The sequence below is a fragment of the Myodes glareolus genome, chromosome 7, assembly GCF_982192425.1.
Source record: "Myodes glareolus chromosome 7, mMyoGla1.1, whole genome shotgun sequence".
NCBI lineage: Eukaryota > Metazoa > Chordata > Mammalia > Rodentia > Cricetidae > Myodes > Myodes glareolus.
In genome coordinates, this window is record NC_142032.1 from 34,721,099 (window position 1) to 34,792,677 (window position 71,579).

At 43.5% G+C, this 71,579-nt stretch overlaps 1 protein-coding gene and 1 long non-coding RNA gene across 3 annotated transcripts; both read left to right on the forward strand.

Moving 5' to 3' along the window:
- Window positions 1–9,764: 9,764 nt before the first annotated feature.
- Window positions 9,765–44,044, forward strand: Pum3 (pumilio RNA binding family member 3). Of its 2 annotated transcripts, none has more exons than XM_048438765.3 (18): window positions 9,765–9,896; window positions 12,819–12,910; window positions 14,157–14,375; window positions 16,544–16,679; window positions 17,220–17,295; window positions 17,731–17,824; window positions 18,060–18,126; window positions 19,190–19,364; window positions 20,450–20,553; window positions 21,648–21,726; window positions 23,802–23,900; window positions 24,678–24,731; window positions 28,408–28,488; window positions 34,178–34,320; window positions 34,911–35,133; window positions 37,679–37,766; window positions 39,906–39,996; window positions 43,780–44,044. In XM_048438765.3, exons 2-18 carry the CDS (start codon window positions 12,826–12,828, stop codon window positions 43,910–43,912), a joined length of 1,947 nt encoding a protein of 648 aa, XP_048294722.3. In that variant the 5' UTR covers window positions 9,765–9,896; window positions 12,819–12,825; the 3' UTR covers window positions 43,913–44,044. The 2 variants fall into 2 exon arrangements, with proteins under 2 accessions (XP_048294722.3, XP_048294721.3); XM_048438764.3 differs by lacking the exon at window positions 9,765–9,896 and adding an exon at window positions 10,143–10,289.
- A 19,521-nt stretch (window positions 44,045–63,565) lies between these two features.
- Window positions 63,566–67,420, forward strand: LOC146893619 (uncharacterized). Its single transcript, XR_015738251.1, has 3 exons — window positions 63,566–64,053; window positions 65,979–66,088; window positions 66,818–67,420. It is a non-coding gene; the product is annotated as an uncharacterized LOC146893619 (long non-coding RNA).
- The last annotated feature ends 4,159 nt before the right edge of the window (window positions 67,421–71,579 follow it).

Consider the following 71,579-nt stretch of genomic DNA (forward strand, 5'->3'; position numbering starts at 1 on the left):
TGTCCCCTTGTATCAGTGAGTGAGAGCATTCTTCGCAGTCCTGATTTCCTTTTTCATGTTCTTCCTCCTTCTGCTCCTCATTTGGACCTTGGGGGGCTCAGTCCGGTGCTCCAATGTGGGTCTCCGTCTGTATCCCCATCCATCGTCGGATGAAGGTTCCCTCTGATCTTGCCCTCCGTGCTCACGTTCTCTTTCCTTCTGCTCCTCATTTGGACCTTGGGGGGCTCAGTCCGGTGCTCCAATGTGGGTCTCCGTCTGTATCGCCGTCCTTCGCCAGATGAAGGATCTATGGTGATAAGCAAAATATTCATCAGTATGGTTATGGGTCAAGGCCGGTTCAGGCACCCTCTCCTCTGTCCAGAGAACAATCTAGGGATCTCTCCTTGGACCTGGGATCCCATATATAATCAAGTCTCCTGTAAACCCTAAAATGACTCCCTTAGTTGAAATATATTCTTCCCTGATCCCATATTCATCCTTCCTCCCTCCCCCCATCCCAGACCACCCAGCTTTACCCATTCCTCCCCTACTCCCTTCTCTCCAACCCTCTCCCCTTCCAACAACCCCCCGCCATGCACCCGAGGTTACCTGGGATTCCTGTCTACCTCCTACCTCCTGGCGGATAGCTAAATAATCTTCCTCAGGTTCATCTTCTTATTTAGCTTCTCTAGGATCACGAATAATAGGCTCAGAGACCTTTAATTATGGTTAGAATCCACTTATGAGTGAATACATACCGTGTTCCTCTTTTTGGGTCTGGCTTACCTCACTCAGTAAAGCGTTTTCTATTTCCATCCATTTGCATGCAAAATTCAAGATGTCATTGTTTTTTACCGCTGAGTAAAACTCTAATGTGTATATGTTCCACACCTTTTTAAACCATTCTTCTATTGCGGGGCACCTAGGCTGTTTCCAGGTTCTGGCTATTACAAATAGTGCTGTTATGAACATAGTAGAACAAATGCTTTTGTAGTATGTTAGGGAATCTCTAGGGTATATTCCCAAGAGTGGAATTGCTGGGTCCTGAGGGAGGTTGACTCCCAGTTTCCTGAGAAACTGCCACACTGATTTCCACAGTGGCTGCACGAGTTTGCATTCCCACCAACAATGGATGAGTGTTCCCCTCACCCCACATCCTCTCCAGCATAGGCTATCGTTGGCGTTTTTGACTTTAGCTATTCTGACAGGTGTAAGATGGTATCTCAAAGTGGTTTTGAGTTGCATTTCCCTGATCGCTAAGGAGGTTGAGCATGACCTTAAGTGTCTTCTAGCCATTCGAAGTTCATCTGTTGTGAATTCTCTGTTCAGTTCAGTACCCCATTTTTTAATTGGGTTAAGTAGAGTTTTAGTGTCTAGTTTCTTGAGTTCTTTGTATATTTTTGAAATCAGACCTTTGTCTGATGAGGGGTTTGTGAAGATCTTCTCCCAGTCAGAAGGCAGCTTTTTTGTCTTACTGACAGTGTCCTTTGCTTTACAGAAGCTTCTCAGTTTCAGTAGATCCCATTTATTCATTGTTCCTCTTATTGTCTGTGCTACTGGGGTCCTACTTCTACCAGAACTTCCAGGAAGAGCTGATTCCAGAATTTTTATTGATAAATAATAATTAGATAAGTGTCTTGAGGCTGGTTCTATGCAATAGAGACAAGAAGGAGCAGATGAAGAGCCCAGGAGACCCACTTATATGCCTTGCAGGGTTCTTTAGCCCCCACTGTAACTGTACACATGCATCTTTAATGTACACAAAGCCTGAGAAAAGGGGGATTACAAACACCACCGATGACTACGCAAGGCTACCATCAGAATCTTGTCATAGAGAAGGGTGAGATGAGTGCCAATGGGAAGTGGGAAGGAAGTCCTTGAGCCCCTACTGCAGTCCCTAGGAGATGACAGTTTGTCCCACAGATCTTTTTCTTCTAACTTTTCTCAGGGAGGGCAGAGTTATAGGGACATTGGAAGATCTGCCTTCCCAGCATACACAGATAGATTACATGAAAGCTTAATTCTCATCACCAAAGGAGTGAACTGCTCTAAGCTCTTCTCAAGAAAAACCTATGATGAGAGGTGCCGTGACTTCAGGAGCCATCACAATATGGATGCTACAACTATGTTCTTCATGGCCCCTAATAGCAATAACTGAGTGCAGCACCACACTAGAGCCTGGATGTCCCTACCCTAAGGGACTTCTTTCTCAGTAAACCTCTACTCTGGGCCTCCTTCCTTGTTGCCTAGCCAAGACTTTCTTAGACTTCTTTTCTTCGAAGGCCACAGCATCTCCTTCTGTCTCTCCCTTCATAGCTATTGGGTCTAAATATCTCCTCCACAGAGCCCATTCTATTACTGTTCCTGTATTACAAGTTTTTCTCATAAATCTCTTGGCCCGTTAATACTAACTCGACATCTGCAGAATAAGACAGAATTACTAATTTTTTTTCTTCTATTAGAAAAAGAATTGGTAAGTGGAGCAATCAGGGTTAGGTTATTATTATTCTTCTAAGGTCCAAATTAAATTTCTATCATTTTAAAAGGTAAAATTATGAAAATTAGAAAATTATTTGTTGGCGCTGGAGAGATATATGTCTTGCCTTCAGAGTTAAGAGCACTTGCTTTTCTTCCAGAGGACCTGAGTGTATTGAGTCGGGCAGATCACAACTGTCTGTAACTCCAGCTCCCAGAGATCAGGAGCCTTATTCTAGACTCCTAGACCTTCCACACATAAGTGGCATCCACACACAGAAACACACACATAGATAAATATCTTTAAAAAGGAAAAAAAAGTATTTGTTATGCTTTGAAACCACCCTTCTTCTTTGGTCACTTAATAAATCCATACCTAATCATCATGTCTTTATTGCTTATAGATTAAGAAATCCTAAGATAAAACGAATCAGTGCTTTGTAAAAGAAATAGCTTTCATCGAACACAAAAGCAAAGTGAAAAGTGTATGCTACAAACTTCTCCATTGTCTCCAGTCTGGTCAAGAAGACAGAGCTGCCCTATGTGGTACAGAATCATCGAGCAGTGCACATGTATTGTGTGTAAATGATTGATTGCAGGCATTAAGTGGTGCTGATTGTATTTTATTTCCTATCACATGCTGATGTGACAGTTCACTAAAGGTGCACTTAGCACAGCAATCACATCAACCTTTACCCTGGAAACATAGTTTTTCTTCCACTCCAAACATCACACACACACACACACACACACACACACACACACACACACTAAACCAAATCAAAAACAAAAAACAAAAAAAATGACAAGATTAACTTCTTGTTTACTGACGACAAGCAGAACATAATGAATAATTAGTGTTTAGACTGTAGGAGCTCATATTTTAATAACTATGGTATGGAAAAACAAAGTTTCTTACTCTAAATAAGTTCTTTTTCTCTAAATGAAAATACAATAATGATGGCTCCATTTCAAAGACTTTACTATCCTAATAGATTCTGAAAATAAGACCGTCTTTGCTAAATTCTCATTTATTTATGCTGTCCATCAACATGCCCTTTATCCCTGCTTCTACAACTGGGAAACAGAAAACCCAAATTAGTTAAAAAGAAAAAAACACGATAATTAGAATTCTAAAGAACTTAGGGGAAGGGAGGTATGTGGGAGGTCACACCTGCCACATCTTTTTCTTATGGGGAGGAAAAGAGAGAAAATTGTACAAAGTCATGCTGGGTTGAAAAAGAAAAAGAGAAGAATTTCCCAAGCAGGTTTTGAAGTATACAGTTCGAATTTAGATTTTTCAGAGTCTTGTGGTATTTTACCATTATAGGAGACCTCAGTCAATGAAACAGTGTGATGTGACCAAGATATTCTACTTAGAGAAACAAGTGTATTATACATTTAATTCTTATCTTTGTTGACTGCAATGAAAGAGAAGGCCTGGACATTGTGAGGTTTAATTAAAAAACCAAATCAACAATTTGAAGATCATTCTTTAAGCAAGTGGCTCTTGATTAGCTGCACATTAGGGAACCTGGGGAGCTTCCACGGTCTCTCCACCTAGGTCCACTCAAAATCAATTAAATGAGAATTATCTACATTTTTACCTCTACAGGTGATCCTGGTGTGCTTCCAAGACTGATATAGATTTCTTTGGATATTAAAGTTATTTTAAGCTTCAAACTATATTCATGTAAGCTACAAATTAAATATCTGCAGCCTCACAGAAAACCAAATGATCACTAATTTTGTCAAAGAATTAAAAAAAAGATATTGAAAGAATTATAACTAATGTTATATCTAATGGTTAGCTTTCCAGTCCCAGAGGTGGCCGTGCAGCCTAGTTTTAAGCCCTGATATAGAAGAGCATCCTTGTTGAGTCTTTTCCTTCTGGGATGAGAACTGAGCCTTATTTGGGGGGATGTGAACTTTACCCCTTCTCCTATTCCCCTGGCCCAGGACTCTGCTATACCTCCTGAACAGAAGAGGACATCTGGCCATAAGAGAGCATCAGGCATTGAATAAACAAAGACTAACTATGTTGTCCATCACCACACAGAAGTGACCCACATAGGCGGATTATTTTTCTGTGTCCTGCAAGTCACTTCCAATAACCACAGAGACTTATTATTAATCATAAATGATTGGGTGATAGCTTAGGCTTGTCTCCAACCAGTTCTTACAACTTAAATAAACACATTTCTATTAATCTACGTGCTGCCCTGAAGCTTGTTTAACTCATCTATGAATTCCCCATGTTGCTTCTTTCACTTCTGGCTCAAGACTCCTCAGATTCTGCCCTTCTTCTTCCCAGAATTCTCTCTGCCCTGAAAATCCACAGCATCTCATTTCCTGTGGAAATAAAAGCAAAACCTCTTCTCCAAAGTAACGTATTTTTATTTTTTTTTAAGTTAAGATAGCCCTAAAGGATCTAGCTTGGTTTAATTTAGCAAACCAGTTCACAATCCCAAGTCTTTCAGACTTGTCATTTGCCCATCAGCATTCAAAACATTTAAATCCAACCCAATAACAGACAGGATCCAGACTATATTTCCCATCTTACATGTCTTTTAATATTACTTTTACTCTCTCTTTAAAGACTATTACTTTTAAACTATTTAGTTCTTACTATGACACCTATACCCATTTTTTTTTCTTTCTTACACCTACACCATTGTTAAACACATTGGTATCCTATTTAGAGCTTTTTCCCATCTGGGAATCTGACTTTACTGCATATCTCTATCCTTTTATGACCACATGAGCCTTTAAACTACTATGAAGTGTGGCTAGAGCCAGACGGTGATGGTACATGCCTTTAATCCCAGCACTCGGGAGGCAGAGGCAGGAGGATCTCATGAGTTTGAAGCTAGCCTGGTCTACAAGAGCTAGTTCCAGGATAGGCTTCAAGGCTACAGAGAAACCCTGTCTCGAAAAACAAAAACAAAAACAAAAATCCATTATACTCCTTGGTCAGTGAGAGACAATGAGCTCCATGCCCCACAGGCCTCTTTGAGAGTTGCATTGATTAACCAGCAACTGCATTCAATCCCTAGGTTCTGGGATGCCAGTACTCTTGCTAAGGAAAGCATTCTCACTTAGTTTGCTGGAGTTTTTGTTGTTTTAGCTTTCCTATGTGGAAATTCAGGTCCCACATTGGAAGGCCATTTGTAGGAATTTGTTTCTTTTTCTGTCCTGTCAGTCAGTTCCCAAATAACTACACAGACTTAATATTAATTATAAATGCTCAGCCAATAGCTTAGACTTATTACCAGCCAGCTCTTACAACTTAAATTAACCTATTTATTAATCTATGTGCTGCCCTGAGGCTCATTTACCTCATCTATGAACTTCCCATGTTGCTTTTTGTGTCTTGTTTGTGACTCCCCATGACTCTGCCCTTCTCCCCAGTGTTCTCTCTGTACCCCAAACCCTGCCCAGCTATTGGCCTATCAGTGTTTTATTAACAATGAGAGAAACACAGTACAGAAGGATTATTCCATAGCAGTCTAGGATATCAGTGCTCTGAACTGTAATAGCTATAGCAATGACTAACATTTGGGATAGAAACTCATCTAACCACATGTAACAGGAGGAGCAGGCTGCTTGTCATCCCAACCGCCCGGCTAGCTTACACCTGAAATAATCACACAGAAACTGTATTCATTTAAACACTGCCTGGCCCATTAGTTCTAACTTCTTATTGGCTAATTCTTACATCTTAATTTAATCCATTTCTATTGATCTGTGTGTGGCCATATGACTGTGGCTTACCAGCAAGATTCTAACCAGTATCCATCTCAGGCAGGAGGTCCATGGCATCTGCCACTCTGCCCTTCTTCCCAGCATTCAGTTCTGCCTACTCCGCCTACCTAAGTTCTGTCCTAGCAACTAGGCCAAGGCAGTTTCTTTATTCATTATTCAATGAAAGCTACACACATACAGAAGGAACTCCTACACCAACCACATATGAAACTTTTATAATCTTTTATAGCACCAAAGATGTCTATAAATATGAAGATCTACATTGAAATCATTAGATGAAGGATAGTTACTGGGTTAGAAACAAAATCAGAGAATGTAATTCTTTGGTATCATTCTGTAAAAATGAAAAAACTTTCTTACTCCAAACAAACAAAACTCCACATTGACAGTTTAAGAGAGTTGATTTAAAATGCATCACTACTAATAGCTGGGCTTTGGTGTATAACAAGTTTTTATTCTCCTTGAGGAACTAGTAAATGAGTTAAGTGTGTATGTGTAAGCAGTTTCTTAGACGTGTTATCCAAAAGATGGGGTGCTTCTGTCTCTGGAATTGAAGACAGATATTCCCAGACTGTCTGGTGGAGTGTGTCCTGTAACTCCTTTTCTGTCAGGGCTTTCTAAGCATCCAGTATCCTCACTGCAGTGTCTGCTCAGTAGACAGTGCGGACCAGGCTCCTGCAGACCTTGAGTTCTTGTTTCTTTTTCTCCTTAATTCAACATTTATCAAAGAACTAATGGAAGCTGGTTGTGGTGGCATACACCTTTAAACCCAGCACTCAGGAGAAAGCAAGGCAGGTGTATCTGAGTTCTAGGTCTACAAAGTGAGTTCTAGGATGGCAAGGGCTGTTACACCCTGTCTCAACACCCCCCCCCCCAAAGAAAGTAATAATAAACAGAGTCTAGTTAATTAAAACAGTTCAGAGGCAGCTACATTGGATTTGGAATCCAGCTATTGGAACCGAAGCTAGTGTATCCTCTACCTTCACTGAATGACAAAAAGTCACTTTCAAAATTACTTTTTTTCTTTTTAAAGTTAGCATAAAAAGCAATTGGTTTCATTGTGAAATTTTCATACGTGTGTGTGTACATATTATATATATATATATAGTTTTTATTAACCCTTCAATGTTTTCTGCATAGCACCTCTCCTTCTCTTTCTTGTTGTGAAAACATCTTTTTGTACACTGTGAATATGTGTCACTTTGATTGGTTTAATAAAAAGGCGAATGGCCAACAGCTAGGCAGGATTTTCGGGGCAGAGGGAATGCTGGGAAGAAAAAGGTGGAGTCACAAGGAGATGCCAGGAATGCAGAGCAAGCAGCATGAGCTTTACAAAATAAAGGTAACCGAGCCATGTAAAAGAATGTAGATTAAAAGATATGGGTTAATTTAAGTTATAAGAACTAGTTAGAAAAAAAAAAAAGAACTAGTTAGAAACAAGCCTAAGATACTGACCAAGCTTTCCTAATTAATAAAACTCCACGTCATGTGGGAGCTGGCTGGTGGGACAGAAAAATCCACCTTCTGGTCGCCTTCCTCTCAAATATTACTCAGCTTTCCTGTCATAAATCTCCCATCATTTTGTTCCCCCCTCCCTTCAAAGCCCTGCATGTCCCAGTTCCCTTTCTACTCTCATGCCCTACACACACTTGGAGAGGGATGTATTTGTCACAACAAAGGCAGACAAGTATTTATGAAGTATGTGTTCTGAGCAGCGGGCTGGGGACCTGAGATCTAACTATGGATTCTAGCCCAGAGAACTGCCCTAGCTTATGTGTTGTGCTTCTCAAGCCGAATGTCTCAAAGGGCAAGTTACTGAGTGAGTTGGAATGTCAGTGTCTTAGTCACCATTGTATTGCTGTGAAAAGACACCATGCCCACGATAACTTATAAGGCAAAGCATTTAATTGGGGGCTTGCTTACAAAATGAGTAACAAAAAAGGAGATGGAAAAGTTAGTTATAATTCAGAAAGCAAGCAGGCTGAGTGAGGGTTGGTGAGCAACTGCCTTGGGGGAGAAACTTCTGGGATATTCATAAGTGCAAGTTTCACTGAGGAGACAATTATGCCTCCCATCTTAACAAGCCTTTAGGTTGATCATATTTTGTTACATTTCCGGAACAGATAGCTTTCTGAGGTGCATTCCCTGCCCAGAAGTTTGACAGGCCCATTTGGATTAACTGTGGAGGGGTTCATACATTTTCCTAATTTTACCTTTTGATCAGTTTAGAATATGTCTCCACCCGGTACCAGAATTATGTCTCAGGTCCCTGAGTCAGAAAATCTTCAACTGAACATTTTTTTTTAAAGTTTTAAAAAAGATGAATTGGCCATACTTTACCAGGATATTTAATGCCTTTCCTTCATGGGCCATAATAAAGTCCTGCTACTCCATCCCTTTCATGTGGCACTTACGGAATTTTCATAAGCCTTTTTTAACAGTATAATATGGTATTTTAAATATTGAGGGGCAGTTCCTCCTTTTCGCATGTTAATTCTAAGAAGGATCGACTGTGCTATATTCCACTTTCTTAAAATAGCTGTGTTATTAGAGACACAGGAGGCAGGGTCCACAGGGGATTATGGTCTCCAAGCTTGGTTTCCAGCTATCAAACAAAAGGACAAGCGTTCTTACAACAAAGACGCAGAAGAAAGGAAGGCGGAATGCAGAGGAAGAGACCCGAGCCTGGTAATCATAAGCCAAGGATCGCCTGGACCACCAGATGCTGCAGATACATGGGACGTTCGTTCATTCTTTGGGGCTTCAAAGGGGGTCCTGCCCGACCAACACCTGTATTTCAAAACCGTTAGGCAATAAGGTTCTGTCGTTCAGCATGATCAAGTTTGCTCGGTTTTCTTTCAACGTGTCTGACTATTTTGCCTCCATGTCCAAGAACACCAAGTACGTGCGGTGTCACAGGAGGCCAGAAGGGGTCGTGAGATCCCTTCGAACTGAATTTACAGAGACCCGCCATGCAGGTGCTGGGACTCGAACCGAGGTCCTCTCCAAGAGAAGAAAACAGAGTCCCCTCTTCAGCCCCCACGACTGCTTCCTCGGTTGAATAATAGCATAAATACATATCCTAAGGGGGAAGTGTGCGAGAAAGGGTCGCCGTTTAAAACTCCAAACCCTTACGGAGAGCTTTTCAGGATCACTTACTGTGCTCCGCTCTTTCCACTTAGGTTGATTCCCGAGGGACCGATTAATTTGCCCAGAGATTCAAAGAGAGGGTGGGGAATATGGGAAACATGGGGTTGTTAACAGGATTACACCAGAACCGACTCCGGGAGAGCTTTTATCCCTCAGGAGAAAACAGAGATGCAGACCTACACACTCCAAAAGACGAGCTACCCGAAACTATGCCAGAGTTAACTGGGCGACCCTCGCGAGAACCTGAGGCTTTCCCAGAATCCGCAGGCTCAAACGTCACTTTCCCGCGCCAACGAATGATCTTCCCCTGGACGGATCCCTTCAAGGGCCAAAACTCACGCAGTACAGCATAGGAGGTGTGGCGAAGGTGGACCAATAGAAACTACGAACTTCGTATTTCCTCTCACGCTCCGTCTCTTGACCCCAAGCACCGAGGCGGAAGAACACAGAGGACCCGGGGCGGGGCAAAACACGGAAGCGGAAGCAGCGGAAAGTGGCTGACTGCGAGCTTCTGCCCCACGTGTATGGTGAGTGCTGCGGGAAGGGTGATGCAGGCGGTGCGGTGCAAGTTCCCACCGGCCGCTCTGAAGCGGGGAGAGTTTGCGGGGTCGTGGGAGAGCGGACCAGTTCCGATCCGCCACCACCGCCGCGTCCCCGCCGGCTTTTATGGCTCGGGTTTGGGGGATTGGCGGGAGCCTGGCGAGGGCAGGGGTTAAACCTTCTCAGTTACGTTGCTTAGTGCAGAGCTAGGGAAACGAGCTTCACTTTCAAACCCCGGCCGGTGCGGGTCACGGTCACCCTGCCCGTTCTGTGACAGACTCTGTCCATAGGAGCAGTGCAGGAAAAACCGAAGAAGTGATCCTTAAACTGTTACCTAAAGCATGATGGGAGACAAGAGTGTTGTAAGCTAGGGCTATGGGGTAAGTCCCGGAGGTCTGAGTTAGGAGTACCGCGGACAGGATAAAGGGAAGGGTAAGAGTTTGGAGGCCATGGTGTCGTTTCTATATTCTCGTGTAATGGGAAGCATTGTTCTTTATGTTCCTAAGCATATACAATGTTGAAAGGTTCTTAGAAAAAGGCGGGAGAAGGCTCGTGACAGGCCTTGATTTTCTTAAAGACAAAAAAGATACTTAATTTGCAAGTTCGATAAGGAGATTTTTTAATGATTGTATTGAGTATTGGTAGTGGAGATAAAGGTATTTAAGGGAATTGCAAGATGATTAACACAGAGAGAAGTAAATATCAGGGGCAATGCTCGGGTTTTCTCTTTGAGCACTAAAATATATGATGGCCCATTGGCTACGGTAAGAATGGGCAGGGAGAGAAAGAGATGCGCTGCCGTTGGGCTAGTTTGCAGTGGGAATGCAGAGAATTGTGTTTTAAGTGTAAGGTGCCAGTTATGTGCATAATCAACCAGTGTCCGAGTACACAGGTCTGTAGGTCTAGAAAGTAAACCTACTTTGCTTGTCTTTGCGTTTGGGTTAGCCAGCATTTAATTTGATAGTGAAGAAACTTGGTAAATATTGTCTGAGTGGATCAAGGTTAACTTCAGGAGGAAATCATGACTGCTACATTTCCTTTGGTGCTGTGAGAACAGTACTTCTTTGCTAACACACACACACCAAAAATAACCTCAATCTAATGATGTTTTTTTTTTTAACGAGACAGGGTTTCTCTGTAGCTTTGGAGCTTGTCTTGGAACTCACTCTGTAGACCTGGCTGGCCTTGAACTCACAGGGATCCGCCCACCTCTGCCTCTAGAGTGCTGGGATTAAAGACCTGTGCCACCACTGCCTGGCTTAATAATAAAAATCTTAATCTCAAAGGGGACATAACCTGCAAAATACAGAGGAGGCATGGTGGCTTGCTTAACTGCATGTTGGAATAGGAAGAAGACATGAATAGGAAAATTGATATCCAAATAAACCTTGTTATACTACTGTTAATTTTCAGAGTTTCATTACAATGTCATATGTTAACAATAGGGGAAACTGGGTAAATGATCTATAGGCTCTTTATCTTTTTAACTCTTCTGTAAGACACGTTGTTTTAAAATAAAATATGCAGGCTTAGTGTGTAAATGAAGGTATAGTTAGACACCTGTATGTGAGGGCCAGTGACACAGTTGGTTAGCATGTGGTACCTGCATGAAACCTGCATGCAGAAATGCAACTGTGAATTTATTTTGCCAAGTGACAACATGACTAGGATTTAAAATGTCATGGGATACTGAGTGGCTCCAGTGCTGGAATTGTAGACACACAACACTATACCCTTTTATGCAGTTCTGGGCATTGAACCCAGAGCAATGTTCCAGTGTTTCCTGCTTCAACTAGGTTTGGAAAGTCTTGTATATTTCAGTCTTTGTTTTCCAGTGGGTAGTTCATAGTAGCAAATTAAGAACTTGGAAAATCTTTTCTTATTTGATGAGTATTGCTGTTTAACTTACTGTACCTCAAATATTTTAACCTGGCATCCTGCTTTTTTTTCTTCCCAAGACATTCTAGTGTCCTGAGGAATTAATCATGTTTTGTTTTGAGTTTTGAAACAGTATATCTCACTGTGTATCCCAGACTGGCCTCCAGTTTATGTTGCCATGGTGACCTTGAACTCACAGTGATCCTTCTGCCTCAGTCTCTTCAAGCTAAAATTGCAGGTGTGTGAACATATCTAGCAAGAAATTAATTCGTGAATGGAAATGTCTAATCTGGAAACGCTGTCTAGGACTTCCTGCAGGTGACCCTTACGGTCATTTAGAAGTGGGTGAGCGTATAGACATTTCAGAATGTAGACATGAGCCCGGTGGCGTTTGCCTTTGTATCCACACGAGTTCTGCTTGCAAAGCTTGTCGGTTGCTGAGGGCTGTTGCTTTACCTATGCTCAATGATAGGCCACTGGACCCAACAGGTGACCCCTTGGGCATGTCCCTCCCAGTAAATACTAAATAGTTCAGTGTGACTTGGAGGTCAGCCAGTCATCCAGCTGCCTCTCAAACAGTTGTCCAGTCGCCTTTGTTTTAGCTTTATTGGATTTTCTTTCATTAAGTTGCAAGATGTGCTAAATACATCCTCTTGCTGATTCTTGACCTTGTAAAGTGATGCCCAAGAGATCAAGTGGCAGCATTGCCATGACTCATCAGCAAGCCCTCCCAGGTTAAAGTTGCAGACAGTATTATTTATCCTTAAAGTGATCTATATTTAGCCAGTGCTGATGCTTCGGTGTTGCCTCCAGGTGTGTCACACACTAGCCAGGGTGTGTACATGTCCTGAGTTCTTGTGTTGGTGTCTCTTCCACCCTCCGTTTTAATGTCTTAGAGGTACGCGTGTACTTGGTGGACTTGAGAACCCCGAGGCTATGCCTGAATGGTTTATACTTGATCTAAGCTCAAGGACTGTATTATATGCTGCACTAATTCATGACTGTTGTTGGTTTTGGTTTTGGTTTTCCAGACTTACTATGATGGAAATCAAAGAGAAGAAAAAATTCACGGGACAGAGGCCAAAGACAGCACAAGGAAAGAATAGATTTCATAAAAACAGTGGTAAGAGAGCTTGCCTCACGTGTGCTTCCCATGTGCTGATTTCTTTAAAGATATGGTTGAGGGGGTGCATGGTTTGTAGCTGGTGCCTTCTCTTCATGGGCTGGAATTGCAGTAAACATGGTGGAAGGAAGTCACCGCTACTGCCCACAAGATAACCTGTTCCTTGTGGAATTCCAGCTTTTAAGAAATCGCCAGAATGATTGAGGAGTGTTTTGTTTGTAAGAGATTCTTTGTGTCAGCAATGTATGTGGCCTCCTCATATTCTCGTTCATTCACTGTGCGTTGCATTTTAATGTTTGAGGAGCTGGGGCTGGGGCGTCCACTCAGCTTTTGCCTTCTGAATCCCAAACGGTAATGTCTCTGTTACTCCATCAGGGGTCAGTATTGCAGAGTAGAAGAATCCAGGCACACAGAGATAACTGTGTCCTAGGCAGTCTTCCGCTTTCCCGTGTAATGGTCTTAAGGCAAAGCTATTGTTATTGTCATCCTACTTGTTAGATGTGTATAAGCTTTTAGACTAAAAATTTTAGCCAAATACTTTTATTATAGGCTTTTATTTTTTTCTCAAAATTAGACATTTCCAGAAATACATTGGAATTCATTTCTATGATATGCTTTTTTAATTTCAGTAACTGTTCATTTTGTTCTTATCTGAACTCTTATTGATCATTGAGATTTTAATTCAAATATTGATGGTAGGGCTAATAAGACAAAATGGAAAGGTACATAATATTTTGTCTAGCATATGCTTAAAACTGCAGAAATATGCCATGCTAACAATAGTGTTTATTTCTAGGAGGCAAACTATAGTTTATTATTAATTCCTCTACTTTCCAAAGTTTATATGACTAACCTATACAGTTTTGTTTTGTTTTGTTTTGTTTTGGGTAGGGGTTTGAGACACAGTTTCTCTGTTTCACCCTGGCTGTCCTGGAACTCACTCTGTAAACCAGGCTGACCTTGAACTCACAGAGATCTGCCTGCCTCTGCCTCCGGAGTGCTGGGATTAAAGGTGTGAGCCACCACTGCCCTGCTTAGCCTATTCAATTTTATGATCAGAAAGTTTTTCTTAATTTTGATTTGATTATTTAAATACCAATTTATTCAAAAGGGTTAATGTATATTTGAGAGTAAGGCTGTTGGCTGCATTGAAAAGCATGTGGTTCTCTGCAGCATACAGTTGAATGGATACCAGAGCTTTAGGATCATAATCAGTGAACTAATATGAACCCATCGTCATCACTAGATTCCAGTTCTTCAAAGACCGTCCCGAGGAAAGCTGGGAAGGAAGGCGGGCCTAAAGTCACATCTAAGAACTTTGAGAAAGGCGCCACCAAACCTAGCAAAAAGGGTGTGAAGCAGTTCAAGAACAAGCCACAGGGGGGCAAAGGACCGAAGGACAAATTCCAGAAGCCAAATAAATTCAACAAGAAGAGGAAATTCCAACCAGATGGTAAAAGCGATGGTAAGTATAGCTCTAGAGTCTTCGCAGAAGCCTTCCCGGGCCAGTGACTGGACCTGGGTGCCCAGGTCCTCTGCTGTGTCGGAGGCTGCCTGTCCTTGCTCCTAGAAAGCAGCGTTTTGGAGTGGAAGGAAGTACGGGGGCGCTGAAATTAATGCTTCCTGAAATCTCTCATTCTGGTGCTGGTGAGCTGGCTCAGCAGTTAGGAGCACCTGTACTTGCACAGGACCCGGGTTTGTTTCCTAGCACCTACATGGCACCTCACAGCCATCCATAACTCCAGTTCAACGTTTTCAGTGTTCTCTTCTGACCTCCGGCACCTAGCACACTCATGGGGCACGCACATGCATGCAAGCAAAACACTCGTAAAAATGAATCCAAAATGTTTGGAACTTTCTCGTGCTTAGAAATCTTTCTTTAGCCAGGCAATCAGGTATTTAACTTAAATTGTTTCTTTTGCAGGGAACTTAAAGCATTCTTTTCTGAATGCCAAACTGAGTTGACTTGTTCACTCATCAGATAGTTACCTTTTTTCCTTTTTTTAAGACACTGCCTCACTGTGTAGCTCTGGGTGGCGGGGAACTCACCTGGTAGACCAGGCTGGCTTTGAATTCACAGATCTGCCTGTGTGCACTGTCATGTCCAGCTAACTTTCATTCACTGTATTGGGGGATCGGTAGTTTTAAAATCAGTGAACTAGTCATAGAAGCTGGCCTTAAGACACAGTTCTCCAGCTCAAGTGTCAGCCGTGCTGAATTAAGAGCTCTGTAGAATCGCCTCTCATGGGGCCTCGACCAGGCCATCAGCTCGTCTGATGGTTCCCATGCCGCAGTAGTTGTGGATGTGCGGCATGCCCCTGGTAGATTCCGCCATTCCATTCCTTCAGGACAAATTGCTCCCTGATGGGAATTGTTCCTGGGGTTTCTCTTTCTCTCTATCACGATATCCATGGACTCACTTCTCACCAGCATTCGCTCAGTTGTACAACGTGCCCCATTATGCCTTGTCCCGTATTGGTTTCCAGCGAGTAGCTCCTTCATGCTGACCTGCACGTTCCATCCTGTCCCATTGTGGGTTCTCGGTTTATTTCCCTAATACGGTGTGTAGTCTTACAGTGCTCCCTACCTGTCTGCCAAGATTACTGCCTGGCACATTTTCTATCTAGCCTTCCAGTCTGCTCCTTAGACTTGAGTTTGCCTAAGGATTGCCTGCTGTGGGAGGGACAGCGTGCGTGAGGTCAGGAGAGGAATGGGGATTTCGTTGTTTCTCAGTGTCTCCAAGACCTTTCCCCATTGCCGTCCCTGCTCTGTTTTGTCGGGTTTTTCCTCTTGTTTTCAGGTTTTTTCTTCCTTTCCCCAGGCCCAGTATTTGTTCTAGGTTTCTCTTTTCCCTCCTTTTGTAGCTTGTCTGGTAGTTTAATGGGGAATGCAGAGAATGTAATAATGTTAAATATAGATTCTTGCATTTTAAAGATTAAAACAGAAGGAAAGTGGCAAGAAGAAATAGTTGGTATTTATACCTATCTTTTGGTATGACTCAGTTTACTTTCTTATTGTTTTGTTTTTTGCAGTGAGTGAACTTTGTAATCATAAATAGGGAAATATATAGAAATAACTAAATTCCAAAGGATTTGGAGGGAGATATTCATGTAAATAATACTTTAGTGATATATTTCATTTATCATGTTGGTTTTGTTACTGTTTATTACTGTTTAATTGATATAATTAAATTTCAAAGGTGCAGAAATAGGTAGATACTCAATGTTTCTGTTATCAATCTGTAGAAGCTTGCTATGTATTGTCATGAGTGAAAGACAACTGTAGGTTGTCCCTGGATTTGTATCATGTTTCTAGCCCCAGGTGGTCTTGGGTGAATGATTTAATGTGTGGTGAGTGAACAAAGCATGGAGGGAGTGAACAAAGACTTACCTACCTCACACTCTAATGCACGACAGCTCTCAGAACGGTGACGTTTTACTTTTGATTTTATTTTTGATGTTTGTATTGAACGAGGAGCCTTGTACATGCGAGTGCTCTACCACTGAGCCTCACCACCAGCTTATATCTTCCCCTTGTGACTTCTAGAACATTGGACCTGGTGACCGCCCTCTGTACTAAATTTATATTCATGTATAGTATTTGGAATGTTAAATGCTCTGAATCTAATTCTAGAATCAGCAGCCAAGAAACCCAAATGGGATGACTTCAAAAAGAAGAAGAAGGAGCTGAAGCAGAGCAGGCAGCTCAGTGATAAGACCAACTATGACATCGTGGTTCGAGCGAAGCACATTTGGGAGAGCTTGAGAAGGTACTGGCACTTAACAGTGCTGCTATTAGTCTGGCCAAGACTAGGAAAACACTGAGGTTTGCCCTGTAAGCAGGCAGGCGTCCTAAACATCAAAGACAGCACCTGGTTCCTTTGATGCGTGCTCAGCCCCTGTCCCGGCAGCAGTGTGGGTGTCTGCCAAGTGCAGAAATGTGTGCAGTTATTAGGATAGTGTCAGATAGCTTTATGGAAATGACGGGAGTCAAATGGATTTGATAGCTCTCCTGAAGATTTCTCAGAAAATGAAGGACAATCCCTTATCAGCTAGGTTTTGAGATGTTTGCTATCTTAGATTGTTTTATTATTTTTCTTTACTTCTGAGGTTCTGGCTGTTAAGATTTAGATTGATGCATTAAATTATACCTTGTGAGATGAGTTTCTGCCTCTGAGAAGATTACTTTTGTCTGGCTGCTCCAGAATAATAATTTTAATGTCAGAGAAACCACCCTGAACTGGTGAACATGGATTGCATGCAATTTGGTTTTCGTGTTTCAAGTAGCTTCAGCTGCGCTTCCTCTGCAGGAAGGACTGTGACAAGGGAAAGAGAGTGAAGCTGATGAGTGACTTGCAGAAGCTGATCCAAGGGAAAATCAAAACTGTGAGTATGCTGTGCTTGCGGTTCCAACTCTTAAAGAGATCCCGGGTTCTCGGCTCTCGGGGAAGCTTGTCCTGTGTATTTGGTTATGGTTACCAGTGCGGCAGCACTTCAGGACTGGTCTGCCCCACGTCAGTGCCTGGCAACCTTAAAGGCCATGAAAGCACAGTCCTTGTAGTCCTTGTGAGTGTACTTTCAATTAGGACTGGAATTTCAAAGGCAATAGACTTTTCTGTCTCTTGCATTTATTTCAGCTATGAAATGTGATAGGAAGCAAAGCCAGACAGTAGTACACTACATAATTAACTTACCTCTGTCTCAAGCAGGCGAGTGCAGTTTAAGATGAAAAAAGTGTACGTTGTAAGAAATAGTGTAACTAGTAGAAACAAGCTGGTTCAGACAGCTTGAGTCTAGAAAGTCCCAACTGTTTGCCTACAGATTGCCTTTGCACATGACTCAACACGCGTGATCCAGTGCTTCATCCAGTACGGGAATGAAGAGCAGAGGAAGCAAGCTTTTGAAGAATTGCAAGGTATTGTTATATTTTTATAGTTTGTGACAAAATTGTAATGCTAAAGAATATTTTAGAGAGTAGTTCCCTATTTTCTGTAAGACTGTTTTCGTTGCTCTGTTTCTTTGTGTGGGCCAAGTAGAGTGAGCTGTGTTCCAGAATCATGTGTGTGTGTTTATTTTTATTTATTTATTTTTTTCCTGGAGAACTGAAGTAAAGAAGCCAGGTCATTGGGTTGTTTTGTTTTCTCCACCAGGTGACTTGGTTGAACTAAGTAAAGCCAAATATTCCAGGAATATTGTCAAGAAATTTCTCATGTATGGGTAAGTTGGTATAAAGTGTAATTTTTCCCTTGGCTTTTGGTTTTGTAGACTCATTGTTGCCCAAATGCTACTTTAAAATCTCTGGTCTTTGTAATTGCCTTGTGGTCTTCCTAGAGCACCACACCTTAAAATAATAATAATAATAATAACTGAACCAACTAAAATCACAGTGCTGCCTTCTCCATTGTTAAGGTTCTGTTTTGTATATTTAAGTTAAAGAACAAAGCACTGGAATAATTAACTTGAATTACTAGTATTCAGGGGGTAGAAAGTTGAGAGGGATGGATGAACAGACTCTGCGGCGGGTCATTGTGTCAGCACGTGTCAAGGATGATTTCACTAATGGCATGCTGTTGGTCCTTAGCTAGACCAGCCTTTCGGGTGTGAGATGGAGCAGAACGTGATAGCAGCAAAAAAATAGGTGACAGGCAATTGATAACATAACATTTTTTCCTAACCATTCCTGACTATTATTAGCTGCTCAAATGCTTTAGAATAAATCTTTTTTTTTTTTTTTTTTTTAAGAAAATAGTAGTTTATTTCTGTTTGCCTCCTTGACTGTCCTTTCCTAACTTCGCTTGTGGGCTCGTTTAAGGAACGACCAGGCACCTTCTGCGTGCTGGTCACTGTTCTTGATGCATCTTAGTCCATCCAGTTCTCACAACAGCTGCGCTCCCATTTTGTGAATGAAGAAGCTGAGGCACAGAGAAGTTATAAGACCATAGGCTTGGGGCTGTAGCTTAGTGATAGAGCATTTGCCTTGCATGCATGAAGTCCTCAGTTCAAGCTCCAGTGTTGCCCATAATAAATTAAGGAAAAGCCTGCTTGGCTCATTGAACTGGTCAGCAGAGCCGGGCTTTCTCACCAAGGTTTACAGCCTACTTGTCTTCTAAAGCCTTAAAATGCATGGAGTTTATTTTGCCCACTCACAAGCCTTCCCACATAGGAGAACTTCCCTCTGACACCAATACTGATGAGTTGGCCTTTGGAGAAGTAAGCGTGGCTGTATTGTCGCCCAGCCTTCTCCTGTTACTTACTTTTTCCCTGTGCCTATTGACTTTAGGAGTAAACCTCAGATAGCAGAGATAATCAGAAGTTTTAAAGGTCACGTGAGGAAGATGCTGCGGCACTCGGAGGCCTCGGCCATCGTGGAGTATGCATACAATGACAAGGCCATTTTGGAACAGAGGAACATGCTGACAGAAGAGCTCTATGGGAACACGTTTCAGCTTTACAAGGTGCCCTTTCTAGAAGTTCTTACCCCGTGTGTTCATTTTTCTGTGTGGTCATTAAGTTTCAATGTCCTGTATGTGAGACGCTTATTTTAACCAGGCCAGTCCTCCAGGAGTTTTCGTATTTTTGTTCTCTTGGATTATATCCTTGCAGTAGGGAGCAAGTGGTCGCTCCATGCTTTCTCGCTCAGAATGCTGTCTTTAGATCGGTCCATTTTTATTGCTTCCAGCTGTGTACATGATGCTTCAGCAGTCTCTCCCTGCAGTCAGAGTGAGATCAAAGACAGCTGTAGTGAGCAGAGCGGTACAGCTGCTCCGAAGCCAGCCCTGGCCGAGGGGCACTGCACCTCCTCTTGTGACTGTCTCGTGTTTCTTTCCGGTTTTGCCTTCCCTTTGTCTGGATTGGATCTGGAGAGGGAGGGTTCTAGGAACCTGGAATACAGAAGTTGATTCTGAGACCAACCAGTGATGGGACTAGTACTGCTGGAGGACCTATTTCAAACCTTGGGACATGGCTGGGTGGTGGTGGCGCACACCTTTAATCACCGTATTTGGGAGGCAGAGGCAGGTGGATCTCTGTGAGTTCGAGGCCAGCCTGTTTTACAAAGCAAGTTCCAGGACAGCCAGGGCTACACAGAGAAACCTCTATTGAGAAACCAAAGGGGGAAGAAATGAAAAGTGTATGTCTGTACTGGATATGTACGATTATGTTCTTATTGTTCTGTAAACGACATAGTATAACTATTTGTCGAGCATTTATGTTTTGTTATGTCATGTAAGTAGCCTTGAGATGGTTTAAAATATACCGAAGGATCGTATGGATCATCTATAAATACTTTGTTGTTTTATTTGGGAGTCTTACGTGTCACCAGGTTTTATTTCCATGGCTAGAGCCGTTCCTCCACAGGCATGCTCACACACTGGCAGATGTATAGGCAGGGAATCAGATCACGAGGAGTTATTCTGTGGGCATTCACTCTAGAAATGGAAAACATCACAAAATTACTTTAAACTTGTTTTAACATGGCTCTGGTTCTTGCTTGTCCGGAAGTGATGACATTGGGAGACGTTTGGTTATTGTTCTGTTTCAGTCTGCAGATCACCCAACTCTGGACAAGGTGCTGGAGGTGCAGCCGGGAAAGCTGGAGCTTATTATGGATGAGATGAAGCAGATTCTGACTCCCATGGCCCAAAAGTAAGACAGGGTTTTATTGCAGAGTGAAATAGGTATTTGAAGGAGCCACATTTTACAGAATCCTTGCCAGAAAGAAGACATTTTTTTCCTCCACATTGTTAATAATCTGTCATAAATAACAATATAAAACATTTTGTTTGAAACTATTCCTGATGCAGGTGGATGTGGCTCTTCTTAATGTTGTATCTTATTGGCTAACTTTTAAAGTGATAAAACCTTTGACTGAGCCTTTGTATGTTAAATAGTTTACACTGTTGGTTGTTTAAGCTGCAAGTTTCTGCTTGCTGTCACCATGTCTTTGGTACCTTACAAAATGGTTGGGAGCAAAGCAGAGCTGCTGGGACCAGGCAGGATGACTGTGACTCCTGATGTCATGTCCCCTTACCCCCTAATCCTGTGTGTACGTGGACAACTTCACCTCTCTGGGCCTGGTTTCCAGATCTGTGGAACTGAAGTGATAAATACCACATCATTTGTAAGGTTTATGAAGATGAAATAGGTTAAAATATTTGCAAAGTCGTTAGAGGAGTGCATCTTGTTCATCGAGGTGTTCATTTCTGTAGTGTGTCTGCATGTTTTATGTGAACTTCTATGTTCTTGATCTTGAACATCAGCGATCACTGCGCTCCTGTATTTACCACACATTCTGTTGGGGTGTAGATGGGTAGGGGTTGTCGCTGTTGGTGGCTTTGCTGTGGTCTGTTCAAATCGTATGCTGCTGAAATTACTTATGATTCTGAGACATGCTGAAGAATGCTTGACAGAAAATAGCCACGAGTAATGAGTCTACCTGTGAATTTTTAATGAGGGGTCCAGTACTGCAGGCGGGTTACACTGCAGCTGTCCTTGTTCTGATGAGGTAGAACACGCTGGGACCAGTGCATCATTTTGCCATAGAGCCTGGAAATTTAGATGCTGCTCTCAGTCGTGATGATACTAAACCACACTAAACATCTTAGTATTGCTGAAAGATAAAATTGATTTATAGCAAGTTATATTTAGTAAAAACCATTTCACTTGTATAGATGATCTCAGGTTACCTGTCTTTGTGTTGCTGTTTCCCTAGATCTGATTGTCTTTCCTTCCATTTGCAGGGAAGCTGTGATTAAGCACTCACTGGTTCATAAAGTATTCTTGGACTTTTTTACCTATGCACCCCCAAAACTTCGATCAGTAAGTCCTGGCTTCTGTCTTTGAATCAGTGTAAAACCAGCGTGGTGGCACACACTTTTGAGATTTGGCACTTTTGTAGACCACGGTTCCTTTCTCCCTAGAAACCCAGTAAATATGCACTGTACAAATCTGCTAAATCTCTCTAGTTCCAGCCTCCCCCTCCCCCAGAAAAAGAATAGAATTGACCCTAGTTTTATTAGTGGCTCTGAATTTTACATTTTAGTTACAATCCAGAGAGTGTCCTCCAGCTAATCTAATCTAATGTAAGGACAGCTTACATTGGAGGATTCCTCGGTGTTCCAGTAATGTAAGGACAGCTTACATTGGAGGATTCCTCGGTGTTCCAGTAATTTAAATTAAAAAAAAAAAACGCCCACTTTAAAAGGTTAAGGGAGGATACTTAGTGTGAAACTAAATGGCCCATGAAAGCCTGGACCTTACCTGATGGTAGGCAGAGGACCAGTGAAGGTAATTACACTGCCCTTGGAGTCAGCAGTGGGAATGCAAATGAGAACTCATGCTTTACTTCCCGAACTTTGCTCGTCTCATCCGGCTGTGGCCTGCTGTCCATTGGTTCTCATTTTCTAATCACGAGAGCTGACTAAGGTAACACATCTGATTTCTTTTAACATATGCCTAGTGCACATTCCTGGAGATTTTGAAGCCCTCCAGTTAGCATGTAGAATAATTTCTCTGCAGCCTACCCACCCTCCAGCCCCCCAACCTTGTGACCAGAAGAACAGCACTTGCTCTCCTAGGAACTTCCCACTTCCCGCTTCCCTACAGAGCCCAGGATCTGGAAGTTTTTGTGCTGCGAGTGTTTTGGTGACAGTGGAAGGCAGCATTCAGTCATAGCAAACATCTGGAGTGGACATAAAGTAACAAGGGCTTCTCTGGAGATCTTGGAAACACAATTGGAGCCTGTGTTACCTCCCACACCAGTTACCTTCCAGCCCAGTAGCTTTTTATTAGTTCTTTGAGAATTTCATGTGTATATGTCATGTGTTTCGATCTTACTAATCCTCATTCCCCCCAGATCCACGCCCCCAATTCCTTGCCTTTTTTTTTTTCTTTTTAAATAACTCACATACATTCACAGTTTTAGGGCCATCTCCTGGCCATACTATTAAGGATTGTCTCCCTCCCCTATAAGCCATCAACTGTCAATAGCTCTTCAGCTCAGGGTGCCCGGCCTGAATGTTGACTGGCAGTAGCTGCTGCTTTTAGTTCATAGATGGGTCTGTCCTGTCGAGTCCAGTCCAAAGACTGTTTGCCTTCTGTCTCCTAGAATCTTCCTACCCACCCTTCCACAATATCCCCTTAGCCTTGAGGGGAGGTGCTAGGATTTACATACCCTATTTATAGTAGAGCACTTTCGGAGAAATTCTGAAGTTCAGGTATGCGACCCAAAATCTAGTCTTGAGATTCTTCCTGGGAGCGGGCGGTACCTTAGGGTGAAGTGCAGCCTTTTTTCTTTGCAGACTTTGGATAAGTTCCCCCAATAGAAAACTTTAATTCAGAAGCCCTATAGCGATTGGGTTCCAGAGCTCATTTATATCCTGAGTGCTCAGATTTTGGAAATATGAAACTAAATTGTGCTTTTCCCCTTCACTTTTTACAAAATGGTATCTCTGAGTAAAGGTTAAATGTTAGCACAGAGATTTCGCTGAGAAATATTATTTAAGTGTTTTGGTGCCCAATTCATCTGATCTGTAGAGGTGATCCAGTCCTGTGGTAAACTAAACCACAGACACTTCGGTCAGAATGAGTTTTGATTGTGTTTGTTAAAGACACATGTGGGAGAGCATATTCTTTTCCCAGCTGTTCTGTTAAACACGCCTTAGAACCACAGCCTCTAGCTGCTGGTTCTGTATTCGGTGAAACACATCGCACATCACCTGTGGGTACTTTACAGCTAGATGTAAGGGGAAATTGGTTATGGTGTTTATTAGAAATCGCTATGAGCTGCGTTTGTTGGAAAAGAATGTGTCTAGAAAGAGGCTGGCTGTAGGACTGAAACCTGCAGTGTTTACTGCCCGGGGTTCCTCTTCATTTTCTGCCTTGCTGTTCTCTAGGAATTAATTGAAGCCATTCGGGAAGCAGTGGTATACCTGGCCCACACACACGATGGCGCCAGAGTGGCCATGCACTGCTTGTGGCATGGTACACCCAAGGTAAGTTGGAGCTTACCTGCAGTCTGGACTTGATGCTTAAGCCTTAAGTCAGTAGGCATTAGTCTTACTTTGTACAACTTTGGTTCCCAGTTGTACAAAAGTGTCATCTTCTGGGAGTTGTATCTTAGGGCCTCCCGGGGCTTCACTGAAAGTTAGGAAGAAATCCCCCAGGTAGGTGACACAATTATACTCAGCTTTAGCTCACATGGTTCAGGGGACCCATGTTCTGTTCTTTTACTCTTCATTTAATGGTCATATTGAGAATGGGAGGAAAGCAGAGATAATTAATAATTAACTACACCATACGTGTGTCCCTGTGTGGTTTAAATACTTTGAGGAAAAAGGTGAACATCCATCTAGATCATAGAATTTTTCATGGTTCATACTTTAAATGTTAGTTGTGTTTTATCTACCATTCACTTACTGCAAATGTAAGTATTGCACAAACATATATTAATACATCTGTATGTTAGATTCTTGAAGGCATATCAGACATTGGAAGAGAGGTAGTTATAAAGGTGACTTCACTAGGTTTGCCTGTGCCTTAGAATTTCATGGTTTCATATTTGTGCCAAAATGGCTTGACATAAACTAAAAATTACATAATTCTTTATAGGTGTTTTGGTTTACCCCGCACCGTTTTCCATTCTGCTTCGTAAACTGTTTTTTTTCACTAACAAAGAGATGATGCTGATGAAGATGTAATACTACATAAATATTAACTTTGCAGTCAGCTTAATCTACAATTTTAAATTGAGGCACTTTTTTCTTTTTAAGGATAGGAAAGTGATTGTGAAAACAATGAAGACCTACGTTGAAAAAGTGGCTAACGTAAGTACGACAGAATCATGTTCATAAAGTCTAGCGGTATCTATTCGGGAGAGCGGAAAACTACAGGAAATTGTTTACATTTGCTTATTGCATCTTTTTCTACCCATTTTTAAGGTTAATTTGAACAAAATGGAGTTCATACTGTGGTTCTCTCTCTACATATGAATTATTTGTATGTATGTGTGTCTTGCTAGAGATCAAACAAAGGAATTCATATGTTCTAGGCAGGTACCCTGCCTGTGCACTACACCCTAGGCCCCGTTTGGTGGTGGTATATAAAGACTGGTCATTTGTACCTGTTTTATACCTGTCTTCAGCTTTGTTCACTAAGTGTGGGATTACTGCTGCTTATATAAGCCTTAGCTATCTAATTAAATAATGTCAGGTTGTAGTTCAGAAACTTAAGACTGGTTTTTGCTACCACCAAAACCTTCATAAATTAAAAATGGTCTGTTTTCTTGGTATAAATTTATGGTGTGGTCATGAAAAAGTTGAGCTATTAAATATTTTAGCTCCTTGGAATCTGTTGAAGGATTAGCATTAGATACCAGAGGTTTGTTGTTGGTAGTTGTTTGTCTTGTTTCTTTTCTAAACTAAGATGTTTGTAGCTGGGCAACAGCGCAGTGGATAAAGGACTTAATGTTGAGCCCTGGCTCTGCATACGCATACACAGGCAGTCTCACCCACATACATGTGCATTGTCATCCACACCGTCATCCTAATAATAGAAATGTTTGTGTGTTGAAATGTCGAACAATTTTTCCATGCTAGCAATGCAAGGTAATGCTAAACCTAGGTTATATGTGGTAGTTAATGTGATTTTGATTATATAATTCAGTAAATTTATCAATTACTGGTGAATGGAAACTATTCTCTGTTCAACCTTTTCCTTTAAAAAAAATCCAATGAGAACAACTAGATTTGTCAAATTCGTACTTCAGCCAGTTGTTCAGACGCAGGTAGGGTAGATGCTGTGTGGACCAGGTGGTCTTCTGTGGCTGGGCATGATGGGAAGAGTTAGTGTCCAACTGTTTGGTAGGCCACTAACTTCTGGGAGGAGAAATGTGGTCTTTTTCCAGCTTGTGATGTACAAGAATGTTTTATTCACAATTAAGTTTGTGTGACATTTAATTGAAATACTTAAATTTGGAATTGAGTAAAAATGGGTTGTTAATAGAAAGTTCTATCTAAACTGTATTAGTAAGTTATTTTCTAAATAATAAATTAGACTTTTTTTATTTTAAATTTTGATTACATGAGGTAATTGCCCATTCATTTTTTGAGATCCTTTCCGAGTTTGGCATTGTGGTGGTAACAGAACCTAGCAATCTGACATCTTTAGGAATTACCTCTGAGGGAGAAGGTAAACAAACAGAACTCTGAACTGTCAGTTATTTAGAATTCCAGATGTCATTGTTCAGTTTTGAGGCTTTTATACTTTTATTTTATTATTCCAGTCTTTAAATTTTTATCGAAACTTCCTTTCAGGCCTCGCATTAGGTCTGTCTCAGTGCCTTGAACAGAATTATTGTGGAGTGTTTGTGGTAGTCTGTAAGTGTCAGTCAGATCAAGGTGGTGTTTGCTGGTTTCTGGGTTTTGGCTCCTGAGAGAAGCATTGTTCAGTGTCTAGATGTGATTGTGGGATTGCCTGTTGCTCCCTTTTATAATTAATATGGGATGGTTGCTGAACTTCAGTAGAGATGATCATTGCGCTTTGTTCAGTGTGATGGTGCCTTTAAAAGATGGTACTACAGCATCTGCATTTTAAATTGAGTTGTGGGCCAACATCTGTATGCATACAGAAGTACCTTGCTTGCAGTTAGTTGTGCTGTGCCTGCCTGACAGTGTTCCATCGCATGGCTATACCGTGATTCACTTAGTCTCATGATTTGCTTAGCTGGTCCTTTCTGTTGGAATCTTGAATTGTTTCTAGAGTCCTTAAATTATCAGTATGATAGATATATCAGTTATTATATGTGTCTGTGCATGTATGTGGAAGCATGTCTAGGGTGAATCCCTAGAGCTAAAATTGCTAGATGAGAACATACATGCATGTTGTATTAATGGTGCCAGTTGCTTTCCAAAGAAGAAAGCCACTTTACGTTCTAACCAGCGCCAGCGTGAAGATGCCTGCTTTCCCCCAAAAGTTCAACTCAAAGAGGTGATTGTAGACACAGTGTGTTTGTGAGTGCCCCTTTCTACTCTTACAAGCAGTGATTTTTATCTACTTCTTGGGGCCATTATGGTGTATATAGTTGGCACACTTTTTGTTGTGTGTGGATCTAGGGGCGTTTCTTTTTTGTTTGTTTCTTTGTTTTGGAACTTGTGGATTTTTGCTGTTTGTTTAAGAAGAAACCAACCATGTAGCCTCTAGAACTCAAGTGTGTAGACTGAGATGTTCTCGAACATATAGAAGTCTTCTGGTCTCCCTCTATTAAATACTTAAAGGTATCATAAGTTACAGGGATGCACCATAGTACCTAGCTCTTATCCAATTTTTGTATGTGGTTTGAGGTTTTGTTTTGTTTTCATCGCTATTTGGTTTTAAATATCTATAGCTATTCTCTCCCCCCCCCCCCGCCCCCCAGACAGGGTTTCTCTAGCTTTGGAGCCTGTCTTGGAACTAGCTCTTGTAGACCAGGCTGGCCTTGAACTCACAGAGATCCACCTGCCTCTGCCTCCCAAGTGCTGGGATTAAAGGCATGCACTATCACTACCCGGCTAATTTTTTTTTATTTATTTATTTATTTATTTATTTGTATTTTGAGACAGTGTTTCTCTGTAGCTTTGGTGCCTGTTCTATAGCTATTTTCAAAGAAATTCAGCAATGTACAATAAAAGCAATTGGACAAAATACAATAAAATAATTGTAGTCCTTTGACCCGGGGTGACTATGTTTTGCCTTCTAGAATTTTCTGTGTATGCACAGAAAATTTATAACTGTATATATTCATAATTTTATGAATGTATGTATATATTTTATAATGTATGTTTATGTATGTGTATATAAATCTTTCTGAGATTAGCCATTTCTTTTTTGGTAATTTGAATAGTTTCTGTATGTAGTTATATGCACATGCCTTCCTCCCCCAATTAACCTTTCATTTAATTGTCTTATTTAAAATATTGAAGTAGCAATTCATTAATTGGATGTTTGCTAAGGTTTTGCATCCTATTTGACAAGTATGTTTTTCTGTTTTTTTTTTCTTTTTTGCTAAATCAACTTTATCTCAATAATTAGGTAGTTCATTGACTTACCTTGTTTGCATAAGGTTGGACAGACTATTGTATAGGCTCTGTGGGTAGAGAGTGTAAGAGGAAAATTTTGTAATTTTGTTTTTTTATCTCTATGTCATGATAGCATAGACCAGGCAGCACACAAACTCATAGAGATCTGTCTGCCTCTGAGATGCCAGGATTAAAAGCATATGCTGTCATACCTGGCTTTCTAGATTTGCTGTTACTTTGTCTTGTTAAGTTTTTTATTGTATTAAGTTGTTTAGTTTTTGTGTTGGAGATGGGTGCTGGGCACATATGTGGAGGTTAAAGGACAACTTTGGAAAGTCTGTTCTCTCGGGTCATTAGGCTTGGCAGCAAGCGCCTTTACCCACAAGAGCCCTTTCACCAGTCCACCATATAATTGTTCTTAACCTTGTCTGTCTCCCCATTCTTACAGGGCCAATACTCGCATTTGGTTTTACTGGCAGCATTTGATTGTATTGATGATACTAAGCTTGTGAAGCAGATAATCATATCAGTAAGTAATTGGGATGGGCTGGAGTTGGTCACATTGGCCAGTGGCCAATGTTGGAGTTTAATTTCACTTGTTATATAAACTCTTTGACCTGTGCTTTTTGTCCATATTTACTATGACTTTAGTTGCCTTAGTTGTGTCTTATTTTACAGACTTGCTCTGTTCCTGTATGAATCCCAACCTTGTAACTGGATAGTAATTGTTTTAAAGACCAAAATGACCATGGTTAAAACATGGCTTTATATTTCTACCTGACTTTGGATTAAGGTTGCTTTGAATTTTTTTTTTTTTAAGCAAAGCAGTGCTTGAATGTGATTGGTAATTATTTGGCGATTGCCTTGTTTAGCGATTCTACAATTTAATGCGCTTGCTGTGGGCAAGTGGCCTCCACGCAACTGTCCAGTTTATCTGTCCCTGTGTGCTTGGCTAGGCTGGTGGAGAAGAGAACACCTCACACCCACTCAGCTGTGCTTGTGACACCGCTTAACAAAGCTCCTGCTAAAGTCGGCGTCCTGGCTGCCTTCTTACCACTGAGCAGTTACTCAGGTCTAATACAGTGACCAGAAGGTGGTGATGCTTGAGTAAATGTCTTCATCCCTGCACTTGACTTCAGAACTCTTGTCAGAGCTGCACCAAAGTAGACATTGTGGCAACTGGGTGTCTCCTTCTCTCTCTGACCCTCCCGCTCTCATTCTGATTCTCGGAGCCTCCCTCTATGTAGTATGCACAAGTTTTTGGTTGGACAAGGGAGAGATTGCCAAACTAGGGACAAGAAATTGCAGTATTGGTAGCAATGACCAATATTAGAAATGTTTTTAAAACTGATTAGTTTTGCAAGCACATATTGTTCACCAGAATCCCATGCACCCTTGTGTTTGCATGTGGAGTCTTGGAGAAATCATACTGACAAGTGAGGTTCCTACAGGGCCCATGGAGAAAAGCCTGTGGTCAGGTGGGGGTGCTGTGGCCTCTCTAGTTCGATGGGGTGAGGGTAGCTGAGTGTTCACTGAGTTTATCCCTAATAGAAGAGGGGAGGGGGAAGCTTCCCAGCCAGCAGCTGGAAATCCCAGTTGCGGGTTTCTCATGCCCCCGCTGCCACCTTCCAGCTCTGTTCCTGACTCTTCTTGAAGTGGTGGTGACTTTGGGGGGAATGGGATTGTGGGAAGAAACAAGTTGGCAAGATTTTGTGTCACAGACTGAATATTTTGACATGTTCCTTGTGACTTTAGTACCCTTTTGGCTCCAATCAATAGTGATTGTTTTCATTCCTGTGACAGAGATGTGAGGCCGTAGAATTGGCTATGAATAAAGCTGTTTCGTGAAAATGGAAACTGGCTGGCCTATTGAAAGTTTGCTTTTGTGTAATATTTCACAAAAACGAAAATGTGCCTTACTGTTCCAAATGGATTTGAAGGGAAACAAGCGTTCTTCAGCACTTGCCAGATTTATCTGCTGGGTTAGTCTTTCCAACCATTTATCTCTCTTCAAGTTGCTGTTGAAGCCATTTTCGTTTCTTGCACTTATCTGTTTGAGGTCCACGGCTGTGGAACCCACATTCCTGAAGGCAAACGTGAGGCAGCTCTCGTGAACATGCCTCTCACTGACAAATGCTCCACCTTTCTGTGTATCATTAAACCCCAGAGTTAGTGATAAAGTTGTGATGTGTTCATTGCTCTTGCATGTTCCCACCCATCCACCACAGGATTTGGCTGTGGTGCTTTTTAAAAACAACCAGTAAAGTTGAGCATTGCCGAGCACTCCATTCAGGGTATCCACGCTTCCCAGAATGTCAAGTGGGAATCTCAGCCTGGTCAGCTCTACCTTTTTTTGACCTTTCAAAATAAACTCCAGCTGTCGCCCACCTGCTTCCCTCTCCAGAATGAGCATACTTCCAAAGGAAGCGATTCCATTTATTCTGATGTGCTTTGGCTGGTTTCATAGCAGCTTTACTAAAGAAAGGGATGGGTGCCTAGTCATTTGCTGTTTGAGAATGAAGAAGTATTGATACATATTTTAAATGCCATATCTTTAATAAACAATTCAAGTTACTAAGAATAATATGCCAACTACTTAGTCTTCTATCATTTGACACAAATCATTAGAATTTGGCTAATTGTAATGGATCACATCTATAATCCCACCACTTGAGGGGCCAACAAATCTGGAGGATTGGCATGAATTTGGAGGCCAGCCTGGGCTCAATAGTAAGATTTATTTATTTATTCATTTATTTATTTTGAAGAGCTAGATAGTAATTACTTGAGGCCTTATGGGCCATATACGGTTTGCCTTGTTTATACTTTTAAAGAATGCTTTGCAGTGCAAAATAGGAAGGAAAAGTAAAAACATTCTTAGCTTGATGGGTGTGTAGAAAGTAAGCATAGACAGGATTTGCCCTGTAGACCATAATTTTCCCCCCTTTGTGTGTTTCGTTTATTTTCAGTGACTGGTCCACTAGTAGTCCACTAGTGAATGTACTGAAGTTTGTAGTTTTTATATTCGTGGTGGTGATTAGTATTTCTTATACTCTTAAAAACTAGAGGGTGACAGGCTGGAGAGATGGCTCAGCGGTTAAGAGCACTGATTGCTCTTCCAGAGGTCCTGAGTTCAATTCCCAGCAACCACATGGTGGCTCACAACCACCTATTATGAGATCTGGGGCCCTCTCTGGCCTATAGGCAGGATACTATATAAATACATAAATAAAATCTTTTTTTAAAAAAAGAAAAAACTAGATGGTGAAGGCAGGAGAATAGGAAGTTCAAGTTTATCCTTGGTCACAAAGCAGCTTTGAGATCAGCCTGGGGTGCATAAGACTCTATCACGGAAACAGAAGCCAAACCCTTTCTGGAGGAGTGGGCGTGTAGTTCAGGTCAGAGCACCTCGAAAGCACATGAGGGACTTGACCCAGTCCCTAACACCGCAATCCAGAAGCAAATGAACAGTAACAAACAGGAACACCCCAGAAACTGTTTTTCCTTTCTGTTGGCTTTTGCTATTCCATGGAATTCTTATCAATATATGGGTATTCTGGTTTCATTTCTGTAGCTGTGAAACTTTAAAAACAAAACAACAACCTTGGGGAAGAAGGTTTTATTTGGCTTACAATTTACCCTCATTATGGAGAAGTAGGGTCAGGCACTTAAATATCTCATACACAGTCGTGAACAGACAGAGTAAACACATGGATTCTTGCTTGTTAGCTAGAGTTTTCTTTATACTGGTCAGTACCCCTTCCTAGGGAATAGAGCTTCCCACAATGAACTGGGATTTCCTACATCAGTTGCCAGGCAAGACGATTCACCCACAGTCATGCTGGGAGGTCAGCCTGTTCTTGATAATTCCTCAGTGAGACTCTCTCAGATGATTCTAGGTTGTACCAAACTGATAGTCAACACTAACTAGTAGAGTACTTACTGTGACTCTTTCCCACCCAGGCACTAAGAAAACCCAGTGTTGCTAGGTGTTCTCTTCAGAGTAATTGGTTTTACCAAAATGTCAGGTTGAAATCATAGGCTGATGATCATTCTTTGTTTCCTATGGCCAAATGCCAGGCAGTGTTCTCTTCTCTCAGCCACGTCTGCCCTCCTTCTTGACTTTTTCCTTCGGTTATTTTTATTCATTTTTTAGCAGTTTTCTGTGATCTGACACAAACTCAGAAATGCCCACAGACCAGATGCTTGCATGAGTGAGATAGACGGGTGTTCAATAAAGAGGAAGGGGGTCGAGAATGGAGAGAATACACCATGGCCTTAGTGCAGCCAAAATGTGGCCTCTGGATAAAGTCCTGTCTTTACACTACTTGGCTTCCTAGTGATCTAACCTCCCCTCAACTATCTAGTACTTAAGTCTCTCCTATCTATTTTTAACTTTCTATCTATTTTTAACTTATTCTACTAGATTTTAGCTAGAGGTCACATTTCATCATTCTCATATATGTCCTATTATAGCAATGTGTTTACTACAGGCTCAAGTCTCAAGTTTCTGCTGCTTGTTTCTGCCCTTATGGAAAATGTGTACATGTTTCCTGTGTGCACCTTTGTTTTGAACTACTGACCCTCTTAAGAATGCTATGGAGCCTGGACATGGTCAGAGCAAATGAACTGAATGTGTCTGTGCATAGATGTTGTGCACACTGACTGCGCCATGAAAGTAGTCCTTGTGTGTGGGGCCTGTCAGTGGAGTCCACTGTGGTGACTCTTCATTATGCCGTGAGAAAGCTGTCAGTTCAGGTTACTTTGAGGGCATACTAAAGGTTCCTGTGTTGGAGTCATTAACCATCTCACTATTAAAAGCATGGATAATAATGCTACGTTAAGACTTGTTTACTTTGAGATAATGAAAAGAACTCCACACCTTATAATGAATTCTGCATTTTTCTGGTGTGATTGAAATTATAGATGCGTTTTAGATTGTTAGACCTATTTCTGAAAGCCTTCACGTTTGTGTGGAAATCATGCTGGGACCTTGGATTCAGAGGTAATTCAGAGAGCTGGATGAGGAGCCAGCTGTAGTTCTAGAAGCTACTTATGAGGGGATCATTCAGCACTAAGCAGTGTCTGGTTCCATTTCAGTAGCCAGTGCGAGCTCCTGGCATTAGGTATCAGAAGGATATGGACTGGTGCAGAAAGCCGAGGGAAGCCTGGGGTTTTATCAACAAACATGAGATTCTGAGTTTTACTGTATTCTGAGTCGTGGTTGATGACTGACTCTTTAGTTTAGCCCCGTGTACTACTAAAATCACTATTTAGTAATGAATAGTTTGGTTGGTTGGTTGGTTGGTTGGTTTGGCTTGGTTTCGTTTTTAAGGAATGGGGACTGGAGCAATGACATTGCTCCATGGCTAAGAGCACTGGCTACTTTCCCAGAAGACCCAGGTCCAATACCCAGAACCTACGTATCAGCTCAGAATTCTCTGTAACTCTAATCGCAGGGGATCTGATACCCCTTTCTGACTCCTGTGGGTACAACATGCATGATTTGCACAGACATGGATGTAGACAACACCTGTGCACACATTAAAAACATTTTTTTAATTGTTTAAAAAATATAACAATCCCAAGTTTATATCATTTTGAGAGAGCCTCTTCCTTTCAGAGGAGAGTGTATGCTTCCTTTGGATATGACAGCTTTGCAGTTGGGATCAGGAGTAGTCAGCTAGTGGATGAGTGCACTCCGACGCCAGGTCACCTGTTTGTGGTTCTCACTATAGTAAACAGCCTTCGTTTGCTATGAATAAGCAGCAGCAGCCCAACGGCCTGTATCCGCTCTGTGCTCCACAGGGCAGCTTCTTCTCTCCTGTCCCAGCAGGGAAGTTCTGAGTCACGTGCCACATCAAGGCTCGAGCTACACAAAGTGCTCCTGCAAAGTGACCCTTGTCTACTCCGATCACAGCGGGTGCTGTCCTTAGTAACAACAGTCCAAATGCTCCTCCTCAGGAATGGAGGTAGCTCTTCTAAGCTCTTAAAGTCCTTGGGTTTGATCAGTTAATACAAACAGGTTATTCACTAATGACAGCCACAGTAGATAATTAACTATGTTCTGATAAGATATGTCAGAATGAACTTCACATTTGCTAGTGAGTGCCCTGAGGGAAATAGCCAAGGGTGTGTTGTTCCTTCCCATCAAATCCCAACTGAACTTAGAATGTAAATGGCGCTGCAAGGGTGTTTTTTGTTTTTTAATTACATAGGAAATCATCAGTTCCTTGCCCAGCATAGTAAATGACAAATACGGGAGGAAAGTCCTGTTGTACTTGCTGAGTCCCAGAGATCCCGCCCACACAGTTCCAGAAATCATCGAGCTTCTGCAGAAGGGTGATGGCAATGCACACAGGTAACTGGCGGCTGATAGCTTGGTGCCTTGTTCCTCTGCCCGGGTGCTTGATTCTTTGTGAGGGGCATATGCTCCAAGTAATTTTTGTGCACTCATCCCTCTCTCCCTCTGTTTCTCTAAAACTTCTTGGTGAGTTCACTGTTAATGACTGAGGGTTTGACAGTCTCAGACCATACCTTGAAAGGAAATGGCAGTGTCAGACTGAAGGACCCCCTGAGCAGACCTGGCACCCAGTAGGCACTCAAGTGTGTAGTTTGATTTTTTGTTTTGCTTTACTTTCAAAGCTCCTGGCGTCATGTGTTTTAATGTCATTACTTGGTTTAAGACTGGCTGGATTTGGGAGGGTTCCTTGTTTGTCTGTAATGTAGAAAGCAGCTTCCTTTATTGAAGTCTTGTTCCTTGCGAGGCAGTGTTGAGATCATGAAAATGGAAAGATGCCCAGCCTGCAGCCTTCACTCCCTCACTGTCTGCATCTTCAGCAGGACAGACAGTTACGGTAGCGGGTACCCCAGGTTGGGATGAGCTCTTAGAGGGTTGTGATAACAAGATCTGCCATTTATCTTACCACCTCATTCATCATATTCCGACAGTAAGAAAGACACCGCCATCCGCCGGCGTGAGCTCTTGGAATCCATCTCCCCAGCTTTGCTAAACCACCTGCAAGGACATGCGCAAGAGGTGGTGCTGGACAGGTCTGCATGTGTGTTGGTGTCTGACATCCTGGCGTCTGCTACTGGAGATGTTCAGCCTGCTATGGATGCCATTGCCAGTTTGGCAGCTGTAGAACTGCATCCTGGTGGCAAGGATGGAGAGGTGATGTACAGTTGATTATAGTGCAAGCAGCAGAGCCACGGGGCCTGCAAGAGCCGCAGTCATGGGCACTACAGAGTGTTAACTGATGGGGAATTAAGCTAGTCTGGTTAATTTTTTACTACCGATTGACCACGTCCTTCAATTAACAGTAATGCCAGTAGCACATTCGAACAGACCAGAGCGCCATAGTGGGAGTTCTTGTCCTTCTCAGAAATCCAGTGATCCTATACTGCCTGAAGTCACACGCTATGACTCTTAAACATCTGTGACTGGCCCTTTATTACATTTCCAGAATAGTTCATGCTTACTGTAGCAGCTGCTTCCTGCAGTGTGAAATGCTATCCTTTTCTCTTTTGCCTGTGCTTCATCAGTACAAAGGCTAATAACTCATCCTGGGGCCCAAAGTTCTCTATGAAATCTTGCCTGATTTTGACTCATTAAAAAAAGACCCGTTCAGCTTGATGCATACCTACAAACCTTAGACTTGAGAGAGGGAGGCAGGAGGAATAAGAGCTCAAGGTTATCTGTCCTCTGCTGCCTATGGAGACCAGGGCATGCCCGAGCTGGATGCGACTCTCTCAAACAATATTCTTGCTCATTCTGATCACTCTTGTTTGTATTTTCTTGGGCATGGTGTGATTCTGCATTGCATCTTAAGGTCACTGATTACATTAAGTGCTAACCAGCACCCCAAAAGCTTGCCGTTTGGAAGACACACTGTTTGAATATTATTTAAGTTACAAAAATTATGAAGGACAACTGTGGGTTCGGTGGGGTTGTGTAAGGCCCACCTTGTCCCCAGGTAGCCTTCCTGGAAATAGAGAGAAAAGCCACACTGAACCCTGAAGGGTTAGCAGCTCAGCCAAGAGTGGTAGAAAGAAGCATGTGGGCTGTGGGGAGGGTGGCCTGCAGCCAGAGGAAGGGAGAGCTACTGAGCCCAAGACTCCCAGTTAAATAGCAAGCAAACAAGAGGAAGGCAGAAGCCGGATCACATAGGGCCTTTGTCCTGTGCTGGCTTGTAAGCACACAGAGCTCAGAACTAGCTGGTTCTAGGGAATGACCAGTTTTTGAAGCTTTGACCTCTGCTGTCACTAGTCTCAGAAAAGCCTTTATGTGCTAAATAGAGTGACCTTTCATTATGATCCCTGGCATTGCTCAAGGGTATAAAGTAAGCTGTTCAAGTTTTAAGCCTTTCATTCATTAATCGAAAAAGCAATAAATCTGTCAGAAATGCTTAAAAAGATACTCCCTGCCCTTAGAGTTTGGAATCCATTAGAGAGACAGCATGCACGTCACTTTTAAGCACACCTTTGTGTTAGCTGAATGCTAACATCTGCATTTTAGTCCAGTTCCAGGGACTTGAAACTAGTAATCTATCTAGTTCTGATCAGTAGTCCAGAGGCTGCAAATAATGGATGCCTGTGGTAGCTGCGTGAAGTCATCACAATGCAGAGGTGCTGCTGCACTGGGCAGAGTCTGCCTCCCCTGCTCAGCTCTTCCCTGCCACCTTCCCATGTGCTGTGTTCTAGTCATAGCCAACTTCCACAGCCTCGGCATCTCCTCATAGAGGCTCTCAGGCAGGAAGGGAGGCGAGAGCAGTGGGGCCCTTTCTTGAAGGCTGGAAGACTGTCTCCAGGCAGACTTTCCTGCCATGTCATTGCTAGAATTGGTTTGAGTCAGTCTGCTTCCAGACCAATCTCTGGCAGAGTGACGGGGTGCCTGGGTCTCCTTACAGTCATTGAGGATGTGGCCCTTAACAATACAGCCTTGTCTAAAAGACAAACAGAGCTCACACCTTTGGTCCCAGCACTTGGGATCACACACGTTTAATCCCAGCATGAGGGAGGTAGAGACAGGAGTGATATGGTTGGGCAGAGAGAAGAATTAAGGCTGACACTCAGCAATGCTTAATGCCCACATGCATTTGATTCTGAATAAAAGGGATGTATGGTATTGAGTGCCTGGCGTGCTACTGACACGTAGATTGGAAGAGGCAAGTGGGTTGTGATCTGAAGCTCAGGCCCCTGGCTTCCTGGAGCAAATCAGATGAACGTGTGATGAAATCTTGCTCTCAATGGAGATAGCGCTCATTATTTTTCATACTAAATGAACGGAGACTTGTATTACTGTGAGAACAGCTGGTAAGGCCAGCAAGTAAGCTACAGATGTTCTCATGGCCTGCTCACTAGGTCATGGTAGTGAATGGTATTTAAACACCATGTAGTTTTCTCCCAGGAGGTGTATTTGTATCTCCGATCAGTGTGTTACTGTGGGAAGAGTTGACAGGTTCACCTGATTTTTTTTAAAGCCTTATGCGGTACTGTTCCAACAGAAACTCAGCTAATCGCTGAACTACCTTGCAGGGGTTGAGATCTCCCACATAGCTTGCTTGTGGCGCCCTGGGAATGTGATGGGTTTTCTGGATAAAGGTTTCTTTAACTGTGAAGCTTAACTGCATCCATGTCTGTACATGGGATAGAGATAGGCTCCTGGGCCAGAGATGGATGGCAGCTTTTGAAATAACACGGTTCGGGTTCCCTTGTAGCTGCATGTTGCCGAGCATCCTGCAGGACATCTCGTTCTCAAATGGTTAATAGAGCAAGATAAAAAGAGGAAAGAAAATGGAAGAGAAGGTAGGGTGTGCGGCTTACCTTTCATGTGTGTTTTTCCTTGGAATTTCTGTATTTCTGGACTTTATACTGGTCATTTAGGTCCTGGTGGGATTTGCTAAGTGTGTGAAAAATCATGCCTGTGAGTAGGTAATGATTAAATTTCAAGGGCTGGGCTGCAGTGCAGTGGTGGACTGCTTACCAGCCACACCGTTGGAACTGTTACAGCAGCTGGAAGGGGTGGCAGGTTATGAATTTGTTTTTGAGACAGCCTGCAGTGCTGTGGCTGGCTGGACCATTAGTGCAGGGCAGCACCGTCATACGGTAATGGCTTGGGACTGTTTTTAGCTCCAGTTTTTAGATAAGATACTTCTAGTATTCGAGGATAATATGTAGTTGAAGCAACTCTTTCATTATTAAAACAAAAAAAGTCTATGCATAGTTTAAATGAGTTAGACAAGTTGTTAGTGTCCAAAGAATTTCCTAATGATTTTTCATAATAAAAAATGCTACAAGTCCTCAAAGATGGCTGTTGGCTTGGGGTAGTTGTCACTTTCTTTGATTTTCTTTTTTTGTGTGTGTGTGGGGGGGGGAGGTTTCGAGGCAGGGTTTCTCCGTAGCTTTGGAGCCTGTGCTGGAACTAGCTCTAGTAGATCAGATTGGCCTTGAACTCATAGAAATCCACCTTCCTCTGCCTCCTGAGTGCTGGGATTAAAGGCGTGCGCCACCACCACCCAGCTGGTTGTCACTTTCAAGCACAAATGAGTATGTCTGTCTATCTGGTTTTGTATTGCTGTGTGACAAACTACCTCAGAGCTTAGTGGGTCTCTGAGCAGTTATTTGGGGTTTGGTGGAGCTTGCCTCTGTCTGCCTTTTAGGGCAAACAGTTGGGTATTGGAGCGTACCCACTGTGACTGTAGCTCACTCACAAAATGGTCAGTTTTAGCTTGGAGCCAGCAGCCTCACTTCCTCTTCCTAGACTGCTCGCACACATGCTGGTTCTTTTTTAATTTTTTGTTTGTGGCACATATGTGTGTGAGTATAGACATATGTGTGTCACGGCACACGTGTGGGGGTCGGGTGAGGCTATCTGGCCTTTGTGCTTCTAGGGGTTCTCCTGTTTCTACCTCTCATCTCACCTAGGAACATTGAAGTCATAGGAGTGAGTATATAATAATAACCTCCTCCGTATTCCGTAGGTTCTGGGAATCTGAGCTCAGTTTCTCAGTGCTTATGCAGTAAGTGCTGTACCTGCTGATTGGTTCTTAGACTGAGCATCCCAAGGAAGCAAAGCATACGTGTGCTTATGCCTCATGATTATTCCTCAGAAGTCATCCCGTGTTACTTTTACCATGTTCTCTTGGTCTGGACAGTGAGACTACCCTGAGTCATTGGAAGAATTAGAATTCACCCTTAATGGGGGACTAACAGCATCTAGAAATGCACACAGTGTAGAGCATCTTGTTTCGCTCGCCTTTGGAAAGCAAGCAGCCTCACTGGCTGATTGCTGCCCCTACTTACCGTGAAAGGCTCGGTGGGCCCCATGAGTATCTTTGACTTTATTATTGTGCATGGTACCTACTTTGCCTTCAACAGAGGCCATCCTTTCCTCCCTCTGCACCAAATCCCAGTCACCAGAACTGACTGAGAGTGAGTGCACATAGAACACACAGTGAATAGGATGCTTGCCTCAGCCTTTAGAGCCGGGACAACAGGCATAATTATTTTTTGAAGCATCATAGAGAGAAATTGCCATGACTAACCCACATGGTCATTCTTTAGCCACTAATCACATTATTGGTCCCTTCCAGTTAAACTTTTCTACATCAGGGGAACCGATTTTTGGCCACATGTGAAGTAACACTATCAAACATTTACTTACTGAGTAGATCAAGGTTGAATCATTAAATATTACAAAGAAATGTAGATGTGGCCAAATGAGCTTTTTAAAATAATTTACTTTTTCTTGGGTAATTACTGCCAAAAAATAGTTTGGAATTTGCATCAGAATTACAAAATTGTACGGAATCTGTGCTAGCATTTTAGTGGTTTTAGGTGAGGGTTATTTTTAACTTTTCTGCTGTAACATTTGTAATTTAGGGCATTGAGATGCGGGTTGGGAGTGTGCATGTGCTGTTCACTGCGTCCCCATCTACTTTACAGGCTGTTTTGCAAAGACCCTTGTGGAGCGCGTTGGCATGAAGAACCTCAAGTCCTGGGCCAGCATCAACCGCGGTGCCATTATTCTTTCCAGGTCAGTGGGTAGCGCATCCAGCACACGCACACGCCTTTTCCGTTGCTTCTTTTTCTAGAATTTATTCCCAATAATGAGGGACTGCTCCATCACTCATGGTCTAGACAAATATTAAAACATACATGTAGGGGCTGGTGAGACACAGCCCTTTGCCACCAAGTTTGGCTACCAGAGTTGCGTCTCTGAGACCCACAAGATAGAAAGGAGGAATAACGCCTGAGTAGTCCCCTTGCCTGTACACACATGCTGTGCCAAGGAGCCTTGTGCGCTCACACACGGACAGTAAACAGACATAACTTAAAACAAAAACAGACATAACTTAAAACAAATGTAGCTCTTTGGTCCTCAGATTTAACTCATCTTTTGAGTGTCAGAGGGCACAGAATTTTGACATTTACAGCGTACATAGTTTCATTAGATTTATAGTTTTGACCAAAGCACCCTTACATTTTCTCTTAATGAGTAAGTTATATGCCTTGGAAATTGTCACAAAGCTCTTTAAGTCACGCCGAACTATAGTGTTGTTTGTTCATTGTCTTTAGGGAATTCCGGAATTGGTAAAGGGTTTGTGAAATGTGAGAAGTCAATCTGATTGCCCTCTGGGCTAGGCTGTGTTGAGTTTATAATGTCCGGGTGATTGTTAAAAATGTCCATCTTATAACGTCTGTGCTGTTTGACTGGCTACTGTTTTTCTTCTACTGTTGCTGCCCTAGTTTGCTTCTCAGTTATTAAACTGGCCAAAAGCAGCTTCCAGAGGAAAGGGTTTATTTCACCTTACAACTCCCATCCATCTCTGAGGAGAGTCAGGGCAAAAAAAGCTCAAGAAGGGACCTGGAGCAGAGACCATGGACAAATGCTGCTCCCAGTACCTTCTGCTGCCTTTCTTACCCAGCCCAAGCCCGCCTGCCTAGTACTTGACACAGTTGCTGGGCCCTCCTCTATCAATTAACAGCTTAGAAAATGCCCCCATGGCCTGCCTGATGGAGGCAGTTCCTCAATAAAGTTTGTTTTCCCCCGGGGAACTCTATAGTTTGCATCAAGTTGACAAAACTAAGCAGCACGTCTGCTAACAAGGAGAAAACAGATACTGCAGTTTGAAGCTTCCACCTTCCTTGTGGAACTGTGCACTATACTGTGTGGTTTGTAAACATTAGGTTAAAAACTCCAGTATACCACCTGCTCTGCTGTACATACACGAGAGTTCATTTCTAGGTCACTCGGGGTCCTCGACTGTATGGGTACTGCATGCACATCAGGCTCTCTGTTTTTAGAAAAATGAGTTCATATTCCAGTGGATATGACAGGAAGTTTTTTGTCTTGCATTCCTTTACCAGGCATTTGGAATGTTGACACCTACTGACATGCTTTCATTCTGCTCAGTTAACTGGAAGTTCCAGTGATGCCATGAAATTAATGTGTAAAGTTTGCTCATTGGTCAGCACTCCCGTGGCTTTCATCTCAGACAGAAGAATGGCCCAGTGTGTTTCTTGCAGAGCTCTGCCTGGAACTGTATGGAGACACATGCGGTGTCGGAGGTTCCAAACAGAGGTTGAACTGTTATGTGGCTTTAAATGCAGCCATCTTAATTTGCTGGATACTTGAATAGCATTTGTTTGCCAAACTCTCTGCCTGTTTGCATTTTTGTTGGAAGTGTGTATTTTCTTTGGGGAATATATAATGCTGTGTTTGTCTGTTCACCACAGTCATTATTGAGTTACTCAAAGAGCATTTTGGTTGGAAAGCGGAGAAAGCTTTGTATGCTGGCTGAGAAGTAACTCGTAGAGTTCTCTAGCACCTAAGAACATAGGACCTAGTCGGTCTATCTCAGCTTCAAGACCTGCCTACTGTGTTACTTGGAAAATCATTGAGCTTTACTGGGTTTTCTTGCTTATAAGACAAAAAGTTAATGATAATCTTAAATTTATTCAGAAAACAAGGCATGTAGGATGCGTTTCACTGTGTCTGTGTTTAGCACGTACTCAATAGCTGCTAACTTGTACTAATGTTCTGTACTATGTGGCCGTTTAGCTAAGGTGTTAACATAAAGACTACAAGTGATAAATGTATTTCAGGGCACTTTAGTTGTGGGCTGCTGCCTGTTGCTGCTCACACACCTTCCTCTTTGTGGACATAATGGAAGTCACTGGGACTAGGGACTTTTGAAAATGCTAAGTAATCTCTTTCTAGACTATGTTTCAGAGGTAGACATTTATATGTAGTCCTAAAGAACTTGGGAGGGAAAAGGAAATTTGGGCCTCGTGGCCCATAGTCTGGTGCCTGTAGCCCAGCCTTGTTTAATGGCTCACATTTATTATTTACTCAGTGTCAAGCTCTACCTTAAAAAGCAGCCCTCTGGGAACTGGGGGCCTGGCTCAGTGGCTGAGCATGGGCTTAGCCTAAGTGTGGCTCGGTGACTGAATGTGGGCTTGCCGTGAGTATGACTTCGTGGTGAGTGCAGGCTTAGCGTGAGTATGGCTCAGTCTTAAGTGTGGGATAGGGGAAGTGTGGCTTAGTCTTGAGTGTGGGCTTAGTGTAAGTATGGCTCAGTGTTGAGCATACATAAGTATGGCTTAGCATTAATATGGTTCATGTTGAGTTTGGCCTTAGTGTGAGTGTGGCTTAGCTTGGCAACAGAGTGCAGCCTTGAAATGCACATTGTCAGTGGTGGAATTTGTACCCAGCATGTGTAAGAACCTGGATGAAAAGGTGAATTGTGTCTCCTGTTCTCCAGACTGGGAGACTGAGTTGTTTATAGTCAGCCTGCTCTGGGTTGTATGGTTACTGACAGAGCCAGGTTTCTTGCCCAGTCAGGGCCATTATTAGTAAAGCCCTTAGGTGTAGAGTGACGTGGTCACTAACCCTCGCTCCCTTCCGTGATTTGCCGCCACATGTGTTCACTGGGGTGAGTTCACAGTGTTCCTTGGCCGTCTTTATGCCTATGGTCTTGCTTTTCAGTTGTTGCCCAGGTAAGACGGTAGCCTGCTCTGAACCACTGTTCTGTCTCTGTGACGAGATACCCATGACCAAGACAGCTAATAAAAGAAAAGTTTCTGGGGCAGTGGGGCTTGTTTATGGTTTCAGAAGGTAAGTCGGTGAGTGCCATGGCAGTAGAGGGGCAGAGGACACTGGAGCAGTGGCTGAGCGCTTACTTCTGTTCCCAAAGCAGGAGGCAGAGAGACTGATAAGCAGGTTTGGGTCTGGTGTGTGCTTTTGAAACCCCAAAGGTCACACATCCTGGTCCTTCCCAAACAGTTCCACCTACTGGGACCCAAACTTTCAAATATATGAGCCTGTGGGGTCCATTTTCATTCAAACCACCACACCTGCCAAACAATTTAAGACAGATGTAAGTCAGTGGCTTCTTGTCTCACCCACAAGATTATAAAGCATTTCCATAGTTTCAGAATGTAGACTGCTGGCTCTCATTTATTTGGTGAATTTTAATTTTTTCAACTACATTTCTCTGTTTATTTGTTAGGTGTGGGTATCTGCACACACATACATGCCACAGCACACATGTCCTGGCCAGGGAGCAAATAGCGGGAGTCAGTTCTCTTTCTGCCCTCTGGGATCCAGAGATGGAGCTCAGGCACCTTTCCCTGCTGAGTCTCTCACTAGGCCCTCATCCAGTGAATTTAAAAAAAAAAAAAATCAGTGTAAGACACTGTATAGAGAGCTGCAGGGATGACTGAGCAATGGCTTGGTTACACTGTCCTTATGGTGGTGTTGCAGGTTCAGGACTTTGATGAATTTTAATTTTGTCAAACCTTTTCCTTTGTCTAGCCTTCTTCAGAGCTGTGACCAGGAAGTTGTAAACAAAGTCAAAACTGGACTCAAAAGCCTGATTCCAACGTTGGAAAAAAACAAAAGCACCAGCAGAGGAGTGGAAACTCTGCTGGAGAAGCTGACCGCATAGGCGTGCTGGGCGAACAAGCTGGGACCCGCTTCCCATGGAGAAGGACAGATCCCCATACTCATAACTGGACACTCTCTGTACATGCATTCTTTGTTAAAGGACCTATTTATATAAAATTATTTCTGAAAGAGACTTTTTGTTTGATACCAGCTGTGTCGTCCGTCAGGCCAAGTACTGCCCAGATCGCGGTGTGGCTGTGTGACTTTAGACTGCTGTGGTTGATGGGCCTGGGTGTGTGCGGTGTGCTGGAATGGCTTGATTTAGGAGAGGAGCCAGCTGCAGTCTGAGAAGGCTTCCTGGAAAGGGTGGACTTTTGAGGACCTCTTTGATGAAAGAAGGAAGGGCTTGAGAAAGCTCCGTGGTTGTGTGTGGCGGGAACAGTAATGTGAACTGCCCTTGGCGGCAGCCTGTGCTGGGAAAAGCTGCTTCCCCTGCTGCTGTGCAGACTGAGTTCAGTCGGGTTGGCTTTGAAAGCTGCTCTGGTAAGTTCAGCACGTGCTAGAGGAATTAGATCACTGATCACTGTTAAGGTCGAGGTCGCTGGGAAAGTCTTAACCTCTGGATTTCGGCCTACAGAATAAGTACCTTGTGGTGGGGCATTCTCCCTTGGGGCAGCCCCTAAAATAATCATAGGCCTTAGGGTGAATAAGGGCTAGTGTGCTAGAGTGTAGAGGTCTGAATGCAGGGGGGCGGTGGCGGGGGAGACTCTCAGCTGGCTCTCAGCAGTGAAGCTGGAGAAGGGCTGTAGACCACTGGGGCTCGTGTAGCAGGCATTACAGGCCAGAGCCTCATCCTTCCTCCAGAGGGTCTGATGGGTACTGGCTGTGCCTTACCTGCCCCGACTTGAGGGTCCCAGGACTGCTAGTGTGGCATCAGGGACTTCCCTGCTGGGATAGATCAAGGCCTTTCCAAAGGCTTAGCACCTGTCGCAACTGGTTGGATTCTCGGGGCAGCCGAGCATGGGCTGAGAAGGTAAATGGGGAAAAGATAATTTGATTTTGCTTCTGTCTGATTAATATATCATTGTTGGATTTGAGTTCTCTATAAAAAGGGCCACTCCGTGAGATGGAGGTGTGCTCCATGTTTCCTCCTTAGAAGTGAAAAGAGAAGCACATGTGTAATTTTAAAAAGCATTTTTGTGCAGCTTGTAATAAAATCAGCCACCCCCTAAGCTCCAAACTCACACTTCCCATAATAACTTGCATTCTTAGCTCTGGCAGATTCTAAATATGCTATTATGTATTTGAATATATACATGTTATATACTTGGGACATCATACTGCAGAAAACACGTGCTGCGAACTTCCGTTCCTCCCCTCTCATCACCCCAGTGCAGCTGCATCTGATACAAGGGGTCTTCATAAATCGTGAGTTGGATTATGACATACGGAGCTGCTATTTTGTACTCACTGCCATTTTACTTTTCCTGTAATTAGTCACTGTCAGATTTATTTCATTTTCTCGGTTTTTACATCCCTGTTACCAGATGCCCTCCCCCAAAACTTCTCACCAGAATCCCTGACATTGAGTTGCCTTACCACCTCCCCTACAGCTGTTTTCCTCTTCTGTTTGTGTGGTGTGGCTCCCCGCGGTTACTCCGGCGACAACCCGGGGTGCTCCGTCAGTGTCTCCTGTGGGTCACAGGTGTGTATTACTCATCCAGCCACATGCACATCTCCTCCGAGTCTCGAGCACAAGAGCAGGGGTAGGCTTAGCACAGAGTCCAGCCGAGTAATCTTGAAAGAAAGGGGAAATTGCTGGGAATTTGCTGGGCATGGTTTCTGATAACCCAGGTCTCCAATCTAGCTGCCTGGCAGCTGTGGTCACAGGGCAGGGTGTTTGGAGAGTGCTGTCTTGCCGCCATAGGACAGATAACCGACATGCCGAGCATGACTGAGCAAGAAGTGAAAGGAGTTGAGAACTGTCATGGTATTGAGCTGCTGTCTAAGTGAAATGGGGCTAATTAGCCTTGAACTCCTGATGGCATGGGAAAGCATACCTCCATTTTCATTTGCATCCATTTGATTGATTGTAAATCGGATACCGATAGAGAAATTCTCAGCCCAATGAGCTAGCCTGGCTCACAATACCATTAGCCTTGCACACTGCACAACACTTAAGGTCAGTGAGCGATCCCATCTGGAGGGCCTTCTGGCTTTCTGTGTGTCCTGTAGAATTTCATGCCCGCTGCTGTCATCCTGTTCCTTCATCTCCTGTGGAAAGCCATTTCTCTTATTCCTTGCTGAACACTCTTACCTGAGTGAGTCCCAGCCTCTAATCGGGTTCCTGTGAAAACATGCGTGTGAGGTCAGTGCTGGCAAGTCTGAAGCTCTGCGCTGCCTTTAGACAGTTTAGCTGGGTGTAGAATTTGTTTATATAGTTTAAAGTTAATTTAATCACAGAATTTGGAAACATTAATCTTGTCTGTAGTGTATAAAGTTGCATTGTAAGTCCGGTGAGTGACATCTTGATGTTTTACAGGTAGCCTTTGGGGTAGGGAAAGAGATGAGGTGAAGGAAAAAGTTTATAGAATTTTTTTTTAAATTCTCTACCTTCATTCCAGGATCATATGCATAGGTATCTGTGTGTGTATGTATGTATGTATGTATGTATGTATGTATGTATGTATGTATGTCTCAAGTGTCTCTTGTACTTAGATGAGAAGTCAAATCCTTCATTCTGGACAGTGTATTGTCTCTGCTTTTTTGTCCTCCCCTCCCTCCCCCTTATGTGCCTTGTAAAAACTTACTGTGTTTTAACTGTGAGTCTATCCTTTACTAGCTCAGTGACACCCCACTTGGCTCAGCCCCTCCCCCCCCGGCATGGATGCTATTTTGAATTGCCTCTCTTTTTTCTTGTTTTTATATCTTTGACTTTTTCTGTCAGTTACATTCTCCACTTTCTTGGCCCTGCCTTCCAGTGAAATGTCTTTTTCTTTTTTCTAGGGTATATGCCTGTGGCTCTCAGGTGCTGTGTTTATGGTGGATACCTTTGTTTTACTTTGCCACTTTTCCGATTCCTTCTTTATCTGGTATCTGTTGGAGGCTTTCTTCTTTCTCCATACAAACTGCAGCCCCTGGGACCATGAGAAGAAGGCACTGTAGTCTGTTGACTGCACTGTGGGCAGTGGGGTGGCGTCCTGCTTCACTGAGGTCCTCCATGTGTCAGTGTCTGGCTTCCTGGGGAGCTGTGCCCTCCACCTGCAGCCAGCACCAGATACCCAGCACTCTGCAGGTTTCCAAGGACCACTTTGCCTCTCAGTAGTTGCTCTCCATCTGCACCTCTTCCTACTCAGCAATTGGAGTAGTCCACAAAGTCCAGGGTCGGGAAGGAGTGGATAGCCGTCTGAGCTAGTTCCTGTTTACTTTGTTCCTGTGGGTTTATAACATGACTGTTAGTTCTTTATTATATGTGGGAGGAACAGAGATGACATACCAGATTGTAAACAACGGTCTTCAAATGGCTTTGAGTATGAAAACCATAGTCCTGGCTTCCTAAAAGACTTACTTTCCATGGGTAAGTGTAAAGGTTTCGAGAGTTTCCATAATGAGAAAACTCAGTTGGTCATACTTCACGCTGCACATCAATCCTTGCTTCCTCAAGGAGTCAGACGTTGCCCGTGAGAAAGGGGCAGGCCCATGTTTTTCAAGTCCAGTGTGATAGTCATTTGCATAATGGGATAAGGGACTCAAAAGACATGGCTTCTTTTTTTGTCTTATCAAGACAGGGTCTCACTATGTACCTCTGGCTGTTTTGGAACTCACTTTGTAGAACAAGTTGGCCTCAAACTCACAGGGATCTGCCTGTCTCTGCCTCCCTGCTGGGATGAAATCTAAATGCCAGGATTAAAGGTGCGCACCACTACACTTATGTGACCAAACTCAAAAGACTAAGATAGGACTTTAGACCAGGTGTTGGTGGTGCATGCCTTAATCCCAGCACTAGGGAGAGGGAGGCAGAGGCAGGCAGATCTCTATGAGTTTGAGGTCAGCCTGGTCTACAGAGCAAGTTCCAGGATAGCTAGGGCTGTCACACAAAGAAACGCTGTCTCAAAAACAATGAACAGAATGAATAGGACTTTAGCATTCCCTTTTACATTTTCAGTGAAACTTATACAGATCACATCTTAATTAGAGCAGCTGTATCTCTTCTAATAGTAAAACTTGGGCTGGCAAAGTGGCCCAGTGGGTGCCTGCCACCAAACCTGAGTTTGTTTCCTAGGGACTTGCTTGGTGGAAGGGGAAAATCAGCTCCCACAGATTATCTCCAGAGAGTCACTGGAGCACGGCTGTGTCTCTCTCACACACACACACATGTTCTTCCCTCGAGGAAGATGTTAGGACCCAGCAACAGACACATGTAGATTTTTAAGTTAAATCTTGCAGAAGTGTGAGTATATGTTCAGAATGATGGTTGAGTAGCACACAAGGAAGGCTGGCTTGTCTGAGCAAGCCTGTAATCCCAGCCCTTGAGAGGCTCTGACAGGAGGATCATGAGTTTGAAGCCAGCCTAGGCAAAAATGAGTAAGGAAAAAAGTAAGAAAACACAACGTCTCAGAGCATCTGTTTGTATGGAGCCAATTGTAGGATAATCTTTTTGTACGCTTGGAAGATGTGTCTGTCTTACCTCATCTGCCTAAGGCACCTTCTGGTTGATTTAATAAAGAGCTGAATGACCAATAGCTATGCAGGAGAGGATAGGCAAGACTTCTGGGGAGATAGAGGAACTCCATGAATGAGTCAGGAAGGGGATTCAGCAGCAAGACACCAAGGAAGTCAGACATACAGTATGGAGGAGAGGTAAGGGGCCACATGGCAGAACATAGATTATTATAAATGGGTTAATTTAAGTTATAAAAGCTAGTTGGGAATAAGCCTAAGCTCCAGCAAAGCTTTCATAAGTAGTAATAAGTCTCCGTGTCTTTGTTCGGGAGTTGGCAGTCCAAAGAAAGTCCAGTTACAGCCAATTACACCGAACTAAGCAATAAGCTCTGCCACTTGGAGCTGGCAGTGTAGCTCCGCAGCAGAGAACTTGCCTAGCATGCAGCAGGCCATGAGTTCCGTTACCTGCTGCAGCCCAAGAAAGAAAAACACAGCCAATGCTTAGTGGTGCTGCTTAGCCAGGGAGACGGGTCATGCATACCATGCTCTCTGTCATTTCTTCTAAATTTGAGACACCACCTACGTGCCCCAAATCCCTTAGCCTCTGTTGCAGAGAACACAGAATCCTAAATGAGTGGACTGTTAACATGGGTGTGGTTGTGAGTCTCAGCCCCATGGAGATTGGCTAAACCTGCCTCCTTGTTCCGCTGTGTGTAATAACCCCACCTTCCTGTGCATAAGAAGCGCGTGGCTTCTCCATTGGAGAGTCCCGTCCGCCTGATCCCAGCTTTTCTGTGTGTCTGTCTTGTCTTTCCTTGCCACCCCGGTCAGGTTTCCAGGACCTAGCTGCACAGAGCAAAGCACTATTTCTGGATGCAGTCTGTAGGTTTTCCCATGAGTCAGCTCGCCCAGGAGATGCAGCGTGCTGTTTTGTCTGTGTCGTATGGGTAGTGCCAAGTGGCTGCTCTGCATTTGCTACCCTGCAAACAACGCTATGCACATGACTGTGCGTCAAACGGTGCCTTCGAAGGCATCGCTGACGCCTCTACTCTGAGAGCTGTCAAGGAATGGTGCTTTGAACTCTCCTTACAAAGAAAAATGTCTCACTCATTTATAATATTTTATCCAACCGAAGCGTGCTTGTAAGCCCGTGGATGGATAGAGCTGCAAAGATGTGGGAATCAGACTTTTTGGCCTGTGCTCTGTTCTTAATTATGTCCTGGGAAAACAAGGTTGTCTCTTGACTCCTTGCGTGTTGACTGCATGGGTGGGAGGTGATAGCCGTCTGCTAAGGTCATGAGAATCATCTGACTTTGTGCTCGTAATGACTACAATTAAGCATAATGAATAATTTATTTTAAATCACTTCCAGATGCTTGAAAACAGACTCTCCTTTTAAACAGAACTTGTCTTGTGCTTCAAGCTCATATTCCTAGCCCTACCCATCCATGCATCTGCCAGTGAATACAGACGGGAGGTGGCTTTATCAGCAGGCGGCACGGGACTCAAGGCCAGCGTCACAGTAGTACCATGTTCTCTGGGATGCATTCGTCCACATCACCCGTCCTGCCATTTGTATTTCAGTATCTAAGCCAATAAACATGGGTCTACTGACAACAGCAGCCTTCTGGGCACATGGGTTTGTCTGTCTGGCACCGTGCCAGCAGCTGAGTTGCATGGTCATCTTGGTGGGAAAGAGAAGGCCCTCCTCAACCTAGGAACCGTGACCACAGGTTCCCAAATGGATTCTTTAGGAAACAGTGATTGGTTAATGGACCAAGCACTCAGCTTAATTAGTAGCATACAGTCAGAATCCAGATATTGGAGTTCTTCAGCTTCTGTGTGCAAAATACTGAAAGATGCCCTCTCCTTGGTATCCCGGGCTCCTTGGACCCTTGACTGCAGCTGCTGGCACGGGTATTGCCATATTCCATCGCTTCCATTCTGCACACCTTAAAATTATGCCTTGGCTCATCTTCCACTTTGCATCTCCACAGGGATGTATTAATATGACCGATATTTGGAAGGCGCTTATTTTTTTCTGGTGATGATGTAAGATAACAGAGTCCTGGGCTCAAGGTGTGTTCATAAGGCACGGTATTCTGCCTTTTCCTGTCTTTTCTGCAGCGGTCTGGTTTGTTTTTCTGTAATAGCCTTTCAGTCCTTGAAATCTTTATTGCTGGACCTTGCTAGGGGTTGGCAGGGTGAGAAGGCATGTCTTCTGGAACATATTTACACACAGGCCACACCCCTTCGGAAGATGAAAACCAGGTGAAGTGAGAAGCAATAAAGGATATTGTCTGGGAGGGAGCGCCAGCCTGGGACAACTGACGGCTGCTTGGTTGACTGTTGGAAGTTTGCACAACTTCACCTTCAGTGTTCTCACACACACTCCACCCCCCCACCCCCCCACGGCTTTGTGAAGATTAAATGAGTGTGCATGTGAAGCCCTTAGAATTGGGCCCGACCCAATCCGGAGTCTTTGTCTGGCCAATCACGGGTCGTTCTCAGGCCTGGCTTCCTACACAAAGGTGGGATCACTGCCAGCTTGGAAACTACTCAAAAGGCCCTGTGACAGCTCTGAAACTTGTGACTTGCAGGTGAAATGAACCCTCTAGCCTTGGGAGGAAGAACCGGACTGCCTTCCTGCCTCCATTTCCCTGCACCCTGGATTCCCTGGAGCCAGGCATTAACTGCTTCAGTTCTGCCTACAGGTTAGGAAGCCTGAGGGAAATCATCTGAGCCCAAATAGAATCCTTTTGAAATGCAAATAATCCTGATAGAAATAGCACCTTGAGCTGTTGCTTGTCACAACACCTTCCTGTGAAGTCTGTCAGCTCCATTAGAAAGGGAGGCTGTTTCCACAGGGAAAGGAAGAGGGTAAAATGAGGTCATTTCTAGGCTCAGTAGGTTTAGGTACAGCAGAAAAGTGGGGCCTTCCCGTTGCCTAGTAGTCCTGGCCTCCGGCGGTCAAGTTTGAATCAGTGCCAAGGGGCAAGACAGGCTAACCCCAGTTGGTGGTTTTGTACCAGAAATACCTTTGGATTTCTTTGGAGAACTGGCAACTATAGGGGCCCGCCAACTAGCCAGTAGTGATCTTGAGCCTCAGTGTCTTCATTTATAAAGCACAGCACCTGCGTATAGCCATCGACTTAGCATCTGAGTAGTAGAGTCACTGAATGTAAGCAAGACCCTCTCCCTGCCAGGTCTGTCTTCAGAAGATCCCTAGTGCAGTGTGGCCCTGATTCTAACCAGGAATGTGGGCAGAGGTTGATCCCCAGAGACTACCACTCTTCTCCGTGGGAAGCTAGGGGTGCCTGAAGATCTCAGGATGCTGTGTCAGACTCAGAGGCTGTGTGTGTAAAGGCCCTGGGAACATTAGGTGGTCACATGTTCCTAGACTTGTTTTGGACCCATATTACAGAGTTATAGGTTACAGATTTAAAAAAAAAAATGGGAAAAAGAGGCAAAAACCAAACCTCTACTATCTGACAAAATGATCCAGATTTGATCCATTCGGGCATGCTAGAACAATGTCTGTCTGTCCACGAGGCAACAGTCTTTCTGAAGGAGACATGGATGTTTGCAAAGTGGAGGTTGGTATGGTGTGTAGAATTGCAAATGCTAGCTATCCAGTACTATTCCTTAAAAAATACTGGCGTGACCCCAGCGGGCTCACAGAGCAACCACTAGTCCAGCAAGATCCCCAGGGGCCATGTGAACAGGCAGCGAGCTCACAGAGCAGGCGGGATGCGGCCAGGAGAGCAGGCGGCAGATAAAAGGCTTACAAGACATAGTAAATAGACATAAAGCTGAACATTATTACTTAAAAGAGAAAGAAAGACAGAGACAGAGAAAAAGAGAGATGGGGAAACACGTGTGCACACGCCAAGAAAGAGAAAAGAAAGAGGCCAAGATGGCGACAAGAGGTCAGAAGTTGCTGGGAGTGGGCATGGCTTATCCCTTAAAGGGATCAGAGATCAAAAGGAATAACATCCAGTAGTCCAGGGATCCCCTAGATGAGTTGACCTCTAGAATTTACCGATGTTGATCTCAATTGGCCACCTTATCCTAGGACCATCGTTTGTGTGTGTCTGTGTGATTTCAATCTGCTGTAGCCTTAGAACTTACTATACCATCCTGCTTACTTTTTTACTTATCAGTTAAGTAGATCTGTGACTCATTGTATATTTTGTAAGAATGAAATTTTTTTTTCAGTTACAATGCTATGGTTTGTTGTTTCTGTATTCGGTACTTTAGGTGTAATTATGTTATTTTGCAACCTTTCTGTTCAACAAAACCTAGACAACATCTGACCCTGGTAAAAGGCAATAAATGATTCCCAAATAGAAAAAGTAGGTTTCCCCCTGCTGCTGTGGCGACAGCAGCAGCAGTACAGTGCAGTGCAGGTATGGATGCGCTGTGAAGAGCGCTTCTCTTCTGTGCAGATTGCATTTAAGTTCGCTTTGGAAGGAAGGGTTTAAGAGTGACATTTTCAGTTACTGGGTGCCTTAGTTACTGTTCTCTTGCTGTGACGAAACACCATGACAAGGCAGCCTAGAGAAGAAAGCATTTAATTGGGCTCCATTACAGTTTCAGAGGGTCAGTCCACAATCATCATGGCAGAAAGCATGGCAGCAGACAGGCAGACATGCATGGACCTGGAGCAGTAGCTGAGAGCTCCCGTAGGACCCTCAGTCACTCAGCAGAAATAGGGCAGGAGTGGGCCTGGCATGGGCCTTTAAAACCCCTAAGTCCTCCAGCTCCAGCAAGGCCTCCTAATCCTCCCTGAACAGTCCATCAGCTGGGAACCGAACATTCAAATCTATGAGCCGGGGGACGCCATTCCTATGCCAAACCACCACACTGAGGAACATTGAAGCTTCTCTCTGGCTTGAAATTTGTTTCTTGAAGCTTTATAATGGAGGGAAGCTGGGGACTTCTCTCATGAGAAGACCTAAGCCAGGGAACTTTGCCCATACATGACTTACAATGCAATTGTTTGAATCAAGAAAAGCACATAACATGCAGGAAACATTTGTTTGAAGATTAATGTGGGAATATATATATATGTATATATATATATGTATATATATATCCTGATATTCTATGAAAATGAGGAAGAACTTAAAATACCTCTCTAGAGAAGCACTGTCAAAAAGAAAAAAAAGGCATGAAGTCCCAGCAAGTGGGGAGGGATAAGTTTGCTGCTCATATTTAAGTCCGTCAGCAATGAAAATGGAAGCTAGAAAAGCAAGTCTCTTCGTGCACACTTGTATTCCCATAGCTCTCCCTGGGGCTTTTTGGATGGTTTCTTTTATCCTCTTTTTTTTTTTTCTTTTTGCTTTGTTTTGTTTTTTGCCCTCTGTTTTTTTTTTCAAACCAGACCCTTGAGCCCTGGCTTCTGCATGATGCATCAGCAACTGAGTGGGGCAGGATCGGGGCAGAGCAGATCGGGGTCAACCAAGTCAGCCCAGTTGTATCTGCTTAATGTGTTCAGATTTGGAGTCGGACTTTCATAACCATGCTGTGGTCGGAAAAAGCAAACCAAAGCTCATCAATGTCATCTCCAGTGTTCCTTCCAGATGAAGGGTTCCCGATTACCCGACTGTGATGACCTCCCTGTGTCCTTGGTACTATCAGCAGGCACTGCTGGTCAAGAAAGCCTTAGGCTGGAGACACGTTTTTCCATGAAGCTGACTAAGCCCTCCCTGTGAATAGCTCAGAGCCCACACTACGTAGCTGCATGTTCATGATTTAGTGTTTTTTTTTCCAAAAGAAGGATCCTAAATTGTACAGAACTCTGGGCTCCATGCTGCCTTGTACTAGCCCTATGCTTCTTACTCTGCAGACATTTTTACTGACCTGTCTGGAAATGTATTAGAACCTTATAGCCATTTAGAGACTGGGTGGGACTAGCTTCACAAACTCAGTCATCTTAAGTGATGGCCCAGTCATTGATGTTCTTGCTAATGAGGCATATTGTAAAGCACCAGGTGGGACTTCCTCTTCATCTCGTCCACCATCGCAGTGGCCTAGCGTTGAGACTAACAATGCATGCTTGAAGATGACCCTCCTGCTTTCTGTCCATCTCCACTGTTATACATTCATGGACACGGATTGTGCTAGTTAGCTTTTGCCAACTTGAAACAAAGTCACCCGTGAAAAGGATACCTCAGTTGGCAGGATTGCCTCCATCAGTCTTGTTTATCAGTATGTCTGTGAGACATTTTTATTAATTGCTGACTTTCTTAATTAGCGTTACTATTGATGGTGATGAAACCGTGACCAAAGGTAACTTGGGGAAGAAAGGATTTATTTGGCTTATATATCCCAAATCACAGTCCATTCAGGGAAGGCAGGGGAGGAACTCAAACCAGGGGTGGGGCAGGAGACGAAACCTGGAGGCAGCATCTGATGCAGAGGCCACAGAGGAATGTTTACTGGCTTGCTCCTCATGGCTTGCTCGGCCTGCTTTCTTATAGCATCCAAGACTGCTAGCCCAGAGAGTTACCACCCACACAGGGTGAGCCACAGCATTTGCTAATTAAGAAAATGTCCTACAGGCCTGCCTACAGCTCAATGTTATGAGGGAATTTTCTCAGTTGAGATTCCTTTTTCTCAGATGACTCTAGCTTGTGTCAAGTTGACATAAATCAGCACACTAACTAATGCGGCAGGGCCCCAACCACTGTGGGCTGTGCCATCCTTCGTAGATGGACCTGGGCTATGTAATAAACATTGCTAAGTGAGCCAGAAAGCAGTATTTCTGCATGGTCTCTGTTTGTGTTCCTGCCTCCATGTTCCTGCTTGACTTCCTGCTCTAACTTCCTTCCACAATGGAGTGTGATGTGTGTAAGCCAATAAGCCCTTTCTTTCTTCCTGCAAGTTGGTTTTGGTCAGAGTTTTGTCATAGCAATGAAAAGCAGACTAGGATACTCCTTGACAACCTCTTCAGGCTCCACTTTCCTCATCTATAAAATGAATAACAATTCCCCCACAGAACTGCGAGGAAGAACCGAGATACCATGCACAATGGATTTAGAATAGTCAGCACGCATATATTGTGCACATAAGTTTGCTTTCCTTATTGCTGGATGACTGGTTACAACAGAAACAGCTGGTTTACTCTCTCTAAACTACAGAAACAGGTCCTCGATTTTTTTCTTTCTTTCATGTGGGTGTGTAGCATGTATCCATGGTCTTTCAAGTGTGATATATATGTGCAGTGGGGAGGATGGCACACATGTGGGTGCATGTGCATGCGGAGGCCTGGGCTTTCTGTCAGGATCATCCTCCATCACTCTTGCGACTTTATTCATTGAAGTAGGAGCTTTCAGTAAAACCTAGAGCTCACCAATGTGGCTAGTCTTGCTAGTCAGCTTGCTCTGGTGATACTGTCATTGCCTTCTGAGAACAGAATCATAGGCAGATTATGAGACCCAGATAGCATTTATGTGGGTTCTGGGGATCCAAAGCAGTCTGGCAAATGCTTTAACCACCACAATACCCTAACACACCACCACCACCACCACCACCTTTTTTTTTTTCTTTTTCAGAACCTTGATCTTGAACTGGGTAGTCAGATGTCCCGCTAGCAATCATTTCCAGCTTTCTTCACAGAACAGTGTCTTGTTTTCGCCTTTATTTCAGTTTTATGTTTGGAGTGTCATACGAGGCTTTGCTCTGCTCTGACACAGTCACATTAAAGTCGGGCGAGCATTCTCCATTCCATTCCCTTAGACCCAGCTACGATCACTGGACTCCCACGGCTGTCGTGGTGAACCTGTGGACAAGGTTCATTACATGGCGGCGAAACTGGTGAACAGAAGGAGGTACTGATTCCCGGAAGCTTCTTGGTTTCTTTAAGACTTTTCCTTGGATGGCTTCTTTCTCAATTTCTTATAGTAATGGTTCTTGAATCCATAGAGGACTCGTTAAAGAGTTCTATGTCCTACCACGAAAGTGTCTGATGGCGCAGATTTTGGTTTGAAGTCTAAGTGTTGACACTTCTAACAAGTTCTGAGGTGATGTGAATGGCACTAGTGAAAGCTGAGACTGTATGATAGGAAGCAACTGCTGTTTGGGATGCTTTGTTGTTATTGACATTTTATAGCTCACTCCTCTTGTACTGATAAGTTTTTTTTTTTAAAAAAAAAAAAGAGCACAGTAAAATGCTAAAGTGCTCCTCGAAGTGAATCAGAAAGTGAAGGCAAATTGCAATTTAATTTGCTGCCCTCTACACTATTCATGCATCAAGTGTGCACGGAGGACCACGGCTGTGCTAGGCGTGTATAAAGATGGCAGGCCCTTGGTGCCTAGCGGATATTCACAGGAATATCCATCAGTCAGACTGGTAGCCAGTCTGCTTATTGGCTTTTTTTTTTTCTGTGACAAAATACTTGACTATAGCAACTTAAGGAGAGAAAGTTTAACCATGGCTCAGTTTGATAGGTGAGTCAACCACGGAAAGGAAGATGGGTGCGGAGAACAGCTCTAGCTGTGGTGGCAGGAGGGTAATGATGCAGCCGGTCCCCGTGACTCTGCCGTCAGGAACAGAGGGGTGCTGCTGCTGAGCTGACACCCCCCCTTGTATGTGGTCTGAGGGGTGCTGCTACTGAGCTGACACCCCCCTTGTAGGTGGTCTGAGGGGTGCTGCTGCTGAGCTGACCACGCCCCCTGTGGTCTAGGATCCCAGTTTATGGGATGGTGCTCCCCACATTCAGGGTGAGTCTTCCCAGTTAAACCTCTCTAGAAATGCACTCACAAACATATCCAGAAGAGAGTCTCCCAGGCGATTCTAAATCCAGTCAAGCCGACGATGAAGATTAAGCATCATAGCCAGTGCCTAAACCTGAAAGAGGATAATGAAAAAAAAATCCAGTGGCTTCCCCATCCCTCAGTCTGGAAATGGGGATGAGTCCTAGAATTTAGGGGATTACAGAGTCCTCTTAATGCAAGAGCAGCCAGTGCCCCTGCACCTTGAACTCATCTACAGAACGTAGCCTCTTTATCAGGGATTCCTGGGTAATTGTGTAGGGTGGAGATCCAGTACTTGGAATACTAAAATGCGTTTGATGAATGTGCTGTGGCTTTCAAGGTTGAAAACCACTGGCTTGGCCCGCCGTAGAGGTTATATGGTTGAATCCAAGGTTCCTGGCTTAGAGTTAGAGGCAGCTCTACTGTGCTGGGGGATGTTCTTCAGATGCCCGGATACTGTTTGGACCTACCCAAGACCAGGTGCAGGCTAATCCTCCCTCAGTAGGCAGTTCTGTGATAACATGTTCCCAGCTCACTAACAACTCGCTGCAGTTCATCAGTTTCCCTAACAAGATTTTCCTTGGTGACAGGGAAACAGATCATTTTAATTAGCATTAGGTAATGAATTTAAACGGCATGGCAGTAATTCCAGTATCTCCCTTAACTGAACTGTCCTAAATAACATCCTGCAGTCAGTGCTCCAGTGGGATTTTTTTTTTTCTGAGAAATATCCATGGCAAAAATACAGTTCTTTAAAGGCTCCTTACATGAGATTATTTTCTCCTGAACATACAGTCAGGCTAGAACTATGCTGTAGGGACTTACATGTCACCTGGTGGTGGCCTTGCTTTTTGGCTGTGGAACTATCTGCTCATTTGTCTGCCCCTGAGTAGAGAGAGTTTGTTCTCTGTCTCCTGTGGGGCTCCCATTCATTCACAAAGCTCTCTCTCCACCACTTTTGAGAAGTTCCCCGGTGCTGTCCGCTTGCATTCTCAGTCCTCTTCTCTGGGAATCCATTCTCTGCTTCTCCGTGCCAGGGTGATATTTCTGAGAGTGACATGCTGGATTTGAATAGATAATGTCTTAGAGTGAGTTTACTACTGTCCTAAAAACCAGGAGAATAATATGTTATCTTTGTGGCCCTGGAGGATATTGCAAGTCGCTCTTCTACGCAACATGGCTGTGAAATCAGTTGTGAATTTTAATTTTTTTTTTAAATTTTGAGACATAGTCTCTCTACACAGCCCTGACTGCCTGGAGTTCACTGTGTAGACCAGGCTGGCCTTAAAATTACAGAGCTCCGCCTGCCTCTGCCTCCTGAGTGCTGGAATTAAAGGCATGTGCCACTGTGTGTGTCCAACTTGTTACTATTTTTGATTCATTTTTCTCAAAGAGGGCAAAGGAATGTGTTGGACACCTTGAAGCTACTAACCCATGAAGATGCCTGTGCTGGCTAGTTTTTATGTCAACGTGACACAGGCTAGAGTCATCTAAGAAGACAGACCTTCAGCTGAGAAAATATCTCTGTAAGTTCAGGCTGCAGGCAAGCCTGTTTAGGCATTTTCTTAGCGACTGATATGGGAAGATCCAGCTCATTGTGGGTGACGCCACCACTGGGCTGGTGATCCTGGGTTCTATAAGAAAGCAGACTGAGTGAGCCAGAAAAGAGCACTCCGTGGCCTCTGTCTCAGCCACCTACCTTCAGGTTCTTGCCTTGAGTTCCTTTTTCCTCCTTGGATGATATACTGTGATTTGGACGTTTGCTTTTGGTCCTGGTGTTTCCTCGCAGCAACAGACATCCTAACTAAAATGATGCCCTCTGCTTTTCTGGTGTTCATGTCTCAGGTCATTGTCTGATTTAGAAAGAGGGGCTCTGAAGACGTGCTATGGTAGTGTCTGCCCGTGATCCCAACTCCCGGGGGGGCAGAGGAAAGAGGATTGATGGAAGTTTGAGGCTAATCTAGTCAACCTAATGAGTTGCAGGCTAGCAAGGATATATAATAAAACCCTCCCCCCCCCCCCAAAAAAAAACAAATATAAAATAGAGGTTCTGCCTTCTCCTCCTAGCTGACCTCGCCTTCGTGGGCACAGATTGGTCATCACTAGACTTGGCTGTTCTGTGATAACACAGGTCAATAACATGACAGGCACATGTCAACTGATTTGTTTTCTCAATTAAGTAGAGTAAATGGACTTGAAGGTCCTAGTCTTGGAGATTCAGACTAAAATTCCTGATTTATTGGCATGGTTCAAGGACAGCCGCGTTAGCGTTCTTTGAGTGATTTAAAGTCTTACGTGAAGTGCAGTATGAAGAACTGAATACTATAATCTAGGAGTGGTTACATAGAGCACAGCTGTTACATTTCTTAACTTGATATCCTGCCTATGAATTCCATCGTCATTGACTGAGTTCTAATTCCTTGGTCTTTTTCACTGAGTAAGTGCACTTGGCTTTGATTTCCCGGCATCCATATTCCTACCCTGTGATAGCAGCACCATGGTTTTCCTTGATCAGCCTCTTCACCACCCTGATTCTCTGTACCCACAGGGAGAATGTAATGGAAGCTTCTCTTGAAACTGATGAGGAGGCTGGACTCTTTGCCCAGCAAGTTGCAAGACTTTGAGTTACTATTGCATGCAGCCAAAGTAAAAGAAGGCAAAACGGAAGAAAGGGGGACGGGGATACCCAAGTCTCTATGGCATCATTTGAACCAACTCAACAATGCTTGAAGTCAGATTTAACTTGCAGTGTTCAGTTTGTCAAAAATATAATCAGGGAAAAAAGTTTACTTCATGCACCAGGAAAAAAAACATACATAGCACAATCCAGGGGAGTTAGCCTAGAGGAGCAGTGAGAGCCTTACTAATGAAACAAGGAAGATAAAGAATGGTATTTCTTGTCATGACTGACTTAAAACTTACATTCCTCTCCAGGTAGCTGTGCTCCATGAATTTATGTGTTCATTTCTAATTGCCTGAGCGTTTTAAGGGTCGTGCTGGCCTGGGAAACCTTGCATTTTGCTGGTGGGTGGAGCTTGCATTTCTGAGGAAGGGGGGCTGTTTTCAGCTTTGGTTATATGATTATGGATGTTTGTGGTAAGGGCTTATTCAGACTGTGGCCTCCAGAAAGTTCCCTAGCTGCCCCCTTTTGGTCATTCTCTCAGGTGAGTTGAACATGACTGTGGTCAGTGTTGCCCTTGTTCCTCTTATTTTCTTGCTCAGTTCTCATGAGTTCCATCCCATGAGCTAGTGGCCTCCAATGTGTAAGCCTTTTTACAAGATGAAACTCAAGGACAATTCTCAATATGACTAATAGGAGGGTAATAAAAAGAGTGAGATGTACCCTCAAGTAAGCCCCCCCATTTGAAACTTAATCAGTCAGTTGATCAGGTCAACTGAGATAGGTAGAATACATGGGCATGACTGTTCAGATCTCCCATTCAGGATTACAGTCTCTGATTTACTAATAGAAAATGCCACTTTGTTCTCTTATAAGGGCATATAGCTCCTCCTTATTGAGCAGTGAGTTTTCCAAGAATGCTCTTGTTGGTACACAGCTGAGTCTAAATTGCTTGTTTCATTAGTGTTTCTTAAAGGAAGACCTCATTAAAGTGATTTTAAAAGAGCTTAGATATATTGATAAGTGATTTCCCCTTTAATTTAAAAGCCATAGTTGAGGGGAAAATGCCTTAGTAAAACTCAGTGTTCAAAGTATTTGTGTAGAAAAACTTTGTATGTGTCATAGTCTGTGTGTGGGGTGGGGGGAGCAATATTAATCATAGTGTTAAGGGGGCTGGAGAGATGGTTCGGTGGTTAAGAGCCACAAACTGTTCTTCAGAGGGTCCAGGTTTAAGTCCCAGTATCCACATGGCAGCTCACAGTGGTCTATAACTCCAGTTCCAGAGAACCACACACCCTCACCCAAACATACATGAAGGTCAAATAGCAATGCACATTAAAAGAGGAGAGAGAGAGAAAGAAAGGAAAGAAGGAAAGAAAGGGAGAAAGAGAAAGAAAAAGGAGAAAGAGAGGGGAGGGAAGAAGGAAGGAAGGAAGGAAGGAAGGAAGGAAGGAAGGAAGGAAGGAAGGAAGAAGGAAGAAAGGAAGGAAGGAAGGAAGGAAGAATAGTGTTAAGATGGAGGCCAGCCCTACCCACCAGGAATACACCATGGTTATTTCCTGCACACTGACCCCTGAATATTGCCATTTTGAATAAGTGTAGTTTAAATCAAGTTAAGACACTTAATGAATTTGATGACGGACTCAAGGGTCTGTTACTGTACTCCTCAAGAGAGTTAACTAACCAGGAGAAGGCTGGTGAGATTGTCCTAGAAAGGGGGGATTTTGTGAAATCGGTTTAAGTTTAGTAAAGGGCTTCCTGTGTTGTGTTTTTCAAAGGAGATATCTTAATGCTGATTTGAAATTGGTTTCTAGACGAGAGAGTCTATAATAAAGAAATATTGGGCTCCCAGGATCTACAGACCCCTTTGCATCTGAGGCAGCATCATAGTTCCACGCGTATCCTTGCTAGTTTGGGGAAATGTTGGACAATATCCGTTCCTTTCTGAAAGACACAAATTCCTGTTGCAGCTCCATCATGACCTCAGCATTGCAGTACGCCTTTGGGAAACTGAAGTTTATCTCCAAGTTTATGGCCCTTGAAAGGTAATTGTTGCAGTAATTGATTTGGTCAACTCCTGAGTCCTCTTTGAAAAATCAAAGCAAAGAAGCAAATCACAGCATCAGGATAGATGTTCTGAGGAATTGAAGAATTTTCAGATCCTGATGAAATGTTAGGAGGAGATTATATTTATTTAAAAAAAAATACTATCTGTGAGGCATTGCTGCCCAAGTATCAGCTGTATTATTGATTTTCCCTCCAAGCAATAACAAATATATGTGTTCATTTTTGTCTACAGGGATGCTAAAGACTAGAACTGAGTCTTCTATTGATACCTTTGCCAATAGGAGGTTAGCATGAGATGGGAGCTCTTGGAGTAACATGGGCTGGGGAGATGACTCAATCGGTAAACTACCTGCCTGCCTTGCAAACACAAGGACCACAATTAAGATCCTCAGCACCCACCTAAAAGTGTTAGGCGGAGCCAGACACAAAGGGGATCCCTGTAGTTCACACAAGCTATTCCAGCCAGTTGGAGACCTCTCTAGAAATATGCGGGGGAGCCATAAAGGAAGGCAAATTACCTTCTGGCCTTAGCATGCACATAACACCTGCATACACACATGTATGTGCGTGCATGCACACACACACATACACACATACACCTCACATTCGTTCTTGAACTAACGGCTTTACTTTCAACTCTAAGATCTCTGGCAAATTTCCATTCTTGTCCATGTTTTGGTTTTGTTTTGATTTTTGTCTTTAGTGGACATGTTTAGAGAACACCATTGTGAACTGGTACCAGGTAAAAATCCCTGTAATTTCAGTCTTCTCTAGAGTGGGTTCTTGTATAGCTTAGCTTAAGAGACAATCCTTTATTCATTGCTCTTTCTGCTTGTAACAAAGACAAGTGCCTTTATCCAAAGAAGTATAATCTATAAGTCTTTTCAAGTTAAAGCAAGTGGGCTGGGAGATGGCTGAATGATAAAAGAGCTTGTCACAAAGATGTGAGGACCAGAGTTCAGATCCCCAGCACCCATATAAATATCCATATGGCGGCACACCTGCATTCCCAGTGCTCAGAAGGTAGAGTGATAGATCTACAGAGTAAGCTGCTAGGCAGATTAGTTTAGCAGCAAGTTCTGGCTCAGTTGAGAGAGGCTGCCTCAAAGAAGATGTGGAGAGGGATGGAAGAAGACTCCTTAGTTCGACCTTGGGCCTCCACATATGTGTGGGTACACATGTACACCTGAATTCACACACACTTGTTCCTACATACACAAATGTATATATGAACACTGCACACACACATTCAAGAAAGCCAAATTAGAGCAATTATCTTGGAACAGCTGTAAATACAAAGTCATTGATTTGCTTGACAGTGGTTCCTCTTCTGTCCTAATGTCCTCTCAAAATGGTCTGCTAAATGCTGTAATTCTATCAGGGGAGTCATTTCCCATTCTATCAGATGTTTCTCAAATCAGTCGCTTATCTCTGTACATAGTCCATTAACAAAATGGAATGACAAGGCCACTTCATCAGATCAGCCAATAAGACCACGGTGCTGTTGAAACATTTCTTCTAGGTACGTATAATAGCACACAGCAGAGAGAGAGGAGAGAGAGAAAGGAGAGAGAGAGAGAGAGAGAGAGAGAGAGAGAGAGAGAGAGAGAGAGAGAATATGCATGTTTAAAACTGGTCTGTATATTTATTCTTAAAGAAAAGCTAAGAATGTTCTTAAGATTTACTTTCCTGTTTTTCTAGCTCCTATTTATCCATCCTTGGAGGCACGTTTCAAAGGATTGCTGCAAAGTCTAGAGGGACCATTCCAGGCTAAATCCAGGACTACCAAGTAGACGAATGGATAGAATCAGGGATTCTTGGAATTTACACACAAAGAACTTCGATTTACCCATACCTTTCATTTGTTTTGTTTTGTTTTGTTTTTGTTTTGTTGTTGTTTTTCAGGTCTGAAAAATACTTTACGATGGCTCAAAATTTGTCTTGAGACCAAGATTCCAATTCTGCTTATGCTGGTGCCTCAAGTTTATCACCTCACCTTAAATGACATCTGGGATGAAAAAATTCATGAGGAAGGAGAATCAACAGGGCCAGTACATTCAAAATAGGCAGACCATGGAAGTAAACAGAGGAGAGTGAGTGGGTCCTATCTGATTTTAGCCTTGAGTTTATTAGCACGTCGTTAAGATTCTTATAGGGAGGATTGGAGTGTAATTCTTTTAGAAACCTTTATATGCCAATTAAATGATGCAGCCCATGGTTTGGGGAGATTTTTCTAACTCTTTACAACCTCTTTCTCAAAGCACTTCCAATAAGAACTATTTTATCTAAGGTAGAGATCCCCAAAGTGGCCACAACAATTCTAAATTACCCTTAGCGAAGCTCACTAAGGATAATTTTCCAAAAACATAAAATTCTATACTTTAATTTTTAAACTGCCACTGACCCTCAGACCTTAGCACTCGGGCCTTGGAACCCAGTATCTAGGCCACAACACCAACTGGGAAGGAACAGAGATCAAGTGCACTTGCTGAAGTTCCATTTCCTGCTAGCTGTTCTTGTTAACTGAGGTGTGTCAGCCCCAGATGTGATTTTTGTGCTTAAAAAGTGAAAACTGGGAAGGCTGGGGGCTGTATGATTTGGGCAAGGCCCCTGTGCAACTGTCGGCTATAAAGACTTTCTATTGGCTGTAAGAGTCTGTGTGTTCTCTGAAGGAGTTACCTCACAAGAAAATTGGTAAGCAGTCAAGTACGAGAGGATGCTAACACTAGAACTCCAAGATGCAAGGAAGAAGTAAGCATGTAGGCTCTGTGGGTCCCCTGGCTTTCTTTGCAGCTTCTCTGGATTGTCTGTGTATTCCTCCTCTGACAGAAAATGAGACCAAACTTTTCGTAATACTATAAAGACGTGGGAAGACATGAAAAGAAGGGAGGCAGGTGCTTAGTCTCCACCCAGACTCTACCTTGGCCCAACCTCTTTAGTGACTAGGGACACTGTGATAAATAGGAAAAGAAAAATCCACAGGGTCTGCCCCAGCACGATTATGCTCCGTAGATAGAAAATCCTGCCCTCAACTGTAGTAGTTTGAATGAGAATGGCCCCTATAGACTCATATGTTTAATACTTGGCCCCCAGTTGGTGGAGCTGTTTGGGAAGGATTAGGAGGTGTGTCACTGGGGGTGGGCTCTGGGTTGTAAAAGACTTGCACCTTCCCAGTATTCCTCTCTCTACTTCTCACTTGCCAATCAGGGCGTAACCTCTCAGATGTTTCTGCTACCGTATTGTTGTTCTGGCATCATGGACACTAGCCCTCTCAAACTGCAAGCCCAGTTAAACACTTCCTTTTCTAAGTCACTCTGGTCATGGTGTTCTATCACAGCAATAGAAAAGTAACTAATATATCAACCATCTTAACTCATTATACTGTCATTACCTTATCATTAAATTGTGAGGGTATTTTTTTTAAGATTTAATGTTTTAATTTTAATGTGTGTGTGTGAGGGAGAGAGAGAGAGAAGAAAGAGAGAGAGAGAGAGAGAGAGAGAGAGAGAGAGAGAGAGAGAGAGTTCAGGTGTTCACAGAGGCTAGAAGGATCAGACACCCTGGAGCTGGAGAGGTGCCATGGATACCACGTGAGTATTGGAAGTTGAATTCAGGTCTTCTGCAAGAGCAATAGACACTTTTAACTGTAAAGTCATTTTTTTGCTGTGGTCAACTATGGTGTTGACTGCTTCTTATGAGCCTTCAAAGAGGATCACGAGAAAAATTATTCTAGGAGGGAAACTCAGTTTACCATAATTAGAGAGGAAAAAAACTATCCTCTAACTCCAATGGATGCATCATCCACCTCACATAGTCATTAAAACTTCTGAAATCAATATCTTTCTCCGCTGCCCACCCTTGATTGAGCCCACTCTTGAGTTGTGTGGAATGTATTTTAGCTTTACTAAATAAACCTCTTCTTAATCTCTCTCTCTCAATCTCTCTCTCTCTCTCTCTCTCTCTCTCTCTCTCTCTCTCTCTTTCTCTCTCTCTCTTTCTGCTGCATTCTTTCCTCTAGGAAAACAAAAGCCAAGAACTCTTTACCTGGCGACAGTAAGATAAGAAAAGGACAGACACCAATCCAGAAAATTCCAAAGTCAAAAGAACCAGACACTCAGCTTCCAGCAGGTAGGCCCGAGCTTGGACAGCTGGATGATGAAGGGCATTGCTCTCTGCCAGCACCGACTACTTGAAATGCACATTCCTTTTAGGGCAGCAATACTGCCTAAGCTTGTTGTAGCCGACTGGTTAGGAATTCTAAGGTCATGCTGACCCAGGGAGCCTTGAATCTTGTTTATGGTTACAGCTTGCAATTCAGGAAGATAAGAATAGTTTTTAACTTTTTGGCTGGGTGACAAGGGATGTTTATTCTTGGGTAGTTCAATAATAATCTCTACAGAAGTTTATCATTAGCAAGTTACGGTGGAAGAACAAATTGCTGGGGTAGGGTGCTGCTTGTTTAAACTAATTCGAGCCTTACTCAAGAGTCCTAGCTAACATTCTGGCTTTCTATGCAGTGGAGAGCTAGTAAGTGTTTACTGATCCGTTCTCTTTGGGAGGGGAAAGGAAAATACCTGATGTGTCACGCTTTCCTACTTTGTAGTCTAAACATTCTCTGTGAGCACACAGCTATCGACAGAAGGCCTATGGGCTTGCAGGTACTCTGAAAATGTAGCCCCATCAGCTCTCACCAGCCAGACTCAGGACACTGCTCCCCTCCCCCACAAAGCCAAGCCACAATCATCAACCAGGGAACCTTCCTCTGATAGCAACTCGGCATGAGCACTGCAACCAGCACTGTGTGGGGAAGTCGACCATGCTCTGCGTTTAGCTGCTTGTACTTTCCCTTTTGTCGAGCGTAAACGGAGGGCCAAGCGAGCAGAGGGTGAGAGACTTTGAAGAACTCCGTCCTAAATGGGATGTCTTCATCAAAACCTCCTCTCGGGGCTCAGAGATCTATGTGGAAGAGGAGGGGGAAAGATTGTGCGAGCCAGAGGTGGAGGATGACTCCAAGACACAGCATCTTCTAGGCACAGCAGGGTTGATATGAACACATGAACTCACAGAGACTGGGACAGCAGGCACAAGACGTTCACAAGTTCAAACCACGCAGAATCCCAGCACTGAGGGGGGGAAACGGACACCAAGTCCCACCTCTCAAGAAACTATTTGTTGTCGATATCTTCGGCAAAAGGAAAAATCTATTCTCCCTAGTGGAAAGTCACTGGGTGTACCAACCACATTCCAGGGCAGGCCCCATGCCCAGGAGCAGTTGACCAACATACAATGAATTCCATTTTGTATGTGGGTTTTTTGTTTTATTTTGGTGGTTTTTTTTTCTTTAGTGGTTTTTATCATTTGCTTTGTTTTCTGTTTCATGACAGCGAGAAAGGATCTGAGAGGAGTTGGGGGAGGGGAAAATATGATCAAAATATATTGTATGGAAAAAAGTTAATAATTAAAAGAATTTCCAGTATCCTGAATCATTCTGTCAGCCAATTGATTATGTTGTGTTGGACAAAGAAATGAGATAACTCTACCTTACCATGGCTGATTTTTTTTTTTAAGGAATCCATGCTTCCGATAGATCACTTTCCATTCTGCATGGCAAACCACCCGATAAACCCTCCAGGCTAGCGTTTGAATGGCAGAGCAATGGTCTTGCTACTTTTTGAATCTATTCTATTCCTTTTTTCCTCTGGAAACTTGAATGTGCCTCCATCCAGTCCTCGTTAGTGTCTTCTTCCTCCCCTCCCCCACTCCCTCATCTGAAGATATTGTCTGGTTTATGTTGTCCAGACTGGCCTCAAACTGAGAGTCTCCTGCCTCGGTGTCTCAGGTGCTCCTACAATAGGTATTCGCTGCTGAGCCCGCCAATCTGCTAATAGTCATCAGCTGTTCTGCACTTCCACCGTGGGAAAAACCAGAAACAGCTGGCGTTGCGATCTTGTACAGCCTTACCATTTTCATCCTTTTAGTTCTGTCAGTATCTGACTTTCTCCCAACAGAGTCTCGATTTCAAATGTTTCCAGAGGCCTACTCTAATTGAAGAAGCTAGAGTTCTTTCCTAATCTTCCTCCAGCCTTCAGATCGATTCTACCATAAACAATATTTTCTGTAGCCCTTTGATATATGCGTACTGCCACAGAGACGCTCTATTTCCTTCTCCCCTGCCCTCCACCAAATGCCCTTCCCTGTCAGCCTCTTTCAAGTTGTGGATTTCCAAGCAGAACAGTACTCGCTGAACATTAGCTATAACTCCTTTCCCTTTCTAGGGTTCCTTCTGAAGGATTCAACTCTCCAGTAGGTCATATTTTCCACGGGATACTCTGCCCTCCAGGAGTTCTCGCTAAGACTGAGGTCCTCTCCTTGAACTTGATTATATATTGATGCCTACAATAGGAACAGGCTCCAAGACCTTAACGACTAATAGCTGATCCATTAAAAATTATTTCATCCAGTATTTGTTCTCAATATCTCTCTCTCTCTCTCTCTCTCTATCTCTCTCTCTCTCTCTCTCTCTCTCTCTCTCTCCTCCCCCCTTTCAATATCCCATACCCAAGCTTGGAGAGGGGTTTCACTGTGTAGACTCTGATTGGTCTGGATCTTGCCATGTAGACCAGGTTGGCCATGAACTCACAGATCTGTTTGCCTCAGCCTCCCCTCTGGAGTGCTAGGCTTAAACGCATGTACCATCATATCCAGCCAATGATTCTTTCTTTGCTTTTATTGATCTGTTTGAGGAGCTGTTAGGTTTGAAGGGCTGTGCTGATGAGTGCATTTATCTCCATCTCTGGTGACATGCCTTGTCCTTGACCGAGTCTTGGGGGTCTAGAAGCTTTGACATACTCCCGATACCCCAAATCCTGTTTTGGGGCATCATCTCCACAGCTAGATCTTTGCCTCCCAAAGCTTATTCCAGCTGCCCTTCAGGACAGAACATGAAAATAAAACCAAGCTCTGGGCTGTCAGGCCAGGAAGCAGCATAGCCTCAGCATTGAAAAGGAGTCCTTGTTCTTGGGTTCTGTTCCCATCTTTGTTACTTGCTGACGCTATGACGCTAAGCCACTTTAACCCTCTTGCCTTTCTACTGGATAGTGCCAGGGAAGGCATGGCATTTCTCCCCCGGAGTTAAGAGTGAAATGAGATGAAGTACTTGACGGTGTTTGGGAGCAGAGCAGTGCACACAGGACGGCTTGTTAGTGGCATTACAAAAGCTTCTTGAAAAATAGGGGCTGTGACATTGATTCAGAGTTGTGGGGTTTTTACCAAGTCATCAGCCTCTCATGATCAAAAGGGTCTACGTGACTGATTGAACATCACAATAGAAGGAGAAAGAAGGCTAATGCGTTTGCTTAGCCCATTGATCTTCATTTCTTTTGATTGGCACCATTACTAGTGAAGCTCAACTGAACATTCTGACTATTGGAACTGTTTTTGACTTTGGCCAGCTTAAGAGAAACAGTGGCCCCCGGAAAGCACCATAGTTAACTGCTTCCGTGTCACTTTGAACAAACTCTTCTCTGCTCCCTAGCTTCCGGGGAGAGGGGGAGAATGGGGAGAGAGAAAAATTGGCTTGTTTCCCTGTTAGTAACTTACTGCTGGTAACTTAGAACTGATAAACTAATTGCTGTCCTTGTGTGTGTGTGTTCGAGTGAGTAGGGGGGAGGAAGAGTTTGAGAGACAGTTTTCTTTAAGTCCACTGGTTATTAATAAAGTCTCAAGAAAGGAAAGTAGCCAGAAGATTTGGGCGTGGCTGTGCCACACATATCTCCTCTCCTACTTAAAATAAACTTTTTAGAAATAAGGTTTTACATCAGATTTAGTAAACTTAAAGAAGTTTATGTCATTGATTACATGTGAATGTCATTATGTAAATAATATCAGGGAGAAAATGATTGATTTAAAAATTTAGCGTGTGTGCTAATGTATGCCAGCTTGTGCCCTCCCTGGCAAGGCTCTCAGTGCCTCCAAGCTTGTTGACCACAGTTCTGTCGTGAGGTTTGCTGAGCCATTGTCCACTTCCCTGCCATGCAGGAGATTTGGGGACTACTCCCCCATTTTGTATATGGGAACACATACAAAAACATGTACCTTAACAAAAAGATGTAGTTGGAGGTAGATCATGGCTGCTTTTTAAGACGATGCAGCATGTTTTTATTTATCTGCCTTCTCTCTCCTTCCTTCTCTGACTGACTGTCTTATTCAAATAGATCATAGTACGCTTTTTCCATATTCAATAATACCTTGCTAAAATTCTTCCCAGGCAACTGGTATCACAGCCGTTTTCCTACTGATGGGTTTTCCTCTCTCTCGCTCACCTCCCTCCCCTCTCCATTCTCTGCCCCCCTCCTGTGACCCACACAATTTATTTTAATTAACGTCATGAATAATCCTTTTATGAATAAATCAGATCATCATGTTTCTGCTCAAGACCCCAAAATGACTCTCCATTTCACCGCCAATTGAAAATCAAAGCCCTAATATTATTTACATAATGATATTCATATGTAATCAATGACTTAAATCGCTTTTCCCCCCAGCTTGTAAATATGTTAGAAAAGAGGTCGAGGACAAAGCAGAGCCTGCCATTTTCCAGTTGTGGCTCAGAGCCACGGGATTCACCCACACATTTGTGAAAATTTAACCCCAGGACACAACACTGCACCAGCTAAGAACCAGTTCTAAAGCTCCTGCCAAGGCAGGTAGGAGCAGGATCAGTGAAAGGCAAACATGGAGGGGTGAAACCTGCAGTATGTCAGAGGCAGCGGGTGGGGGGGCAGCACCCGCCCAGGTCATACTAATTCCTCAGGACTGCCAACCCTAAGACAGCTGGCCTTCACTGCAGGCACAGCGCTTTTGCCCACAGTAGGTGCAGCCTCTGGAAGTTGCTTGTGCTGGTCATTTTTCCCAACTGAGCTGCACAGTGAGGCTGTCTATCTGCCCCTGAGGGGTTGTCAGGCATCGTAGCCAAGCGTGCAGGATCTCCAGCATTGTTGTGTGCGTGTCCAGGTCCTGTACTGGCTGCTCCAACCTGTCCATCACTGCAGACACCTTCTGTCACTTGTACTGAACTCTGAGTCTGTCCCCTTCGTGGTCACAGCTGTCTGCACCTTAGAATCCACTGCATCGATGTGGGACATGTGAGCAGACTCCTCCGTTTCTTCTTCACTTTGGCCTGTTCAGTCTTGGAGTCCTTCTCTGCCCTTTTGGCTAGCTTTTCCAGCTGCTTCACCGTGAACTTCAACAGGACTAAGGGATGGTCCATGGCCAGTCAGGCAGCATGGGGGTGGGGACAGCACAGGATACCCCCACTGATGTTTGAAAAGTAGGAAATATTTGCAAAGATGGAGAGGGAAAAGCAGTCACAAACATAACAAACACATTAACACGTCTTTTCAACTCTTGGCCACACATATAGGTATGCCCGTATGTTGGAAATGAATTTCAGCAATACTGTAAGAAGACTGTTTTTCCAGGCAAATTTAGCTTGCCATCAGATTGGCATTATCAGGGCTCTGAGGATGGCTACCGAATAACCAACGTGAGTCCTTAGTGAACCTGGCACCAGATGATGGAGGGAACCGGTTCTAGGTACGCGGGTGGCCACTGCCATTGG

Excerpts from the sequence above, each read along its gene's own strand:
- Pum3 (XM_048438764.3), top strand. Across the intron at positions 12,911-14,156 it reads TAGATTTCATAAAAACAGTG|ATTCCAGTTCTTCAAAGACC; the intron begins GTAAGAGAGCTT and ends CGTCATCACTAG. Across the intron at positions 19,365-20,449 it reads ACACGTTTCAGCTTTACAAG|TCTGCAGATCACCCAACTCT; the intron begins GTGCCCTTTCTA and ends GTTCTGTTTCAG.